Genomic DNA, 72,089 nt, shown 5'->3' with positions numbered 1-72,089 from the left:
AGTAAATGATCTTTGCTGTGTTTTGGGATCAATAGGTCTAAGGCAAATGCCACAATGATTCAGTGACTGAAAATTGTTTCTGCTTAATAAATAAAGAACGCTTTTATGTACAGTTGTCAGGTGATTTCCATTGCCTTCCTACACTAATTTGGTATGTGCCTAGTTTTGAAGACATGTCTTGTTTTAAAGACCAAATCCGCACTTAGGCCACAAGAAAGACATTGTATTTAATTAGTAAAAAAAAGTGTCTTGTCCTGTTTTGAAAATACAAACTGTAAAAGTCTTAGAAATATATCAAGACAATTTGTAAGTTCCATTATCCACCATAAAAGGAGCCGGTACTACACTTTACACATACACAAATTCGGAGTTTCAAGATTCGTGTACGAAAACCCAGTTATCATTCAGGGAAAACTACAAAAAAAAATCATCACATATAAAAAGACTCCTTTTGTGCTGCTCTGATAAACATCATTAGTTACAGTATCTACTGTATCTATGTAATACTCTGTTGAAATTTAAAGAAACGTTTTTGTTGGACAGTATTATTAGTAATTACTGCCAATTCATGTCTGTCCAGTCCAGTAGGTAAAAAGTTGGCTTAGACAGCTACGCCAATAAAGACATATTTTAAGAAACTTATTTTGAAAGTTCTAAACGGCAGGACACTCGTACCTATTGAATATTTAGAATATGGCAATCCCCTCCGACATGTTATCTGACGTTAAAAAAAAAGACACTTTAAAACTCCTTTAGAAGGTTGTAGAGGCCAGACACTTTCCTACCTATGGTATTCTAACATTCAGTTTATCAAGGGTCTAGAATTTGTCATCGATGGGATTCCCATTCAAGAACTACGTACCTTTCAAAAAGCGTTTTCTCACAGTCTGTGGTGTGTAAGTCTTTGCAGCCTTCCGTTTTCACAAGCTGCAAGTCTTTACACGACAATAATTCATTTGTTGGTTTTCCACAATTAAACGGCATGCCCGAGTTGAAACTAGTCATGTTACAAAGCCGCGTGTAGTTAGTAAGCAGCCGCAGATGTGTGTTGTTAAGATGACATGGTGTCAAAGGGGTCTCGTCTGTGGAACTTCTATTTATGTACATACCACGCAACTTTCTTATAGCTAGAACCTGCAAAAAAGGAAAGCACGAAATCTGTGCCCGTGACATGTGACAAAATGCTGACAGGGCGAAGGTAGACATCCGGAAATATCTATTTTCACTTTACCCAGCAGTGGAAGCATATAAATTTGTTTAGAATTATCCACAGACATTCCTCTTTACAATCACGCATCGATAAAGCTTATATCTGGCATGAAAAGGGCATTATTACGGTGCCCCTAAAGTGACATGTTACGCACTTTTTTTCCACTTAGGTAATGTGAGACTTTTTTTATTTCGCTTAAACGAAATCATTTCTATTTCGTTTAAACGAAATCATTTCGTTTAAACGAATTAGTTATTTCGTTTAAACGAAATGTTATTTCGTTTTAACGAAATAACTATTTCGTTTAAACGAAATAACTAATTCGTTTAAACGAAATAACTAATTCGTTTAAACGAAATGATTTCGTTTAAACGAAATAGTTATTTCGTTTTTACGAAATGTTATTTCGTTTAAACGAAATGATTTCGTTTAAACGAATTAGTTATTTCGTTTAAACGAAATGAGTTCGTTTAAACGAATTAGTTATTTCGTTTAAACGAAATAGTTATTTCGTTAAAACGAAATGATTTCGTTTAAACGAAATGATTTCGTTAAACGAAATAAAAAAAGTCTCACATTACCTAAGTGGAAAAAAAGTGCGTAACATGTCACTTTAGGGGCACCGTACATTATATACTGGTTCGGACTACATTACAAGTACATCATGCGAATTACTACTACCGGTATCGTACCTTGAAAAAGCTAAATTCCATTATTACTGTCATGTTTATGGCCTTAGAATTTTACTCCCTATACCGCTATATATAATTTATGTTTTGTTGTAGCATTGATATTTTCAACTAAACTTACATAGTCATAAAATCATGGTTGCTTGTACAAATCCTTTAAAATGTTTCCCTATATCGCTATAGAACATTTTAGATGTATTTTTCTCAATAGTGAACATAAATAAACAAAAGACGTCACTAGGTGCCCTCTTCACAGAAGAACCTCGTGATTTTCTGAAAGTCTGAAACATGGTTGGCAGGGGACTTGGTCGGTTAAATTGAAAATTTGATATGTTTTATGGAAATGTTTATCAGTTGATCATTTATCAAAATGGCTCAAGGTAACTTGACCCTTAAAACATGGCAACTATTGCATGGAACGAAGGTGTCCCCAATTTGAGAAGTGTTGACAGAACATAAATACTGAACCTAATTAAGTGTGGCATTGACATTTGAGTCAGGGATGTAAGTCCTTGTAGGGCGCATGTTACCTTGTTACAGTAAATAATTCGAATATCCATCACAATGTAAAGAAGTTTTAGTCCAGACAATAAAACAGCCTAAAACGTTTTACGTCGAAGTTTGACCATGCCATTTAAGTTAGGGATGTGGATCTTGCACGTGATACATTGTCTTGGTGTTATTAAGTCACATCATGATTGTGTAAAGATAAATGAAATATCCATTTATGTTTACAGAAGCTTTATACCAAAAATAAAAAAATAATGTAAAATGTGAGAGTGACCTTGACCTTTCACCTAATGGTCTGATTCCTGCATTCGACACATTGTTTTGATATAAAAGTTGTCATTTGTGTCGAGTTATTTTGAAACCGGACTAGTACGACAAAGTTCTTGCCAGGACACGAGTTTTGATCATGTACGCACAAACATGCGCACGCACGGACGGACATACAAACACATGGACAGGGGCAACACTGTATTAAAGCCAAAATCAAGTCAGACGACAATCATCTCATAATTAACGACTTATTCTCTTGAATGTTCCAATGAATATTTGGTAATTTTAGTCATAAACATCATCACAACGCGGTCCATAGCAAAGTTATTTTACAACAGGTGAACGACTCTGAGCCACCATCTCAATAAAAAAAATGTGAGTTGATATTTCTATGTCGGTTTTAACTATCAGTGTTCAGCGTGCGTTTTGGTAGGGAAAAGAAGCGATACATTGCCTTTAAAAAAGACATTCTCGACAAAAACATACGGGTATGGGCACACTGGAGTTATAATTGAGCCGCGCCATGAGAAAACCAACATAGTGGCTTTGCGACCAGTATGGATCTAGACCAGCCTGTGCATCCGCACAGTCTGGTCAGGATCCATGCTTTTCGCTTTCAAAGCCTATTGCAATTAGAGAAACCGTTAGCGAACAGCATGGATCCTGACCAGACTGCGCGGATGCGCAGGCTGGTCTGGATCCATGCTGATCGCAAAGCCACTATGTTGGTTTTGTCATGGCGCGGCTAATATTGTAAACGCATAGAATTCAATAGTAAATATTTAAATACACCTTAATGACAGTTATTGATCAGAAACCTTTTACAGTCTCAAAGACATTTTGACCTTGACCTTTGACATACTGACCCCATAACAACACGAGTCATCTACTTTCCATATGTTATCAGTTTATGATGTATGATAGTCCTATGTCACCGCATGCGAGATACGCAATCACGCGGAAACTGCCGATTGTCATTACGGATCCGCTGCACTGAAATAAAAACTCAATATTACTCGTTTCTCTACGCCCAATAATGACTGTGTTCCTTTGTTTCTCAAAACCACGCAGTCCATGTTCTTATACAAGTGTATTTTTTTTTATCTTAATAGAAATTACGATGAATAAAAAAAATGTCTTGACATTTCTAAATGCATGGTTTGAAGATGAGTGTCACATGACCTACAACGACACAGTCATCATGGATTCATTTTTAGAAATAGAGCAAAACAGAATAGCAAAACAGCTATAAACAACTGTAAAAAATAATCATATCAAAAACAAAGAGTAAAAAGGGAACCAAAGAATACGCTTTCCACTGGTTAGTCACAAAGTTTTCTCTTGAGAAGGAACACTTAGATTCGGTAAGTCACACTTGACTGAGCAACTGATCTCGAAAGCTGTTGTCATTACAAGCTGGCCAATCAAACTCCGTGACCTTAGCAATAACCTCTCACATTAGAATTATTCTTCCCTAAGTGAGGCGACTCTCTGGCTGAACGCGCTCTGCGGATTACACATTACTAAACCCGAGGATGGAAAAGTAGTGCTGTTGAAACAGGCCAAACATCTCATTTGTCACAAAGGTTAAAATTTGTCGTTACGAATGCATGTTTAATACGTGATAATAAACCCCATTGCAACCCTCTCATTGTGTGCAACAAATTCACGAATCGAATGCCCGGATGTCACATTCACGAGATTTAGGACAGATACTACTAAATTACAGCCGTGAATTACTTGATCAATGACCACTAAGTTTGTTGTGTGCGAGGTCGTTACCTGTTAGCGCATCAAATCACTAGTACATTAGGATCCCACCATATATCTTGCACAAAAATGACTTACCAGCTTTGAAGGGGTGAAGAAGTCAGGTAAAAAGTAACTGATTAAAATCAAACACTTCCGTGAAATATCCATTTTGCATGTTAGTTAAAAAACAAGTTCCGGAAAATGTGTACCATTCACTTTTAATGTCCCCTACTGTCATAGTCTGCTATCATCTCTATAAACTTCTCAAAACACTTTACCAGTAACACATGGACATTTTTGGACTGAGTTTAAAACGGGTCAATGTGTACAGCCAGTGTATCTAAATTGCCGTATTTACTCAACTGAAAGTGGTATCGGATTTACTTTGTTGGATTTAACAACTTATGTTAGCGTACATACTGTGGCAATAGCGGACTTGAAATTTTTCAGGCAATAGAAAACAACATAGAATTTTTTCAAACTTTTAGTGTTTTTTTTTTTTTTGTATTTTGGTGCTGAAATAAACGCCCCCTTGGTGCAAAATGTATCACCCCCTCCCCCGGGGCGCTTAAACGGGTGATACGGAATGTCAGTAAGGTAGAATGGTCTTGTCATTGCGTCCTATCCTAAGGTTCCACATATTTAAAACAGACACTGCAACCAAAATTTTATAAGATGATCATTATATATTTATATAGATGTGCCCTAGAAGGAACTTTTGCTATGCTTTAACTTGTTAATGTTATGATTTTTATTTGTTAAACATACCGATTGTTACTTTTGACATTGTTGGAATGAATTGTGAAAGTAAGCAATCGCAAGTTACATGCGATCCAATACATTCACGGTTGAACTTTCGTTTTTTCCAGTAAGCGAGTAAGTACATGTGTGTTTAACGGCTGATAGCAGATTTTACAATTCGCCGTACTCATATTGAGTTTTTGACGATTTCATTGCTTCGTTTTATAAAATCTGAATTCTATAGCAGTAAGCAGCGTTGGGAATTAATACCAGTCGATTTTACAGTACATCCGAAATATCTAAACGAACGATATCCATATCACTGTAAAATTACGAGGGCCACACAGTATGGCTAAGCAAATTATTTGGCTATACGCTTAAGCGGTTAAAATGTTACCTGATGTTATTAGGGAAAAATCTAGTTTTGCGTACACAAAACGATCATGTATTTAAGAAATATCTTAAAAACATCTCAGTTTCGTTTATTTTTCAGTCACACAAAACACTTTTAGATTACTCCAAGGACGATTGAAAAAGAAAGAGAGACAAAAATATCAATTTTTAACGGAGATAACATTTAATGAATAAGGGATGACTGGATTACAAAGGTATAAAAATAATAAAAGATGCACAATCTTGTGAATTAATATGTATCAACGACCATGCCAGGTCCTACAATACAGTGATTGATAATGTCAAATTTGAATTAAGGATAGAAACACATCTGATTTTGGTCTATTTTTTTTGGTAAATGTTTTGTACAGAATACAATTGCTTCTTTTTTCAAACGCTTTCTTTGCAAAATCTCTTTAAAGCGTGTAAAATGCAATTTTTGCTTCCAGAGTTCCTATTTTGGTTCTGTAAACAAGCATATGATTATCAATGACGTCACATCTAGATTATATCGTCAGTAAGTAGATTAAGATATGATCTGTATCATGACGTAATATTTGACGGTTGTTTGAGGAAGACATTAATTTGTTCTTGTCGGTCAGTTTACCTTTAACGGTTGATAGAAGAACCAGAATATTTAGAAACTGTTACGCTAATGCTATTGAAAATATCCAATGCGCACAAAATTTTACGACTTATCGGCTTATATGTGTAGCAGTACTGTAGCAGTACACAGGGTGCTGTTATGCGAGTAGAAATGCAATCAGCCAGCTTAAACGTAACTCACTTTAAATGCCCCTTCTTTCAGAACTTCATTATACGACGGTGGTGGTTCTTCGGACACCTGTTCGTACGGTGGCGGTAGCCCGCCGTCATTGGCGCTAGCGTTATCATTTGGTGAACTATGTCCTGTTTCATTATAAGAATCATCAGTATGCAAAGATCCATAAATAGAAGATCTGTTATCTTGCGTGTCACGTGATGCAGTAGGCGGTGCGGATGGAATTGGTCTCTGATTATAACCACCCGGAATAGTGACACGCAACTCTTCCGTGTTATTCGAATGGTTTGAACTCGACGTAAAGTGTCCGGAGTGTGCGTTATCTCGTGCAATTCTTGGACGATACTCATAGGCTGGTACGCGTGAGGTAAGATTTTGCCGAGGTCTAGCACGATATCTATGATACGAAGTATTATCTGTAAAACCATAGGTATCTGTGTAACAAAGACACGTGCACCACAACACCATTTGCACGATAGATAATACCAATACTAGAACGAAGGAAGTCACTGCGTATGGCAGATTAGCTTTTGCATACGGTACGTCAGCTTTCGTGGTCATGTTGAATTTTGCTTCAAAATTTATGACATCTGTTGCTTTCACCATACCCCATATTCCAGATACACCAATTCCAAGCACCAACGCAATTCCCGTGAGAGAAATTAAAATAATCTGCCTCCAAACCTGTTGGATAAAAATTATATGAAGGAAAATTTCTTTGAAAAGTGTAACATGATTATATGATGACAGAGAGATTTTACGGTCATTTCAATTCTTGCATTATTATACTAGCATCAATATTAATATTTGAAAAAATCTGTATTGACCGGGTATTATAAGAACCACTCGAAGTTTAATCGTGTAGCCCGGGGCAAAATAATAGGGTTATTATAACTGTATCTTATCTGCATATCTTTCGAGACGCTTGCGCTGAGTGTGATCCGGCCTGACAAAATCCCTTAGTGCCGAATACATCGTAGCAGATCAAGATATTGATTTGGTTTCAACTTTATTTCAGAAAGTTTGACATACATGGTATACAACAATAAATACATGAAATTAATGGATCGGAAAACAAGTTATTTAAAATTTATATAAATTCCTCTCCATATATGAAATAACTACAAATCATCAAATACCATATTGTCAGGAATCATGGCTAGTGATAACTAATTTTATATGACAAATAAGAATTATATAACATGGTTGTAATGCTATCTGTTTCTACTGAATTTTGTAAAAATAAAAAGGAGTGTTGCTTGAATCAAGTATATACTCACGGTACCGGGTGCAAATCGACAGAGCAGGGCCGAATTAGGTAGTAAACCTTTTTGTTGCGAGAATATAACGCTGAACATCAACGATTAGAGATTTATTCTGCTCGGAAGAAAGCCTATCGTTGCCATTGAGAAGATTGTTTACTGACAATGGACATGGAGTATTTAAGAAAAGCCTTTCACGAACTGTTTGATATTTACGACGACGAAGCAGGTAGTGATCGACAGTCTCAGTGTTTCCACAGGGGCAAAGAGCGGATTCAGTTAAAGATCTTCTTTGGATGTAATAATTCAGAGAACTGCACCCAAGACGCAATCGAGTATGTAGAATTTGTCCCTTTCTAGAGCCACAGTTAAACAGAGGAGAAGATTTAGATAAGTTTTTGTTTAGTGCTGATTTGAAAGCTGTTAGGGTAGCTACTTCTTTTGTCGTTTGTGGTACTGCATTCCAGTCACGGATTGTTTTGGGCAGAAATGAAGAATTGTAAGACTGTGTCCTGGCATTTACACTTCTTATGTTTCTTAGATTGTAGCCTTCATCGTTAATTTGATCACGACCTGGAATGAGATCAGACATGTAAGATGGAGATCGACCATAAAGCGTTTTGTAGAATAAGATGAGACGATGTTTTTTCCTCCGCTCTGCGAGGGTCTCCCACTTCAAATCATGTAATAGTTTCTGGATATTGCATAATTTTGTTGCACCGGTTACTATACGAGCTGCTTCGTTATGGACTGCCTCAATATCATTTTTCAGAGCTTCACTACAGTTGTCCCAGACTACATCTGAGTATTCAAGAAGAGGGCGAATGAATGAAAAATACATTCGTTCAAGGCTAGAGCGGTTAAGCACAAATTTCAGCGACCTCATTATTCCAATCCTCTGCCATGCTTTTTTCAGTATGATGGAAATATGGGTTGACCACTTCAGGTCGTTTGAGAAAGTTAGTCCAAGATGTTTATGAGTAGATACCTCTGTGATTGCTGCATTGTTCATAGATAACATTGGATGATGTAGTTTGGAGTGTTTGCGTGAGAAGACCATTGATTCAGTCTTTGATGGATTGAAAGATACTAACCAGGACTCAGACCAAGAATGAATACTTTGGAGATCTGAATTTAAGGCAGTTGATGCCTGATTGGTATTTTCGACTATTATGTACAGACTGGTGTCGTCAGCAAAAAGACGAATGTTAGAGTTGGTAATAGAGACAATGTCGTTGATATAGGTCAAAAACAGAAGAGGTCCGAGTATGGACCCTTGAGGAACGCCAGCATTAATCTGAGACCAACTAGAAGAGGCGTTTGCATAGACGACACGTTGTTTACGGGACGACAGATAGGAAGAAATCCACTGAAAAAGTGAACCCTTTACACCCAGTGAAGACAGTTTCTGTAAAAGTCCACGATGCCACACCCGGTCAAAGGCTTTAGAAATATCGCAGAATACTGCACACACTTCCTTTCCTTCATCAAGGGCTCGGCAAATATCATTGTAGATAAATGTAAGCTGGTTGACGGTGGAGTCGCCCTTAATAAAACCAGATTGAAAAGTTGTGAGGAGGTTGTTGTTGACAAGGTAGTTGTAAAGGTATTTATGGACACAGCGCTCCATGAGCTTGCCAAGACAGCTGAGTAGGGATATTGGACGGTAGTTAGATGGTTTTGACGGATCTGACTTTTTGAATAACGGTGTGACATTTGCAAGTTTCCAAGAATTTGGAAAGTAAGATTCCATCAATAGTTTGTTAAAAAATTTGGAAAATGGTTCGGATAGTGCTGATGCGCCTTCGCGGAGAAGTTTTGGACTGACAAGGTCTGGACCACTGGCTTTTGATGTGTCTATAAGAGTAAGAGCATCTTTTACATCCTGGGGAGTGACAGTAATATTAGATAAAGATGAGTTGGTTAACATTTGGCTATGTGGTAAGGGACGATTTTGGTCGTCAATGGTAGATTGTGAGCAGAAATACTGGTTAAGAAGTTCTACTTTTCCCTGGTCTGTGGACGCTTCCATGTTGCCTTCGTATAAGGTTGGGATAGTTTTGGATGTTTGTTTGTGTGTAAGTTGTTTTGCTGTTTTGAACCATGATTTGGCTGAAATATTGGATGAGTTAACTTTTTCAATTAATTTATTTTGATAATCTAGTTTTGCTTTGTGTATCTGATTAGTGACCTCGTTACGTACTTGCCTAAATGTAGCCCATGATTCAACTGTGTTAGACTTTTTTGCCCTTTTATGTATCTTATTGCGTTTTCTAATGAGTTTACGTAATTTAGTGTTTAGCCATGGGATGTTATTTGGTCGGATGGTTACTACTTTATTTGGTATAGATTCTGATGCAGCTGATAAGATACTCTCTGTAATGTCTTGAGTAGCCTTTTCGAGGTCATTACTATCCATCAGAGTCTGCCAGTTAGTTGCTTGGAGTTTTGCTCTATAGTCATCATAGTTACCTCTGTCGTACAGCCAAATCTTGCGCTTAAATGAAGTATGTTTAGGTTTGTCTAATTTTGAGAACCGCAACGACTGGACAGTGAAAACGAGTGAGGTTTGGAATGAAAGGGTCAGCAACAAAGCTAGAAATGACTTGGTTCGTGTTCTTCACAAACATAAGGTCAATTAGAGAATTAAAGTGTTCAGTGAAGTGGGTAGGGAGTGTTATGAGTTGTTCTGCATTGTACGATGCCATTAGGTTTGTTGTTTTATTTGAAGTGGTGTTAAGAACATTGATGTTAAAGTCTCCTGTAACAAGTATGTTATCACACGACTGGTTGAAAGCTTGGTCTATGCTTTGTTCTAAGAGAAGCCACTGGTTATTGTTTGAGTCAGGTGGTCGATAGATACCTCCCAAGATAATTTTACGTTTGTTAACAATAAGTTCTAACCAAAGCGCCTCAAGACCAGTAATAGCAAGATCTACTCTTTCTGAAGCAATGATACCCTCTCGGACATAAATGGCGACACCACCATTAATACGGTTCATTCTGTCACATCGAAAGGGTGGTTGAAAGTTTGGCAAGAGTAGGTCATCAGATACAACAGACATATTCAGCCAAGTCTCCGTGAAAACTAAAATGTCATATGATTGAGACTCGACTTCAAGGATCTCGATCTTGGGTTTCAAGCTCTGTATATTTAGATGCAAAACACTAAGACCACTGTTCAACAACTCACTGTATCCAGAAATTGATGATGTATCTGACACTGTAGAATCAGGGCCAGGATTGGGTTGAACATCTCCAGAGATTAAAAGAAGTACATAGTATATATATACCGAAGTTAATATCAATAAGAAATCGCTGATTATTACAAGATACGGTAACAGGTAATAGGACTTCAAAATCAATGGACGGCGCGCACAATAGTTAAAGAACATACACATAATCAAGGCGGATCGAATATCATACCTACTGTTACGTGCTGCGCCGCCAGACAGTAATAGACAACAGGACTACCTAGAAGGGAAATCATGCTTGTCGGTTCTAACACCCCGCCAATACCGTGAACAATACAAAGAAAACAAACGAAAAAAGAAACAAAACAAAACATGATTTGAATGATAAAACTAATCAGTATTTGAAATCGGACTAATGTTTTGAGAATAAGATATGTAGCGATTAATGATAATTAGAATAATTAGAATGAACTGTTTTTAATTCCATCGTGCATTAAAAAAATAAGAGATAGAGACTTAATGAACTTCTATAAGATTTTAAAAGATTAGTAACTAAGTGTAGCGAAATAATGTTTGATACCGTATGTTTTACGATATTGATTTGATGAGCCTTTTATTATATATACATATGTACATTTTATCTTCCAAAATTGACTATAACTTTCCATAAATAAGGCTGTAAACGTGTTTAAAACAGTGCACATTTAAACTTAAGATACATCGAGGCGGCGTCATTACGCCATTTCTGACTGGGTAATTTTTCGTATCCGACGGGAGTTGAATACAGGGTTTTGTAAAATTTAAAAAATTCAAATAATGGGTCATTTCCAAATTTTTGTGAGAAACTAGTAATAAAAATGTGCCCACAAGGCTGAGAGGGGCCTGTACGTAGAGGCATAGGCCTCTCGTAACCAAGTTGAGTGACTTTCTCGCAGGAACAAGTTCGAGCTGGACAAGAAAGGCAAATGGACAATACTGATTTCAAAACATGCGTCGAATGAAAAAACAATTAGTTTAAATAATGTATTTACCCAACGTTTAACAGTGTCCTCATCGCTATGTTCTTCGTTATTTTCGATGTAATTACAGTACAGCTTTATATTACACGCTGCTAGCGACATCACCTGAAAAACGAATGTAAATATAATTGAGCCGCGCCATGAGAAAACCAACAGAGTGCATTTGCGACCAGCATGGATCCAGACCAGCCTGCGCATTCGCGCAGTCTGGTCAGGATCAATGCTGGTCGCTAATGGTTTCTCTAATTGCAATAGGCTTTGAAAGTGAACAACATGGATGCGCAGGCTGGTCTGGATTCATTCTGGTCGCAAATGCACTATTTTAGTTTTCTCATGGTGCGGCTCAATTGTGTTTTTTTTTTTCTCTTCCTCATGTGCTTACAAGTAATTTCACCGTTCACTGAAAAATGAAGAACCCAGAAATAACTGAGACACTACCTCCAAACTGCGGAATTCACCATACATTAAAGAATCAGTATTCCATATCACACAGGGTCCTGATGTCCGATACTGGCCCCGTATACGTTCTATCACACATATGACGTTAAGACAAAAAAGGAAAAATATTTAATATAAAATAATATAATGATTAATATCCAGTAATAATTACGACGACGGTATTATTGTTTAACAATAGTTTATAGACTAAATTTTAAAATCTTTTGTATCTGTTGAAATTTAAAAATTACGTTTTGAGATTTTGTTGGGAGTCAATGTGTACAAATCCCGCTAAGCAAAAAAAAAACGAAATAACAGATTAAATAAGTTTTCCCAACATGAACCTTTACCTTTTGAAAACAAAAAATAAACCGAGAAAATACATACAAATACACCGGCAATCATTGCTCCGCCCAGAGAATACGGAAACAGAAATTTGGGTGCAGACTCGGCTATACTCAGGCAGCCTACGACGACACAGACAGACGACAGTATGATTATAACCACTGAAATACGGCACATCCGTCGTAGATACGTATCCCGTTCGTCTATGTCATCAACTGTAAATCAATTTTCATACTTACAAAAATCATTATTTCAAATGGGTATGCAACAAGGCGGACATAAATAATTCATTTTATGCAAACAGCAAAATGAATTAAATAAAAAAACAGAAATTCATACTGTTTCATGTTGAAAATTCTATACTTTTGGGGGCGGTTTTACCAAAAGTGTATTTCTGACAATCATGGAATCTTTATTTTATTCCTAATCACTTCAAAAAGATTTCCATGCGCTACACAAAAAAGTTCCATTCGCAAACGTTGCGGATGAATTATCAATGATCAAGCAGTCCTCATTTAACATGCCTCCATTCAAACTGACCTTTGGATTATACAAAGAGCTATAAATAGTTCTTTGGATTATATAAGATCTATCCATAACAAGGTATTATAGATATTTTCATGAAGTAAAGTGAATGTTAATTTTTCACAGTGAAGGTTTGATTTTGATTTGCATGCAAACTGTTTTTGTTTTGTTTTTTGTTTGTTTATTTTTGGTTTTGTTTTATAAAGTTACATTTTGTACTGATGACATGACACGTTTGATAGTGAAAATGTAAATTCAGGTATTCGCTGTTAAATGGCATCGAGATGTACAATTGTTGCCATAAAACAGACAAGAAATCTACCAAAACCCGCCCCTGCCAGCTAGACGTCTCAAGGCTTTGATTTCTAAAGCGGCATGCCTCAAGATCGTTCGACAACAACAAAAAAATATTTTTTTTAGATATCTTGAAATAAATGCTATATTTCTTAAGAAGGTTTTAAAACTTAATTACTGACAAATTTTATGTTACGGAAACACATGAGAATTTGCTGTTTTTACTACTTTTTACGATGAAAATCGAAAAGTGTTTGTCACGCTTTTACTCCAGGTAAACTGTCTCGATTATAAATATCTATATTTGGAAGTCATTATTCACTACTTCAGCTCTAGCGCTATTGGTTTCGACGACAGGAAAATGTCTTTATTGCCGCGGCGGTCCGGGTTCGATTCCCGACGCGGTCATCTTTTTTTCTTGTTTTGGAATTTTTAAAATATTTTAGAAACAAAAATTCATATTCTAATGTTCATAATATGACCAAAACTTAACGCTTTTAAGAACTTAAATGTAACAGAAATCACTGAATCGATCACTTCATTTTCACTTTATTTCTTTTTACAATAATTTAGTCTGTATTCAAAGACGACGGAAGAATTCATTTCAATCATTCTATGTATATATTAAATAGTTGCAATTATACGTACCTGCCATATTTCAGTCATTGTTCAAAATTTCACGCAAATCTGAAAAATGAACTAGATCTAATAGTGTTCAGTCTTAATTAATTTTAAACTAATACAGTATTTAACTTCTGTTTTGAAAGGCTTTTGCAAACTTTTAATCTGATATTTTTCTAAGATATTATGATTATATTAATTTTCTAAAATAAATTTATCTGGCAATTCAAAAAGGTCCAATAGTCTCAAAATAGCTGTCGATATCTGTAGTAGTAATACAGAAACTAGGTCATAAATTATGACACGCTGTCTCCCTACCTGGTGGATTTCAATCTTCTAATCAATTATTTTATTACTTTTGGTAATATAATTATCTACAACTTGATAAAAAATGAAACCAAAACTTACCTTAATTATACACCTGTCAAGACCTTACAGGTATTTTGCAAATTATGAAAGCCACATGTTTGATGATCATTCCTCTTGACTGTGTTTAAAAGCATTTCTAATAGGCCCTACATTGGTAGGCTACTTCCAAAATACAAATCAATCATTCATAGTTCAAATTTTTCTATACACACACACAAAATGAATAATAATATCCAGGTATAGTGGACGCAACTTGACCCCGATGGTTTACCTTTGTATTATAATACATAACGAGGCACAACCTATTATTAAAAAGGAGTGCATTGTATACAAACTTACTGCATATAAATATACATGGATACTCTAAGCACCCCTTATTCATACTAATGAAATAATCGATATGAATAATCAGCCTAAGGTCAACCATCGCGGTCAAGTTGCGACTACTATACTTTACAGGTACCAACAGCGACAAAAATATGTTGTATCGGTAGCGTGCGCATTTTTGAGACAAGCGAACAGTTGTTTAATACATCAACGTATAGTTACATGAATATACAACATTCGCGATAGACTTACAAAGTCTGTTGAGATCAAATAATCTGTAATAATATTAATTTCTTTCTTCATACTGACACCGATATTTTCTCAGAAATCAATTTTTCTCTTGGCTCCTCTCAACGTTAGAGAGGTTAGAGATGTTGAAATTTTTGTCAGACAATGCTATTACGAACGAATGATTAGAGAGGACTGATTTATGGCCAAGTGCTTTACATTTAATGACTCTAACGACTGATGCCAGTCTACATTCGCGAAAGAATACCAAAAACAGAACCTCACAGTCAAATTTAAACAGAATAAACAGGACAATTAACTACGATGCAGTAAGGTATTTAAAACCCTGCTCCCGTCCTACCTTTTAACCTTGAATTGTCACTGAAAAAGCATGAAAATCCTGACTATGAACATTGACACCTGTCAAAATAGAGTCTGTTTTATATAAAATTCTATATGAAATACCTGTGGTTTTGCGTGCTAAAGTGTGGCACGTGGCCTTTAACTGTTACCTGTTGTTATCATGGGTTGCATACACACAAAAGAATTTGAATAGCCGCGGAGCAGGGCTTTAACTCGCATCCGCTGAAAAAATCCGGATATCAAAAACTCGCTGCAAGGTTTGTATCATACTCACCACACCGCTGGCTACGGGCATTCATTCGATAATTTCATAATGTATCATGTCTGACCATTGAGTCACACAAACCTTGCTAAGACTAGCCATTAGACTAATAATAAAACATTTGTGACAAAAGTTTCATATTTTTGTATTTTTTCTTCTATCTCATAATTATAATAATGTCAAGTGCCAGTCTATTTCATCGATATTTTTTAAGAGAATTGATTGTAGTAATATCATAATATTATGATATTACAATCATATTAGATTTTTGACAAAGGTCAGGCCAGATTTTGCAAAAAGAAAAAAAAATGAAATATCCATATTTCATACTCAGAACAACTATGTACTGAAATATATAATGACTGTAAACTGCTCATCAGGACAAAAATGCAAAACTCCGACATTCCTGATCTCTAATGCCTCTTAGAGATTTATTAATTACATGCCTATCAATTTTCGTCTAATTTCAATAATATGGCAATTAATATGTAATTAAATGATGCTAAATACTTTTGCAAAAGTACCAAAACCTTTACTTTTTTCTAATGATATCCACATGAATAAAAAACTGATGACTTTTTTGAGAATTGAATATGACCTCTCATGACCTGGCCTGGCCAGGCCCATGACTGAATTAAGAACATCCCCTTGCAAACTTTGACACAGACCTCGCATTTTCTTATATATCATTCACATATAGTAAATGTGTTTCACGTTAACTGGCGTTTGACATCGGATTTATTAATTTTTACCGGAAAAAAATATGATATTTTGCTAATATTGCAGTTTTTTCTATTCTTTTTTTATTTATTATCATCTGAATGCTTAATTAATAATTGAATTTTCAAAAATACCTAACATTATTCGTCAGTGAGAAGGGAAACACAGCAATGGTGTCAAAAATAAGTTTGTTTCTACATGCCGCGGTTACTGTTTAGCTGGAAAATGCAAAAATAAATAATATAATTTTCATAATCAATAAAACTAAATAGGATTTTCTGATTATCTAAAACACAAATAATCTGTATTATTAGGGCACATAATTTATATTTTTTAGAATATCTTAGATAATTACTAAGTATTTCTGTACATGTATGATATACGTGAACATGGGCCTATGACCTACTGAATATTGGCTGTGACTAAAAAGTTAAAAACAGATCTGGTGCACCTGAGATGTATAACATACTTCGATATATACCGGATTCGAGCGATTTGATTTTTTTTTATCTTTTTTATCTTTAATGTATGTATTTTGCATTCATGGTAATCCAAACCCTAACCTTTAGTCAGTATATTATACATTCTATACACTAAATGCGAAAATTTGCGCGTTTATTTTTCTTTTTGCCGTGCGCTCCGATGATAATGATTTGTGGCATGCGCAGAACGACTGCACCAGATTTGTAATGAGAAACATCGATGAATATGACTCCTGCAGAATTATAAACAATATCACACTTCGATTATGTAAAATTGCTATCGCGGCATAACACTAAATTTCTCTCACTTCATTTTATTGGGCTAAATAATACACACAGAATTGCGTATATATAACTGTGAAGCTATTATCATAATATATAACATTCTTATATCATATAACTTATAAGTGTTTTCATCACTGAGTTCTTTTTATTGAATTTAAATTTTTCCGCGATTGTGACCATAGGGGAGTTCGAACCCACACTTGTATTTAATTAGTTAGCGTCTTCCGTAACGCAATTGTTGATGGTTAAGATCCACACATTGGAAATTGTTGCTATCAAAAATGTCATCAACTAAATCATTCTGGCGATTTTCATTTTCGTTTTTTTTTTCAGAATATTGCCAGGAGTGAGATATGCTCAGATATACAGCTATCACACTGTTGAAACGTTAATGTAATCTAGAAACAGAATTAATAGTTCTGTATTAGCATTGATTTCCTCCTTATCACTAATTTGGCACGACTGGTCCAGCACTGTAACACCATTTTGTTATCCTTAGACATCTGCTATCATCAAATACGTATTTTTGCAATGACAGTCGAAGTTAGGAAAACAATGACGTAAAGCAACGCTTTCTCCAACATTTTCATTTATTGTAACGCAGGAAAAGCTTTGTCTCGCAGAAGGCGTGTACATACATATTGTACGAAAGTTTAGCACACAATAAAAGGTGTGAATACAACTCATATTTTTGTAATGAATTCGGTATTGCCTGTAGATACATAACGCCCTTCAGTTACAACTTCTCTGTATGATGGCAAGTCTCCTTCCAGCTCCTCATAAGACGGAGGTGGTCTTTCATCAGACTGTACTTCCGGCGATCTATTCGCTCCATTTTCGGTTGATGTCACGTGATTAAATGATGGAGACAATCTATCTAAGGATGAATCAGGAGAAATGTCTCTGTTATCTTCGTTTGGAGATACTGATGATTCACTCGGAGCTGATGGTTGCTGCAAGGTACCATGATAAATCTCAGGGATGGGAATTGAATAAAGAACACCTCTTGAACGGTTTTCTCGTGTAGCGTTTGGATTATCCCTAATTAATCGTTCCATTCGATTTAATTCTTGTTGAAAATAAGCTGAGCTGTTGTCAAAACCGTAGGTGTTAAGAAAACTACAACACTGACACCAAGCAATAATATGCAAGATAATCAATATAAGCACTAAAACGAAACTTACGACAGCATATTCAAGGTTCGCATTTTCATACGCTATGTCATACGAATTTCTTTGCAGTTTGTTTTCTACTTTAATGCGATCTGTTGTTTGTGACATCCCCCATATACCCGATATCCCAACTCCAAGTATCAGTGAAATCATCAAAAAGCTGATCACAACTGACATCCAGCAAGCCTGTCAAATAAGAAACAATACGGCTGGGATTTGCTATTTAGATTATGTGCAGTTAATTAGTAAAACAAACTTTGAAAGAGTAGTCCTTAATAAAGGCACTGACCTCCAGATCGTACGAAACAAAAAAAAATGGATTTTGCTGTTTAAATTATGAGCAATTAATTAGTAAAACAAACTTTGAAAGAAATTTCGTACAATTTAATTCCTTAATAAAGGCACTGACCTCCAGATCGTACAACAAAAACAAAACAAACAAACAAACAAAAAATGAATCAGAAAATCATTGCTATATTTCTAAAGAAAGCCATTTAAAACTTAGTTACTGACAGCTTATATGTTATGGAAACAAATAAGAATAAGTTGTTTTTACTATTTTTTCCATTGAAAATTGAAAACTGCCTTAATTATAAAGATCTATATTTAACAATTATGAATGACGTATTTCTCCGTGGTGTATTGGTTCATAATGCAGGATTTTTTTATTGCCGCGGCGGTTCAGGTTTGATTCCCGACTCGGGCATTAATTTTCTTGATTTGACATTTTTAAGATAGTTTAGAAACAAAAACTCATGTTCTGACCAAAATTCAATTTTAGAGAAATATCATTTATAGCCAAAGATTTTTGTAACAAGCATCTGTTTGCAATCTAGGCTCAATTTTGGTCGGTCTTCGACTTAATATAATTATGATTGTGCTGGGAGTGAAGTTTTACATCAGTCAAATCAGTTTACATCTTCAATTTCAGGTCAGTAGATAAATGAGCCTTGTGAAATCAATGCAATAGTTTTTAAATGTTTAGTTGGACGTACATTCATTCATTCATTCATCCATTAATTCATCCATTCATTCATTCGTTCATTCGTCATAAATATGTCAAAGATATCTATTCTTTTTAATATTTTAAATTCATTCATTCATTCATTCATTCGTCATAAATATGTCAAAGATATATATTCTTTTTAATATTTTTTATTTACCCAGCTCTGAATATTGTCACGTGACATGCTCCTGTATTCGCAGTACACGCACATATTGCAGCATGACGACACGATCGACTGAAAAAAAGAGAGACGAAATAAGATGAAATTCGAGCTTTAAATAAATTTGCTTAAATGTCTAAAGTCAATCCGCGTGAGAGGCTACAAAAGATTTCTAACGACCGTTGACAGTCCATGCTTGCAGGTATATAATCTCATGTCTATAAACCTTCACAGCTATAGATAGATAGATTTATTTCTGCATGAAATGTATACAAAACATGGTAAAATAGATATCAAAACATGCATGTAAAAGGACATAAATGAATTGAATATAATACCATATTGCCATGTCAACTACATTATACACAAAGGATAACACAAAAAAGAGACAAATATGTCTCTTATTTCCATTGTGGTCCTTATAATAATAATTACAGTTTGACAAAGGAAGACATTGTTATCACAGTTAACATTATACTGAAAAACTTGTGGAAAAACATTTACAATATCGTATGTCATAAAAAGTATCACAATCAGGCAAATACACCTAATAAAACTATTGCCGATAATTATTGAGCTTAATTGTAGTCTAAAATGAAATCACATTGGATAAAAATACTAACATGAAATAATTGCAATAATGTTAAAATGCATATATCATTGTGCAAAAAGGTGCTCTTTGATATTGACTTTGAACTTATTATAGGACTGAATATCCCTTATATGCTGTGATAAATTATTCCATAAGGAACAACCTTTGTACGCAAAAGATCGTATGCCAAAACTTTTAACCTTTGGAATAGAGTATCTGCTACTATCAGCAAAATTGAAATTAGTGTTTAATTGTTTTCCTGTAGCTGTAACTCGGAATCTAGTATTGTAAATATGAACAGAACTGGCCAAAACAAAATTTTCTTCCATAAAGAAAGGAGCCATATGGGAAGAAATTTTAAAAACATGGCAAAGTGTCTTAAAGTCAACTCTGTTGGCAACCGATAGCCATCCTAAAGAGGAAAAATGTGCTTTGTCAATATGAGACCTACAGTCTAAGTCTGAAACAAATCGTATGAGTTTATTCTGAGAGATTTGCAACTTGTTTCTGAGCTCTTGAGTAATTGAATAAAACCATACTGAAGAGGCATAATCAAAAGGACACTCAATAAGAGAATTTACTAATAGATTTTTAGTGTGCAAGTTGAGATAGTCTTTTTTTCTGTACAAAAAATTTAGCCTAGAATTAACTTTCTGTATAACTGACATGACCATAGACTCAAAAGTTAAACTTTGATCAATTGTAGCACCCAAGTATTTCACTGAGCCTTTCGACTGAATCGCATGTCCATTACAAGTGACATTTAGATTACGTTGCGATTTTAACCTCCCCCTAGATCCAAATAATATAGCTTCGGTTTTGCCCAAGTGTAGTGAAACTTTGTTACAAATGAGCCACTCACTAACTGTTTCTAGTTCTGAACTGAGTATGGATTCATTTTCCTCTTTATTTTTTCCAGAAACTAAAATTGCAGAGTCATCAGCATATAACAACAATTTGTGTTTGACTACAGCTGACATGTCATTCACGTAAATTAAAAACAAGAGAGGGCCAAGGATGGAGCCTTGAGGCACTCCACAAGATATGTTAGCATAAGATGAATGCGTCCCTGTCACATCTACAATTTGGCGCCTGTCGGACAAATATGAAGAAAACCAATTAACAGAAGATTCTGCAAGTCCAAGAGCTTCTAGCTTTATTAAAAGAATGCTGTACAGTATCAAAGACTTTTTGTAGGTCGATTAGCACCATGCCAACAAAATGAGATTTATCCATTTGAAATCGTATAAAATCTGTCAAATGTAAGATATCAATCAATAAGTTAATAATGTGTGCGATGGATGAACAATAATTTCACAGGAATCCTTCACAAATCTTGAGGGAATACCATCAAGTCCAGTGGCCTTTTTTGTACCAAGAGATTTAATATATTTTAAAACAGTACTTTCAGATACAATACCAAAACGGAATCTATCTGGTTTCTCTCTTTGATGAGTACAAATTAAAAACAAAATTCCTACCAAATTTATCAAGGACCTTTGGTAATTTTGCAACAAGCTTACTAGCAATAGAAGTATAAAAGGAATTAAAACGTTCAGCAACCATCGATTTGTCAAAACACAGTTCATTATCAATAGACAAGCCAATATTACTAGATGATTTATCTTGTTTGGACGGTAGACCCAACTTTTTAAGATGATTCCATAAGGATTTTGAGTCATATTTGTTGTCAAGAACATTTCTAAAATAATCTTTTTTGGCCTTTGATATACAAGACTGGGCTTTGTTTCTCGGAGTTCTAAAGTTATGTAAATTTTCTTCAGATTTTTCTCTTTTGTATCTGTAAAAAGCTGTATCTCGATCTTTAATGCTCTGAAGAACTTCAGCATCAATCCGTTGTTCAGTACGTTGTTTCATACGGACATTTATCAAAGGAGCAAAAGTATCAAGAGCTTCTAAAAAAGTGCTTTAAAATTATTCCAATCTGTATTTACATTATCACAGAACAGGACTTTATTCCAGTCAGAACCTTGAAGATGTTGCTGAAAAGCTTCCTTATTGTACTGTTTAAGAGATCTTAATTCAACAGTATTATGTTTCCCAATGTGGTCATGAGTAACTTTCCTAGTACAATATATAATTTGATGATCACTAATACAACAATCAATAACACCACATTGTGATATTTTCTGAGGATCTGATACAAGGACAGGAATAATGACTGACGAGGAATCTGAAGAAATTCTGGTAAAATCTTTAATCAGTTGTGTAAGACTAAACAAGCTACACATAGATTTAAAGGGTTTTAAAAACTTGCAGTTACTCTTTGTGGAAACATTAGTATTAAGATCACCTAAAAGTATAGATTCATGAATGTTAAAAGTAGAACAAGATGTTCATATTAACATTATAATAGTTTGACTGTTTGGGTGGTCGGTAAAGTACACCACATAATATGGGCTTCGTCTTTGGAAGAAGAATGTCTATAAATGCTGCCTCCAAATCAACGTGGTTCAGATCTTCACGGATATTAAAAGCAATGTCTGTTTGAATATAGATACAGACTCCTCCCCATGACGATGTCTGTCCTTACGATGAACAGAATAGTTTTCTATGGCTATTTCTGAATCAAAAATGCTGTTGTCAAGCCAAGTTTCAGAAACACATAAACAGGCACAATTAGACTCTTGACTATCAGTCGAAGTTCATCAATTTTTGGCAAAATACTTCTAACATTGAGATGAAGAAAATGAAGGCCTCTCTTTTTCAATTGTGAAAAATCCAAGGTGGATGGACCTGGACATGGGTGAACATCTCCACATAGTAGTAAAGTTGAGGTGATCCACTTATATTGGCAACAGTTTGAAAATGAGTTTTTTCTGTAATATCCCCTCGTTAATTTGTATGAAGGAGCAACGAATTGTTCATAAAAAACATGTTGACCATAGGATATTGGAGAACGAAGAAAGTCGTCATCAATGCAGAACGAAATTGCATTGTGTCCGAAAACATATTCATCCGGATATAAGTGCAGTTTAGAATTGTCATCACTGAGTCTGCTTATGATAAAGAACACATGAAATACGACTGTTAAAAGTAACCTTGTGTGAATCATTCTTCGAAGAACTGGTAAGTAGTTGCTGGCTATATGTATATCTTTAAAAAAATGTAAAATTAGAGTTGTTTACAAATGACTTCCTAGGTCAAACACCACCAATTTCCCATGAACAGACAGATACATTTCAATTGCAACAGAGTGTCACAGTGGTCCGATATTACTAAGGCATGAATATCGCGCACGGTTCTCACTTCGTCCAGGGTAAATATTCAAGTCGGAGAGCGTTGAGCCGTATACGGATGAGCTCTGTGACAGACTGAAACAATTCAAGCAGCGACAAATATATTTCATAGACTATAATAATATCTTTTGCTTTGTAATCCTAATTGAGACCGTCATACTGCCCTATTGGAACTGAAGCACCTCAGTAGTTTACAAGCTGATTAGACAGAATTGTTTTCATTCTTCTATCCACAATTTAGTCACAGTGGTCTGATATTACTAAGGGTTGTAATATTGTAAACGATTCACACTTTGTCCAATGTAGTTTTTCAGTTTTGATTGTTTTGATCCGTGTAAGGACAAGTTTTTCCGTGTAAAGATAAGTTTTCGTGTAAAGATAAGTTTTTCCGTGTAAGGATAAGTTTTGTGACAGACTAAAACAATTTAACAAGCGCCAAATGTATGTCATAGGCCATGTATATTAACATTTCATATGTAAAATTTCAAATTTTGTCAAATACGAGACCGTCATCCTGCCCTAACCGCTGAAACGATTCGGCAGCAAAGTACCTGTATTCACAATATATTTTCATTGCTTTATAGCGATAAACACTTTAATCACAGTGGTCCGATATTACCAAGGCTTGTAATGCATCTAGATCTCCATATACCAATGCGCTTAGTACTGCAGAGATCTCTAATACAGCCGCTAACTATACCAATACGCGCCTCTAAAAAATAAAACACTGTAGTACCGATACGCGCAGCGCTGTAGAGGACTCCAACTAAGTCACAATTAAAGTATACCAATACACCCAGTACTGCAGACATCTATCTAACACAGTCGCCAGATACACGTAAACCAAAACGCGCCTCTAACAAACGCTCAAACTGTATTAGTACGTCCAGTAATACAGAGATCTCTAACAAACTCTGAAACTGTATTAACACGCACAGTACTACCAGAAATCTCTAAAAAAAACTATCAAACTGTATCAATACTCAACACAGTATTATAGAGATCTCTAACAAACTCTCAAACTGTATCAATACACACAGTACTACAGAGATCTCTAACAAACGCTCAAACTGTATCAATACACAACACAATACTATAGAGATATCTAACAAACTCACAAACAGTTCCACATAGATCTCTAACAAAGTCTCAAACTGTATCAATACACACAATCCTACAGAGATCTCTAACAAACTCTCAAACTGTATCAATATGCCAAGTAGTACAGAGATCTCTAACAAACTCTCAACTGTATCAATACACACAATCCTACAGAGATCTAAACAAACTCTCAAACTGTATCAATATGCCAAGTACTACAGAGATCCTTAACAAATTCTCAGACTGTACCAATACATACAGTACAACAGAGATCTCTAACAAACCCTCAAACTGTATCAATACGCACAGTACTACAGAGATCTCTAACAAACTCTCAACTGTATCAATACACACAATCCTACAGAGATCTAAAACAAACTCTCAAACTGTATTAATACGCCCAGTACTACAGAGATCTTTAACAAACTCTCCGACTGTACCAATACATACAGTACAACAGAGATCTCTAACAAACTCTCAAACTGTATCAATACGCCCAGTACTACAGAGATCTTTAACAAACTCTCAGACTGTATCAATACATACAGTACAACAGAGATCTCTAACAAACTCTCAAACTGTATCAATACGCACAGTACTACAGAGATCTCTAAAAAAACTCTCAAACTGTATCAATACACACAGTACTAAAGAAATCACTAACAAACTCTCAAACTGTATTAATGCGCACGGTACTGCAACGATCTCTTACAAACCTTCAAACTGTATCCATTCGCACAGTACTACAGAGATATCTAACAAACTCTCAAACTGTATCAATACACACAGTACTAAAGAAATCTCTAACAAACTCTCAAACGTTATTAATGCGCACAGTACTACAGTGATCTCTAACAAACTCTAAGACTGTATCAATACGCCCAGTACTACAGAGATCTTTAACAAACTCTCAGACTGTATTAATACATACAGTACAACAGAGATCTCTAACAAACTCTCAAACTGTATTAATACGCACAGTACTACAGAGATCTCTAACAAACTCTCAACAGTATCAATACACACAATCCTACAGAGATCTAAAACAAACTCTCAAACTGTATCAATACACCCAGTACTACAGAGATCTTTAACAAACTCTCAGACTGTACCAATACATACAGTACAACAGAGATCACTAACAAACTCTCAAACTGTATCAATACGCCCAGTATTATAGAGATCTTTAACAAACTCTCAGACTGTATCAATACATACAGTACAACAGAGATCTTTAACAAACTCTCAAATTGTATCAATACGCCCAGTACTACAGAGATCTCTAACAGACTCTCAAACTGTATCAATACACACAGTACTAAAGAAATCACTAACAAACTCTCAAACTGTATTAATGCGCATAGTACTACAGCGATCTCTAACAAACTTTCAAACTGTATCAATTCGCACAGTACTACAGAGATCTCTAACAAACTCTCAAACTCTATCAATACACACAGTACTAAAGACATCTCTAACAAACTCTCAAACTTCATTAATACGCACAGTACTACAGCGATCTCTAACAAACTCTCAAACTGTATCAATACGTACAGTACTACAGAGAACTCTAACAAACTCTCAAATTGTATCAATACGCACAGTACTACAGAGATCTCTAACAAACTCTCAAACTGTATCAATACACACAGTACTAAAGAAATCTATAACAAACTCTCAAACTGTATTAATACGCCCAGTACTATAGCGATCTTTAACAAACTCTCAAACTGTATGAATACGCACAGTACTAAAGAAATCTCTAACAAACTCTCAAACTGAATCAATACGCCCAGTACTAAAGAGATCTCTAACAATTTTTTTTAAAGCTATACCAATACGCACACTACTGCAGAAATCGAAGTTCCGTATGGGCATTGTTACGATCAGGTTTAAGTGCGTTTAGTATAAGCTTGACTTATTACTAAAATACAAGTAAATAAATTAAGGCAAAACGAACCATTACACCAGCGATCATCGCCCCACCTAAACAATACGGAAATGTATACTCCGGTGCTGACTGGGCTATTGCTAGACTTCCAACAATGATACAGACAAGTGAGAGGAGCACAATTACGGTTGAAGCTATACACAACCGATTCATCCGTTTGTCACGTTCTATGTCGACTGTTTCATCTAAAAAATAAAAATGAAACCATTTTCAATCAAACAAAAATATTTATAGGTCGGTTAAATTACTAGAAATAATGTATGAACCTTAAACTAGTTCCAGCATAACGTTTTATTGATGATTTATCAGCTTTTGTTACTTAAGGCCTAAAACGAAATCCAAGCCAAACTCTAAAAATAGGTGATATTAAAGGGCAGCTACTTTTAGATTTTAATTAAGCAAAGTATTGCAAATTTATTTAAAATGATACCAAATATAAATATCATTTCTTGCGTGCATTACGTAATAAAGCAGTTCAAGAAGCATTTAACTAATAATTGTTGTAACTGTTAATTAATTTCGGTCAAATATTGATGCTATTTAGTCCCCCTCCATCTGCAGTGACATTGTGAATACATTTTTGTTTTACGAATCCCATATGAATGTATTTTTTATCTTGTTTGTGACTTTGAGATACACATGTTTGGTGTTCAACCTTACTCCAATGCCGACGAGTTTGTATTACAAATATGTGCACCAATATTCTAAATTTTGATACCCCGAGACGGTAAAAGACTAAACGTAGCCCACTAGCACTTGCAAGAAATCTTACAATATCTTTCAAATTTTGTTACTTTTTCAGTTTTTCAAAGCAAACATAAATGTGCTATGACTTTTTTGAGGACATTTTTTTCTATGTTTCATTTTCTTACATACGAAAATGTTTATGTTTGAATTAGTCTTCATGCTATTTATTATACGAAGACGCCGATCGACAGTGTTCGCCTGAGAGAGAATTGTCATTTGGCTGTATAATGATATGTTTTACGGCTATTCAGTAAATATATATTTAATTTTACGGGTAATGTAATTAAATCCTTCTTGAATGGCTTGCCCAGTCAAGGTCAAAAACTGCCCTGGAAGAAAATGGCATTGCACGTGTTATACCCTACTCCTAGGTATACTACGAGAACCATGGTTATGAACCAAAACAATATACAATGTACTAGCCCATTTCAGTCGTGCATTCTCTCCTAAAAGGTGCAGTTCAGAAAAAGGACACTACGCATATTGAACAATGGTTAATTTATCTTTCATCATGCACCAGTCACTTTTCATTAATATTTCTTACCGCAGAGATACGCGCATTTTATGCATTCGTCAACGTTATATTAGAGAAAAACTTTACAGTACCCTATTCGATCTTTTAGCTTATGTTACTTGATGTAATTACAAGTCCGACTTGAACACTTTATCTCCCAACCTAAATGTTTGAGTAAATCATTTAGGGTTATTATCTGGGGTCTTTGGGGTCTCTGACCAAGGTATTGTTGAGTAAATAATGTGACTATCTATGTCATTAAGAGGGATACAGGCAAAGTCATTTTAAATGGTTATTATGCTTGTTAGACAGCCCTGTTCAATGATATTAAATCAAGAGTCACTAAGAATTTAATTTGATAACGCCAAAAAGTACTGACAGAAACGACGCTTTTGTTGGTGCGAGACATTTGGTAACACTATAAATGTCTTATAATTGTTCTGAAAAACGATATCTTAGAGTAGACTCGTACCTACGTAAAATATTTTTACGCCTGTGCTCGTTAATTATTATGTACATTGTTTGTGCAAGAGAGCCCGGCATATATACAAAGTGTTATTTTTATCAAGTTACCTATTTTCGAAAGATATATTTTATCTATTAATATATATAGTAATATTTTACAATTTAAGAGTAATTTACGTATTTTATGCTTATGTGTGAAGTACCGCTTTTGTATATTTTACAAACATTCGCATTAGCTTTTGAACCTTTTGAAAGACAGCGTTTGCACCGATAAGATTTAAACAGACAGACAGACAGACAGATACTTTATTCACCCAAGGTATATGATATACAACATGAGGATATGCAATATGTTTTTTTTTTTTTTGTTTTTTTTTTTTTAACAATGTATTGTTTGTTCCGGTAGCAGTCAACAGAATATAAAATATGAACTATTAAATTAGCAGTATACACAAGTGTCAAGGGGGAACTCATAGAATTGTATCTCATAACTCATTTACATAGGTGCAAATTACTTGTAATCTTTCTATTCAAGATTATATCTGATCATTTCTGGTTCATTAACACACATATTTAATTATAAACACATGTATACAATGCACTAATAAGCAAAGTTATTTTACTATAGTATGGGTAACTATTTCTTGCGCGGAGTAGACGAATGACAAATGTAATTAGGTCTGTGAATGAGGACACATTTACATATGCACGCAAAAAAACAGAAAAAGTGTTTTTACGTTGCTATATTTAGACTGTAGAGTTAAAACAGGTAAAAGTAGTGCTGCGAATGTCAACAACTGGATTAACTTCTTAAGGTAGGCAATGTTCTTTCTATAAATACTAGCGTCTACTTTCTGAGTTTTGTATGATCGGGTGGTACTTCTTAAAACTTAGCTAATATTACTCTTATTAATTTACAAAAGTCAGCTAATTTAGATTCATCGACGGTCTGCATAAATGCTCGCAAAGAGTGATCATAATCGGTGAAATTACAGTTTTTTAAGTAAATATTTCTCTTACTACTGAAATAATCGCACTTAAATAAATAATGTTGTTTATTACCGATACAACATAAGCACCTAATATCACAACAGTTGTGTCCAGAATAAACAAACACTTTAAGTCAGATCACTGTTTTTAACGATTGTTTTCCTTTCAACATTTCCGACACGTAGCTATAGAGTGACAAAAACTAAATAATTTAGAATAAAACTGACCAGCAAAAATATTCGGCACTTTGACTATTTTCTCTTTCTACCATTTCAGACGAATTCGCACCCGCGGTACGTCTCTTAACAATCTGACTAAAGTACATATCCTATTACGCTACGCATAGGATCTGAGAACGACCTATTCATTGCCTCGTTCTGACGACCCTTCCGCTAGCCAATCAGTGCCTAACTTACAACATCTTGCAAATCTACCTGTAGCCTTGACTTTTGATATTTATAATTCTTATGTTGTAATTTATCAGATAGCCGGTTAGCTCAGTCGGTAGGCCACTTGCTTTGAAAGCGAGGGGTCCCGGGTTCGAGCCCTGGAATGATTGCACATTTTTCTTACTCTTTGACATTCGAACAAGTCGTCTGATTGGATAAAATAAAAATAGCAATACTGGAAATCCAAAATATACAGAAGACGAATGTGAATGGGTCGTTCTCAGATCTTCGTTTAGAAGATCAAGTACTTCAGTCAGATTGGTCTCTTAATCACTTATTGAAAATTTTATGCGCTTCACTTCGATTCACTTTTTATTGGCTTTGTGGAAAAAAAATCTGACTCGACACTAGATACTTAAAGACACATATATTGCAACTTTTGCTCCAGGTTGTACGCATGGACTGTTAAATTATTTGTTTGTCGTGTTGTCATTATATTAGCATGGCAAATTATTGGTTTGAAATGAAAAATGAAATTATTAAAACAGATTTGTTTAATTGTTTTCATGTGTATTAAGGGGGGTTTTGGGTTTACACCGTATTTTCAACACTGCATTGCAATTTATTGCAACTCGTATTGGTTATTTACTGTTATTCTATATCTATTTTATTTATCCAATCGTGAACGTTTATTTTGCAACACGTGACCGTACAATATATTACCATATTGGACGCATGTGCGTACAGAAATATCTGTATTTTTTCCGTATTTGGACGGTTCGACAGTCCCATGTTAAACATACGATAAAGCCCGAAATGCGTGAAAATGTTCCGAATGTAAATCGCTCTATGTCACAGAGTTTGATTATGCGTCTTGAAATACAGAAAAGGCAGAAATACAATATTCAGTGAATCATATTTTTTAAAATAAAATAAAATAATATAGAATAAAAAGGTTATTTAACATTGTACTGTACAATACGAGATACATCTGGACGAGTACCCAGCTGGGAAAACCATATTGAACTCGCCTAGCGGCTCGTCCAATATGGTTTTCTCAGCTGGGTACTCGTCCAAATATATCTCCGTATTGTACAGAACAATTTTAAATGACCTAATAGTACATCTTCTCAACATTGACCGAATATCTGACCGAATACCGATTTTTACCAGTAGCAGATAACCGAAATGCGCTAATCCTGGGCTGTTGACAAGCTAAAAAGTTATCACAGTGCATGATACATAATTTTTTAGTAAATATTTTCCACTCTCTAAGAGTGGCAGAAAAGGATGCTTAATTGAAACAAATACAACAGTTTATGACAGTGGATAAGATAAGAGTCCGAACAGGGTACTGGACTTGACAGAACACCTTGAAGGAAAATAAATGCATAATAAAGTTTTACCTGCCATTGTTATAACAGTCTATAGAAATCCAAATCCAACTGTCCGGTACTGTACCGTCCGGTCCGATACAGAGCGTGCCATCTGAAAACATCAATATGTTGTAAAGGGACTAACCCGCACATTTTAGGCGTAAAATAATTTCTTCCAAAAATTCATAAAAATTGAGTACTCTGAATATGACTAGTGGTACAAACCTATTGACATATTAAGATTTTTGCAAGATATTCTTATAAACAACCAAAACTATTTTGCAGAAGGTAGTAAACCGTTGCAATGCTTTTGAAATAATAAAGAAATTTTACATTCTTCTTGCATTTTTACCAATATCTTACTTTTATTTTCAGTGTCATATATACTTTCAGTGCCAAACTTGGTGGAAATTAACATGTGGAAAAATTTCATCCAAACTGGGCGAGTCGATAGGACTGAAACACAGAATCCTAAACAATGTTGTCGGGGATGTCGAAAATTTTATTTACGTAAACCCCAGCAATTTGAGAACAATATAATTTTTGCTCTATTTTCATTGAAAAGGATCTATGGGAAAGCAATCAGAGTTAGAGGAAATGTGATATGAGCCGCACCATGAGAAAACCAACATATAGTGCATTTGCGACTAGCATGGATCCAGTCCAGCCTGCGCACTCGCGAATTCTGGTCAAGATCCATACTGTTCGCTTTCGAAGCCTATTGCAGTTAGAGAAACCGTTAGCGAACAGTATGAATCCTGACCAGACTGCGCGGATGCGCAGGCTGGTCTTGATCCATGCTGGTCGCAACTGCACTATGTTAGTTTTCTCATGGTGCGGCTCAAATATACTGTCTTATTCATCGAGAGTGTTATCAGCTGTATTTGTCACGATAAATCAACATTTAACTTAATTACAAATTGTTTAAGTACATCAACTAAACGCAGGTTTCTAAACTTGTGCTGAAATGATCTACATTATATGTAATAACTATTATCATCGGAAAACGAAATAAATAGACGATGGTTATTTAATAATTCTTTATGTAAATGGCTTACCTGAAATAAATATTTTAACCAACGTATCCTCGACCTTCCTTGAGAAATATTCTATTTGCAGTGTAAACAAACATTCATATTAAAGAAGTATAGATAAAATTGTAAATATTCTCAGGACATGGTTTATTTACTCCGCAGTGGCGGATCAAACCTGTAGTTAACCAATCATATTCTATCCCCTCCCTTTAGTTTAAACATGGTTTATCAATAAAATCCTACTCTGTACACATTTTTATCAGGATCTGACGCTATTGTAAATGTTAAAATGTTAGACATGTCCTAGGATTATGTTCGGTTGCATTAAGTTATGGGCTGCATCTGGAATTCTTTGTTTAGGCCTGTCTTAGCTATCTATGAGCGACATTTCTTCACACGCGAGAAAATCGTGCAGACTCATGCCTTATATGATATTAGTGTTTAACCTTTAGCCTGCTGACGGCAAGTGATTATGCCTTTGCGACCAGTGCAGACCAAGACCAGCCTGCACATCCTGCTCATGGTCTGCACTGTTCGCTATTTAGTCTGTAAATTTTCAGTGAACACCCCTTCAAATGATAAATAGTATTGCCCAAACTGAATGATGGACTAAACCATTTTAGAAATTTTGCAGGCTAAGGGTTAAGAATACCTAGCAGTGTAGGTAAAATGTTGTTTTTTTTTATGAAATTGTGATGACTTTACACCATGCGAATTTTCATAAATTAAAAGCTTGTCAATTTCGAAGATGAACAATAAATGAATGTCTGCGTAAAGTTTTACAGGAGGGTGTATTTGTATCGCTGAATGCATATCGTACATGTTTAATTAGACTCAGAATAAGTCCTAACATATCTCGTGCGTAAGATAGTTCATATAATAAAACAGTTTCTAACATTTAGCCTGCTGGTGGCAAGTGATTTTGCCCTTGAGACCAGTGAAGACAAAGGCCAGCTTCAGGCAGTAACTTTTCAATGAACATCCCATTGAATAATAATCGGTACTGTCCAAACTGAATGATGAACCAGTGCATTTTAGAAATTTAGCAGGGTAAAGATTAAAGACAGTTTCGAACCAAGACCTCGAAAAGCTATTTTACTGGTCACTTGTATTTTTCTTTGACAGATTGCACAGAGAGGCTGTATTTTCAATAGTGACTGCCATATTGACTGAACATGTCAACCCTTACCCTGCTGAATTTCTATAATAAACTGGTCCATTTTTCATTTTGGACAGTACCATTAACTACATGTATTAGAAGAGATGTTAAAAAAATGACTGAATTGTAAACAGTGCAGATAATGATCAGACTGCACGGATGTGGAGGCTGATCATGATCTACACCGGTCGCAAAGGCACAATCAATCGTACCTAGCATGATAAAGGTTAGGTAACGTGAACCTATTTATTGCAAATAGTTAAGAAACCAATTGTAGCAGATAGAAACAACTTTGTCCTTGGGATTAACGTCAAGCGGACATAGTTATGGGTCATTTGTCGAATTTCCAGATTTTCTTGGTAGAGAAAGACCTGAAGACTCAACAACAATTTTCCCTTCCTAATCATTTACCGCTGATAAATCTGAAAGAAAGACTATTATATCACTGGGATACTTGTTATTAAAAGGGCAAAACGTGATAATGGGAAAAGTTCTTATAAAGTAAACAAATCATAGAGCCGTTTGATTTTTATCTCGACTATACGAAGTATGAAGAGCTTTCCTACTCGAGACGGCGTCGGCGTCGGCGTCAGCGTTCTTCCGCGTTCGCACCTTGGTTAAAGTTTTGTTGCAATTTCTCTTTATCTTTGTTAAATATTTTAAGTTTGAAGCAAATCCATCAAGTAATAAATTATTACTTGATGGATTTTCTTCAAACATGAAATATTTGTTTCTCATTACCAACCATATCATATGGCACAAGGTCATAACTCTGGCACCAATATTTCATGAATTATCCCCCTTTTTACTTAGAATTTCAGGTTAAAGTTTTGGTACACTTTCATTTTATCTCAGTTATTGCTAAATGGATTTGATTCTTAACTTAAATTGTTTGTTCCACATCATCACCATATCATATGACACAAGGGTCATAAGTCTTGCACCTATTTTTCATGAATTATGCCCTCTTTCACTTAGAATTTTATGTTTATTTTGATACATTTTCACTATATCCCTGTTATTTCAGAAGGAATATGATTCAAACTTAAAATAATTGGTCATCATCACCACCTACATTATTTGACACAAGGTCCAAAACTGTGACACCTGTTTTTATGAGTTATCTCCCTTTTCACTTAAAATTTCAGGTTAAAGTTTTTATGCACTTTCACTCTATCTGTATCTCTATCTCAAACAGATTTGATTCAAACTTTAAAAAGTTGTACCTCATCATCATCCACATCATATGACACAAGGACAATAACTCTTGCACCAATATTTTTAGTTATCCTTCTTTTTGCTTAAAATTCCAGGTTAACCATTTAATGCACTTGCACTTTATCCGTCTGTCATTATCAGATGAATTTGATTCAAACTTAGAATCATCACCCACATCATAAGGGCCGTAATTCTTGCATATATATTTTATGAATTATGCCCCATTTTACTTAGAATTTCAGGTTAGCTGAGGGGCACTTTCACTATATCCAGTTTTTCCAGATCCTCATCCTCATCATATGGCACAAGGTCAGTCACTCTGGCATAACCATTTAATGAGTTATATCCCCTTTTCACTTAGAATTTCAGTTTAATTTTGATGCTTTTTATATCTCTGTTGTTACTAAATGGATTTAATCAAACTTAAATTGGTTGTTCCGCATCATCACTCACATCATACAACACAAGTTCGATAATGCTGGCACCAGTACGTTCTGAGTTATGTCCTCTTTACACTAATAGAATTTCCAGTTCAAGTTGCGATGCATTTTTGCTGTATCTCCAGTATTACTAAATAGATTTGATTCAAACTTAAAATAGCTGTTCCAGATCATTAGCTGCATGATATAACACATGGTGCATTATTTTTGCAAAAGTTGTCCATAAATTATGTTCCTTTTTATACTGATTTAATGTTTTGAGACTTAATCTATTGTCCAATATCGTCACCCACATTTGAGTCATTAAACACTCCAGTGACAGCTCCAGCTTCCTCAGATGTAACCAATATCACTATCCAGCATCGAAATAGTCGAGTGCGCTGTCTTCTGTGACAGCTCTTGCTAGTTCAGCTGTAGAATTGAAGGTAAAGTGTTTTCTACATAAAATGATATACAAAAAGTAAGGCAAGTGAAAAAGTTTCCCATTTGATTTGTTTCTTTGTTTTGCATTTCAACCGTTTTTTAATTGTGTTTCAGTTCTGCAAAGGCGGAAAGTTAGCCTTCCAGTGCTCCTGTATTCTGTACCAAAACCAGCATATGTTATCCGCAAGCAAATGCCAACTTCACCACATAAATCAGAGTTAAAGGATGAATGTTTTCATACATAATGTCTTTTATCAAATCTTTACAGGCCCGGAGACCGATTTCAAGACCCCGCGATCCGTAGATCTGTGCTGTTCCTGCGGTTGCCGCGCTTCAACTTAATTACCACATCTAAACTACAAATTTAGTACTACAGCTAACAAAAATAACGCAATTATACGAATGCAAAATCGTAACAATTTATATTAAAATAAAAAAGAAAATAAATTTTGAAAGGATACCTATGTATTGTACTAAGTATTATGCTCAAAAGGTCTGAACACAAAACTTTTTATTATAATAATTATACCTAAGTAGCTATCTCGTGGCAGAAATATGCCACCATAAATTAGGCTAAAATTGTGACTAGAGTGATAAAAGTAAACGACGCGCACAGTACTACCATATTAGCCCCCCTTTAACACATTGTGCTCAGCTGTGCTACAAACTCGCTAATGTTGAATTACATTCCTATGACGGTTGTTCAATACTTTTGGCTATACGAGTGACATAAATTTTCTCTGGCGGACAGACGGACGGGCAAACAGACGCAGTCAAATCTATATCCTCCAACAATTTAAGCGCAATCGTAATGACACATTTTCAGATTTTTTTGTGTTAAGACAATCTCGGCAGATTTTGAAACTGGGTAGTTTTGGCTCAAACACTAAGTGTGACGAGGTCAATTCATTGAGGGGAGAGGTGTTTTAGTGGTTAAGGTGTCGGCCGCACATCCTAGGGATCGTGGGTTTCAGCCCTTCTTGGATCATGATCACGCCTTCTCATAAGACACCAGTACTGGTTTTCCAGAGAAGCGGACTAAAGAGTGGTTGTGGCAACGTTAAATGTCGCAACGCCGCTAAATGTCGCAACCACCGTTAAATGTCGCAAGGTTGACGTTAAATGTCGCAATCACCGCTAAATGTCGCAAAATCGTCTGCCGCTAAATGTCGCACCTTTAACGTTAAATGTCGCAAAAAATTGCCCACCGTTATATGTCTCAACACCAACGCTAAATGTCGCACTTCCTAGTTGACACTATGACTATCAATTCCTTGTGTATATTTACTTTTTTGAGGGAAGAAAAATTAACAGGTTTATGTAATACAAATAATTATCTTAATGATAAGTGCTGTTACGTATAGCAACAAGAGGGCCTTCTTGACCCTAGATCGCTCACCTCAGTTCCACACCTTGCTTGAACAGTCACGCTAGAAAAATATTTGTGAAATTATTTTGTAATAGGGCCAGTGTTTTAGGACAGAAATATTCTGAGGTTTCTTCTAACTAAATACGATTTGGTAATAGTGTTGTATGTGGGGGTTGGGTATGGGTGGGGAACGGGGTGAATATCGACACAGAAATCTAAGACACAAACACACAGCACCAAGACAATTAACAGAAAATATAAATATTGACATTGACGTGGGGGCGGGGGGGGGGAGGAGGGGTTGCTATGTGTGGGTAGGCGGAAAAGTAGGATAATGAGGGGAATGAGACTAAACCAAACAATATTAAAGTAAAATAATATCAAAATTCCCGCTTTAAGAATGTACAGAGGGCAACATAGGATCTTTCTCCGCCATTGAAGCTTGATAGTTACCTTATGACTTTAAATGTAAACCTCCAAACAAAGAAATAGAACCCATGGCTGATTAATAGAAAATCTTCGTTTTCTACAGCTGGTACAAAACACAGTCTTCGTGTCGCGTAGTTGAACATCCTGTTGCGTAACAGGCCTGGATTGTTGCCCGAGCCGATTCCCCATACCCCAAACCCCATCCTTGTTGGCTTACTAGTGACTTATACTCATCAAAGTTGCACCCAACTATTTTGGAAATAATATTTTCAAAATGTAGACCCAAAACGCCCCAGTGGCGAAAATTTTATACTTATATTTCAAAATTCCCCAGTGGGGAAGAACCCTTGGCCCCTTAAAATGGGAGGAGAACCCCTCCAGTACCTTAAAATTAAGAAGAAAAAAATGCACCAGAGGCAACCATTTTATACCTGTTTTTCAACCTTTCCCGGGGAGAGACACTGAGCCCTCGAAAATGACAGGGATAACCCCTCCCATACACCGAAATTTTGAACAAGAAATGCAATAAAAGTCCAGCAGTCCATACTTGTATTTCAAAAGTGTCAATGGGAAAAGACCCTAACCACCTAAAATAAGGAGAGTGCCCCACTAGTACGTACCTAAAAATAGATAAAAATGCACCACAGGCCAACATTTCATACCTGTATATAAAAAACTTTACTACAAATACGGACAGAGGAACCCCATACCTACCGCACGTCGCCGGTGACGCTTTTGTTTTAAACTGGTGCCCCCCCCCCCCCCCCCCCCCCTCCCATCCTCCATCAACAATTTCTGGCCCCGGCCTGTTGTGTAACGAAATTCAGGTCGACTAAAGACATGCGATACAACCAGATCCTTACCAGACTGCGCGACAATACGGAGCGCGAGCTTAATGTCTCATGAGCTAAACAGGACTTCATAGAATTACATAGTTCAGACCTGAAATAAATCTAGTACTGTGGCGAGTACCACGTTAGCGCTCAAACCTTTAGATATGAAATATATAACATATGTATGGTGCGGAACCACTGGAAAGCAAACGTGCAGATTAGAGTGAAAGGTCAATTCAGCCCTTCCCATATCAAGCATGCATTACCCAGTCTTATCTCAAGTTGTAAAGACTGTTTAACTTACTTTATTTTGCTGTGCGACATTTAGCGTTGGTGTTGAGACATATAACGGTGGGCAAATTTTTGCGACATTTAACGTTAAAGGTGCGACATTTAGCGGCAGACGATTTTGTGACATTTAGCGGTGGTTGCGACATTTAACGTCAACCTTGCGACATTTAACGGTGGTTGAGACATTTAGCGGCGTTGCGACATTTAACGTTGTCACAGTGGTTCAAATATTCTTAAAGATTTCATCACAATCGATCTAAAATAGAGTAGTATAAACTAAATCATAGAAAAGCCTCTTTATCACTCTACGTTCCAAGTTTCAGCTAGATCTACATTAGACCTGATCAGAATGTTTGTCTTTATGAAATCTAATTTAAAATAAAGCTTGAAACTGGACTATCTAGGATCAAAAATTAATGTCACTAGGTGAAGGTAAAAACACTGTTAGTACACTAGAGGTCACGATTTATTTTTGATCTGCGCGATATCTGGTTAGCAATGTTACAAATGTGGTCCTACATAACATGTTTCGCTTTATAAAATCTGAATCTGGACCACGTGGATGTATCATAGAAAACAACATTGTTAATACTATGAAGGCAATATTTTCTACTGGATCTTATAAAACCGGACCAGAACGTTTGCCTTTATCAAATTTGAGACTGGGTCAAAAATTAGGTCTCTAACTTAAAGACAAATAACAGAAAACTTTGAGATTAAATCGATTACATGATCTGTATGAAACATAGTCATAATGTTTGTCTTAATCCGGTCTAGGTAAGGTTTGAAAATTTGTCATCTGACATTAAAAGGTAGTTCAGTGTAAGTTAAATCATAGAAAAAACTCTAAACACTCTAATTGCCACATTTTCTTCGTGGATATTTTCTCTCCATAAATTGTAGAATACATTTGAAATAGGGTTATCTGGGATATAAACTAGGTAACTAGGTCATATCGTAGAAAACATTCTTAACATTCTTAAGATATATTTTCTACCTGAACTCATAAAAGTTGATCAGAAAGTTTGTCTTTCTATAAAATCTTGGTCAAGTTTATAACTGGGTTATCTTGATCAAAAACCTAGATCACTAGGTTAAATAATAGTAATTTTTCTACTTGACTTATATAAAAGTCAGAATATTTGTATAAATGAAGACCAGGGGCCAGTTGTTCGAAAGGCTGTTAAATTTAACGGTCCGTTATATCTGATAACGAATCATTAAATTTAATCGTTATGTTAAATTCTGTTGCTCAAACTTAACGGATGAATTTAACGTTAGTTTTAACAGAAGATTCTCCTGTTAAACTAATCAAGCTTTGGAGCTCCGTTAAAATTTAACAGAGCTTTCCAAGATGGCTGCCGCTTTGTTTGTCAATGTGCGAAAGCAACGTGAATATAGGCACACGACCCACGTACAGAACCTAAACGACAATGAAATGTTGGAGAGGTACCGCTTTTCAAATAATGGCATAAATTATCTTGAAAATTTACTGTTAGATGACCTCAAGAGGCCCACACATCGTAGTTGTGCTTTGTCACCTAAGCAACAAATTTTAATTGCATTGAGATTTTTTGCAACTGGTTCTATGTACCAAGTAATAGGAGATACTATGGGCTTCAACAAAGGGACCGTCAGTCGGGCAGTAGATAGTGTGACCAATGCTTTATTGGGCCACTTTAAAGATTTTGTATCATGGCCCACTCCAGATGAAAAGAAAAAGATTTCTACTGGATTTTACCAGCTCGCTGGTTTCCCAAACGTGATAGGTTGTATCGACGGAACACACGTAAGGATACAGGCTCCTGCTGGCGATGAAGCTTCCTACGTCAACAGAAAAGGATTTCATAGTATTTCAGTCCAAGCAGTTTGTGATGACAAAGGTAAATATCCTCTTAAATCTACAAATAAAATTCATCATTTCATCTGTTGATGTAGGTCAAAACCGCTTACAACATGGAGTCTAAATGACAATAATCGGACTTATGATACGGTCCTGGAAACTATAGTTAGCTGGCTGAAAATACGGCCCTGGAGAAAAGTCATGAAGCCACCAATACCGACTGAAACAATTGTGCATGCTCATTTGTGTATATTGCATCAGACATTTATAAAATGAACATATCAAGGTGAAACTAATAGCTGGACCTCCGTTAGTCCAAATAATAGACGTTTCGGGACAGCGCGATAACTTTTGACTGCAGCTGTCTCCGTCACGTCCGAACTTGGAATAGCAACACTGATTTCTGATAGAATAACACGTACATGTCCAACAAAGAAAGTTACTATTTTAAATGAACAATTTGAGTCAGTTTTTTTTGTCAAAACCTAAACCCTTAAGTCTTGAATTTTTGTCTGAATTATCAAAATTTGAATATGGGGAAACCTAGCTAAAACATTTCAACTCGGAGATGTTTATATGTTGTTACGGATCTCTGAGCTGAAACGAATCCTGTACTAAAACCTAACCAGGAATCGTGCCCAAAGTCTGTCACGCTATAATTTCATCAAATGAAATGCAATGATTTAACCTTTTACTTTAAAATATTTCTAACGGATTTCTCTTTTGATCTGGCATAAAATGATAGATGCAACATCATTTGAACATAAATTATACACACACGTTTCAAATTGGTACCTCTGTCAGCAATATTTTGTCCGCCACTGCAGTTGTGACCTGATCAGGGTACTCTTCATTTTGAAAACCAATAGGCGGTATAGAATCGTTATTCATTGACCTTTTCTGAGAGCTTAATAGGTATGTTTTTTTATGAATTTTATCTAAAATTGTTATGTTTATGATTAAATTGAACTCATAAATAGGTAAAAATTTGATCTTTATTTTCAAAAATAAACACGTGCTCTGAACTGTTGCAAGATGTCATCAGTTTCTCACGAGAGACTGTGCGAGATGTTGCGGTTTGATACTGGTTAGTTAACCAAATGGGGTTTCTCCCTAACATAATGGACAAGACCATCAGAAATTAAAAACAGCGCCAGTTAAATAGAGAATAATAGGTTAGTGCCGTAGATGAGAAAGTTTATCTGGCGAGGTGGAGGAGGTTATCGGGTGAGCCGAAGGCGAACCTGATAACGTCCGGAGCCGAGCCAGATAAACTTTCTCCATCTTAGGCACTAACCTATTATTCTATTTATCTTGTCATTACTTCATTTTCCGATATTTGGCAATTCATTTTACAAAAATAAGTGTGCGACAACCGCTTTAATGACGTCATATTCGTAATGACGTCACTTATATAATGACGTGATTACCGGCAAAATCGCAATAACTTCTTCGTTTTTGAATAAAAACTCATTATTTGACCACTCATTTTCTTAGTTCGGACATTTCCAACACAATGATGATGGTTTCGTTGCAAAATTTCTTATGACAACAATATCGATCATAAGATCACATGATCAACTGACCGTATATCACTGGTCACATGATCAACTGACGGTATATCAAGAAAGATATACGGCACCCTGATATCGGGTCGAAAATACTGCAAGTGACAGGATAAGTTATGGTAGCCAGAACTAGGGGAAACCCAAACCTCACAAGATTCCATGGCTAATATCACAATTGAAAATGAAGGGATACCAAAACCCAAAACTGCTTATAGATCTAAATCCTCACAAGGCCTGAGGTCCAGATAAAATATCACCAAGACTCTTAAAAGAGATAAGCCAACAAATTGCCCCTTATTTGACTAAAACTTTCATGCCTTCACTTGGTACTGGCAGTGTGCCACAGGACTGGATGACGGCTATCGTTAGCCCTGTATACAAAAAAGGCCCTCGCAGCAAAGCCATGAATTACAGGCCCATCTCTCTTACTTGCATTGCATCCAAATTGATGGAACATATCTTAGTATCAAATATTATGATTCATCTAGATAATAAAAACTTGCATGCTTAATCCCTTCCAACATGGTTTCTGTTCAAAGCACAGTTGCGAATCCCAGTTAATTGCTTTTAGTCAAGAAATCTTTGATAACCTATAAGCTGGTTAACAGACAGATTTCAGTGTAATGGAATTTAGTAAAGCGTTTGATAAAGTTGACACAATCTTTTGGTATATATATAAGCTATTTAAATAAGGTATTGACAGGAATACTGTCATGCGGATTAAATCTTTCCTTCAAAAACGTCAAACCGTGGTTGCAGAAGGCCACCAATCAGGTGTTCTACCTGTAATGTCAGGGGTACCCCAAGGATCTGTCCTTCGGCCTTGCCTTTTCCTTACTTATATCAATGACCTGTCAGACTCACTTTAAAGCAGTGTAAGACTTTTGCTGATGACACAGTAGTTAACCTCACTATTGATACCATGCATGACTGTGAGACTGTCCAGCAGGACCTCCGTAAATTAGAACTGTGGGGAAAGACCTGGTCCATGGAGTTTAATCCTGATAAGTGCGAAGTGATTAGAATTTCAAAAAAGAGAAAAACCATCACCTTTCCCTATAAGTTATATAACCATGAATTAAAAACTACTAAAAATACTAAGTACTTAGTTGTAACCATCAGTGAGGACTTTAGTTGGAAATCTCACATACAAAATGTATCAAACAAGGCTAACAATATCCTAAAATACATCCCAAGTTATGTTGTATAAAATCCATCACTCAGTTGTCTGTGTAGATCACAATTACCTTATAGAATGTAGGAACCTTAACTTTCATGTCCCCTTCTCTCGTACACAGTATCACATGAATTCATTCTGAACGGCTTGACCTCCATAAAGAACGGTATGAAAATTGTGTACATATATATTGATAAAGTACTACAGATTTGATGGGTGTTACTTCATTTTTCAATTGAACATAAACCATTCACAGTTGTGTACTTTTTGACCTATTTTAATGATTGATTTTAATTTGGTACTAAATTACTATTTAAATTCATTCATTTGAGGTAAGAGAACCTCCAGGTCCGGATATCTAGTCCGCCCAAGAAGGTAAAGTATCTAGCGGAAAGTTCACATTCAAGAACAGAGCGTATCAACAATGTACCGAAAAGCTTACTGTAACGCAGAGATTTGCCTGATTGTTCTTAACGGTCCGCGCGTGAACCAAAAGTATAAAATACAAATTTATTTTTATAGCTCTCTGGTTTATGAAAGAAATTATTTATATACCGAGCTTGAAATCTTCTATGTTTAACTGGCTTTAAAATCCGACCATGTTAGAACCATTTATGAAATGTGACACGGTGTTTTTATTATATAAATGACGTATGCATCTATTGTTCTAACAGGAAGATTCACCAGTGTAAATGCGAGTTGGCCGGGATCGTGTCATGACAGTCATATCTTTAGGACGTCTGGATTATGCCATAAGCTAGAACGGGAAAACAAGGCGTTTTCTGATGGTGTATTACTAGGCGACAGTGGGTAAAGTATATCTCAAAATTTAAAGACTCCGATATTATACATACAATAATCCTTTGTTTAGACACGGCAAGTCTAGCAAAATAGATTATGTAAGTACGTGCAAATTATTGCAGTTTATTCTGCACAGTGAAAACCCAACTCGTTGTGTGTGTATATTAATCAGGACAGTTGTGATATGAGAGTGTTCATTTTAAATATGTTTTTAAGTGAAATATTCAATCAGTTTTTAAAGTCCACAGTTCTTGTACTCTAAACTTCTTAATATTGTCTATATCTAAAGCGTTTATGTTTCTGGTTTAACCATATGATTTTTTTTTCAAACAATTTACATTAATATAAATTAAAGCATGTAGCAATATCAGTTTTGTTTTTCGAATAATCCATCCTTAAGATCTTCTCTTCATCTGTGTCACTTCAGCTATTACACAAGTGACAGTTCTAAATAAAAAAATGGAATCTCCACAGGCATAACACGATACAAATTCCATGCTATAATTATGCATTTTTTTCAATGAATACAGGTATGCATGCAGACCCTTTTTAATGACCCCATTTCTTGTGACAGACACGGAAGGCAAAGTACGTTACCAGCAAAGTCACACAAGGACACGTGTCACAATAGAAAGAGCTTTTGACAATTGAAACGCCGCTTTCATGTCCTTCATTCTGAAGTATACATTTAATCTTTAAATAAGTCTTTATTCATGACTGAATTTTATGCCACTACAGTACTGACTACATGTCTATGTGTTGATACTATCATGTATAAACATCTAGGCCGTAACAAGTTATATTTAACGTGTTTGTGAACATGGACAGATCCAAACGAAGGGGAAGAAGCATTTTATAGAAATATTTTGATGCCAAAATACAATGCATATCCGTAGCCCTGACCAACGTATAAACTGGACCAATTTTATAAGTGCAACAACACAGTTGACCCATTTAAACAAGCTGTAATTGCATTGTTTGTTTTGGCATCGAACGCACGAACCTGCGATCCATAGTTCTACGCTCTCCCTACTTAGCTAAGCGGGATGTCATAATGATATTGAGTTTAAGGTACTATGTAGACATAATTTTTAAGTCTTAACCAAATCATTTAAAACATCGAGTCACGCGGACAACATATCAAAAGTTATGTCGTTTTTGTCAAATGAATTTAGATGAATATATAACGTGCAATTATATAATCTTTTACAATTATTACACTCTAAACTTATTTTCTGCAATATGTGGTCTGCGCATGCATCATTGGATGTTGCTTATTATAAAAAAAAAACAGGTGTTTAGTTGCTCTTTTTTTCAGATAAGACTGGCACCATCTAAGGTTTGTCGAGTTGTATGTGCTTGTGTTGCACTTTTCAACATAGCGATCTTGTTGAATGAGCCTGAACTTGATGACTGGAACCAGGATGAAGCTGTAGACCTGGAAAATGAAGACATAGCCGATGCAGAAAGAGATGGCAGCACTGTTCGAAATTTTATTGTGCATCAATATTTTGCATAATACTCAGAAATGAAATAAATAGAAACTCAGCTGTCAAATAATAAATACGCTGTTATGAACTTAACCGAATATTATTGTTCGCTTATCAGATTTAGAAGTTCTCTTGCATTAAGCTCATTCATCTTATTTTCAGCCGCTTTCAAGATCCTGAGCTTCACTTCCAATAACTCTTTCTCTAATCCCTGTCGTTCAACCATGCCTTTAAAGTATGATATCTGATAGTCCACTAAGACATCATTCCTACTTCTCTTAACCCGTCTGGTACAAGGCCTATAACGATAAATTGAGTTAATTATAAATGCAAAGTATTTGAAATATGGATTTAACACAACATTCATTGGTTTGTTGTCATAATTAAGGTATACAACTGTAGAACATGGAAGTAGTATTTATAATGCCTATATGATATGACCAAATATCTAATTAAGAAATAATCAAGGCCTTCGAGTGGTTTATCGTCTGATTTACCAAGGTTCAGAGTTCAGATGTGTAGGATTTGAACCACGAGGGCGTTAGCCTGAGTGCTTAAATACTGAAGCATCTGAACAATGAACCGTGGTAAATTAGACGATAAATCACAAGAAGGTATTTACTGTTTTCATTCTGACATGCTCATTGACGTATCTTAATAAATATTATGCTGGACTTCATTTACCCGAGGACTGTATCGAACATCATGTGACAATTTGACGTCATAATTGACGTTATAATGCTCCCTTTCCGGTCTGCACGTCAACCGTTGTTTATCGCAGAATATACAGAGCTTTATTTGCTTCTTTGTTTAACTGGAAATCAAACTGAGTCCTGTTAAAATTAACAATTAATCAAGGCCTTCGAGTTGTTTATCGTCTATTTTACCACGGTTCAGAGTTCAGATGCATAGGAACTGAACCACAATCCTATTCTGTCGTTCATTTCGCATGAACACCAAAAAAAAAAAGTTCATTTTTTAAATAAATATAAGATACATAGGCATTGAACCATGAGGGCGTTTTAAGCCCGAGTGGTTAAATATTGAAGCATCTGAACGATGAACCGTGTTGAATTAAACGATAAAATCACAAGAAGGCCTAGATTGTTTTCATTCTGACATCTCATTGAAATATTTAACAAATATCATGCTGGACTTCATTTACCCGAGAGTAATGTATCGGACGTCATGGCGGCATTTGACGTCAATAATTGAACGTCAAAATTCTACGAGACTTAGACCAGTCCACGCATCAACCGTTGTTTCCTCTGCAGAATATACAGAGCTTGATTAATTGCCTTAATTATAATCTTTTTAACTGGAAATCAAACCGAGTCATGTTAGAATTAAAAATAATCTAGGCCTTCGAGTTGTTTATCATCTGATTTACCACGTTCAGAGTTCAGATGCATAGAATTGAACCACAATCCTATTCTGTCGTTCATTTCGCATGAACATCAAAAAAAAATAGTTTCATTTCTTAAATAAATATTATGCTGGACTTCATTTACGTGAGGAGTAATGCATCGGACGTCATGTGGCAATTTGACGTCATAATTGACCTCATAATGCTCTCTTACCAGTCCGGGCGTCAATTGCTGTTTATCGCAGAATATACAGAAATTGATTTTCTTCTTTGTTTAATTGGAAATCAAATCATGCCATGTTACAATGTTACACATTCAACCACAGTCCTGATTTTTCCATTACCAATGCAATAGGAGTTTGCATTAAATTTATTAATATTTATGCAACTTATGCTACATTCTAACATGGCTCGATTGATTTCCAGTTAAACAAAGAAGAAAATCAAATGCTGTATATCCTGCGATAAACAACGGTTGACGCGCGAACCGGTAAGAGAGCATTACGACGTCAATTATGACGTCATGTAGCCGCCTGACGTCCGATACATTACTCCTAGTGTAAATGAATTCCAGTATAATACTTATTGAAATATATCAACGTGCATGTCAGAATGAAAACAATCAAGGCCTTCGCGTTGTTTATCGTCTAATTTACCACGGTTCATCATCCAGATGCTTCAGTATTTAACCACTCGGGCTAACGCCCTCGTGGTTCACATCCTACGCATCTGAACTCTGAACCGTGGTAAATTAGACGATAAACAACGCGAAGGCCTTGATTATTTGTTAATTCACACAGACATGTTATTTTGTAGAGTGCAGACCAAATAATGCATTAACAAAATCACAGAATATCAGAAGATCAAACATCAAGAAAGTATTCAGATTTTGGCCCATTTGCACACAACATCTATACTGTACTAAATGAAATTGGTTTTTAAACTGGGGAGTTTTACATATTAGCACAAGCTGATATTGTCTTAAATAATAATATATTTTTGATTCAGAAATGATAGCTTTATGGCTTGAATCTATCTTCATTTTATAGATATGATAAAATCTCTAAGTCATTAATAACTAAAATAATTACATAAACAGCTAAATGTTAAGATTAAGGAGAGGCATTGCTTCATTTATCCAGAGATGTTGGTACTATAAATCCTATTTTGACAATTTTCATGAAACTTATTTCATCAACAGCTGTAACTTTTATTTCATATATGAATAATTATGAAATTTTGCAAATATAATATGTAGCTTGTGCCTGTGTTAGCCATTATAAGTTTCTTAACTTTGATGGAGTAGAACTAGTTAAGTATCTGTTCATCTAGACTCACACTTTCTGAATTTATGCTGCAGTAATTTATCTTATTTTAGAACAGACTATTTGTCTAGAAATTGATATTCACTAATTCAGTCATTTGATTCATACAGTCATGTAAACTGCTAATTTATATCTTGTTAAACTGCAGCAAAATAACAGATGTATATTTACTATGGAAATAAATAAGAGGGCTTAAGCAGTAAAAAATAATCATATCTCTTTCTGCCCTAAGTACACACAAATCACTTATTCAAGAAGCTCTATGTTTTACTGTTCTGTTTGATCACAATGAAACTTTGTACAAATAATGTGTGCTTGATGTCCAAACTACTGATGCTATTGTATATAAGTAAACTAAACAGAATCTTGTTTTGGATAATTTTTAACTATGAATTCAAACCAGTTTAAGATTATTTCCTGTGAATTTGCACACAAAATTCACTTTTTATAATAGCTTACCAGTAATTTAATGTATTCTAACATGATGAAATTTCCCAGATATAAAGTACAGCAAGTATTAATCATTATATTTAGCTAACTTTGTTGGAGAAGAAATCTTCTTATCCTTGTTCATCTGTTGACACTTTCTGCATTTATGTTCCTTCAATTTATCATAAGTCTAAACATTATAATTATTCAGAAAATGATATTCACTGCTTCAATCCTGACACTTTCTACAGAAATGTTCATTATTGATACATTGTTAATTCAGTTAAATATACTGAAGAAACAAACAGGAGAAAGTAAGCAATATGAAAATAACAAGTCAATCATACTGTAAAAGTAGTACACATCTATTACTTTCTCAAGCAGCTCTGTCCTTCCTGATGAATTTAAATCACAATAAAACATTGCATATTATAAAGAAGTGTAATTGGTGTCACACTTGTTCATGCTATTGTAAGTAACAAAACTTGAACAGAAATATTTTTACCATTTTTTACCTATTCTCAATACTTTGTATTTTGGGCATTAGCACACAAAATTCACTTTTCCAACAACTATAAATTAGCTGTATAATGTTGAATTTAAATATTATGAATGAATTTTCCAAATATAAAGTGCATGTTATTGTGCCTGTGTTAATTATCATATACATCAGATAAATCTGAAGAGTTTTAAATATCTTTACATACATGTTCATCTATCATAACATCTGAATAAATGTTGCAAGAATTTTTTATAAGTCAAAAGAAAATATTTATTCAAATAATGATATTCACTGATTAAATCTTTCTGATTTTACACAGGCATGTTAAAATGTATATCTTGATCAACTTGAGAAAACTGACTGAGATAACTATATTAAGGAAATAAAGAGAAAGAAAGTACAGTCTAAAATTAACAATTTGATTGCATGACAAATTAGTACACATCAATCAATTACTCAAACAACTCTGTCTTTTCTAATGAATGTTTGATCACAGTGAATATTTGCCAAAGTAAATGGTACTTGTTGTCTCGCTTGTTAATCTATTTTATAAAGCTTAGCTCAAATTAAATTATTTTTTATAATTTTTTACCTAAATCACATCACACATTTTGGGACATTCATAAACAAAAATCATTGTCTATCTAATGACACTTTCTGATATAATGTGTTGCAACAATAGATTGTAAGTCAAAAGAGAAATTCATATTATTGATTCAAAATTCCTGATGTATGTCTTGATACATTGTATAAAACCATTTTCTCATGCTGTTGAAAATAACTTGAATAGATGACTACAAATCTTTTAACATATTCACACCACTTGAGTGTGGCCCATTTTGCATACAAAAAACATAGTTTTCAACCAAAATCTGGACTCAGATCTATTTAAACATCACATAAATAGTAGGTGGTCTGTTTTATTATTATTATTTTTAATACAATTAAAATATTTACTTACAGTTTACTCTCAGAAAGACGTTTTGAAGTCTTTGAGCCTTCTGGAGTTTCTACATGCAGTGTGACAGGAGCAGGAGGCTGTATATCAATAACACTGACATCAGATTCCGTGTTTTGATAGAGATCTGAATTTTGATTGCTAAGAAAATGCTGACCATCTAAAAAGAAATGTAATGGATGAATTGAAATGTAATGGATGAATAGAAATATATAAAGATATAGTCATCATAATGAAATAATTTCATGCAAGTAGTCTTAGCATTGCCCATGGTTCTATGTTTCAATACAGTCAGATAATATAAAATATTCAATTATGTGTCTAGCACGTGTGAACCATCATATTATCAATATTTTTTATAGGAAGCTGACTGGAGTATATAGGTAAGTTTCGTTTCCAAAATTGACTTCTTTCCGTATTTAATTATCCATTTGGGCTCTTTATGTAATGATATCATCATTGGTATAAGCGACTTGACACATTTTTACAGAAAAAATAAGGATGATAGGTCAGTTGTTTTATAGAGTAAAATGTCCAAATAGACATTCAGATGGTAAGAAAAAGAACTTTATTGACAGAAATGGTATATCAGATTGACTTAAAATGCAGCATGTTCTAAATGATCTTTATCATTCAGTTAGACATGTGTCCGATGGTTTTGTTGGAATCCATAAGATAAAAATAGAACAGCGAAGTTAAAAATAAATATGCAGACGAATTTTTGTTTCATCGTCTTGTATTATAATAATGAATAAAACAACAGTAAATTACCAGGCTCGTCACTGTCAAGGCCGCCCACTAATGCCCATAAATGATGCAGCATCTGATACAGGTCTGCAATTCTATTGACTGCTGGCTGGATCCTTGGCTTGCCCCTCCGCCTGTCTGCCTCCTCTGGATCTTTTCTTTTGTTATTTCTTCTTTTGCTTTTCTTTTTAAGTTGGACCATTTCTCCATGCATGTCTTTTCCGACCGGTGTGCATAGCCTAATGCTGAAACTTGCATACTAATACTTCTCCATATTTCTGCTTTTTTGATATTCGTTACTGTGTTGGTTAATTTTGAGTTAAGTGTTTCAAAGTTTTCCCTTACCAGCTCTTCCAGCTTTAAGGTTTCGTCTGCATTGAAGTTGCTTGATCTGGTTTTATTTGATTTCTTGGTATTTTTACTGTCAAGCTCTAAATTTTGGCTGCCAGATGCCATTTTGCAGGAGACAGGAAGTGGAATTGTGGGACAGACAGTGGCAATTAACAGCTTGTTAAATAAATTTAACCACCTGTTAAAAGTTAACATGAGTGTTAGTTAACACTCCTGTTAAAATCATTTGAGCAACACTTTTTTAACAGTCCGTTAAGTAACAGTCCGTTAGTCAATTTAACGGGCTGTTAACTTAACGGACTGTTAAATTTAACAGCCTTTCGAACAACTGGCCCCAGATATATTTAAATATTGCGTTATCTGGGATTAAAAACAACATCACTATCTCAAATCAAACCAAAAAAAAATGTAAACGATCCCATGAGATGCAGATAGTTTACCTTAAAATCATTCCTTAGAATAATCTATGCAAGATCCCCATCCTCCGTAAAACTTTTTCACATAGAGAGACATGGTCCGAGTGTAGAAGGCTCGAAAAACGACCCACAATCAGTGAAAAGTTACAGTGATTTCAAGTCCGACATCCCTTGCCACAAAACCAGAGTATATAAATGATTAGTTTGTTTTTGTTCGGATTTACGGCCATTTTCAACATTATTCAGGTAGTTCACCTAACCTTCGTTCCTGGGAAAGACCAGTGCTAGACGCCAATGTCCGTAAGCAACTGCCTGCTTTCTCACATAAAAAATCCTAGTCGGTAGCAGGGCGTGCTAAAACCTATGACCCTCCATCAGTGAGAGGTTTCAGAGATTACAAGTGCGCGAATGTATCTCCTACACTACGGACCCTGACTATAAAGGAATATAATGAGCATGCAAAGTCTTATGTGGAGTACTGAATACTGTACCGTTTATTAAGCATTCCAGTCTCTATGCATTACATGTATAATGCATAATGCATACCCATACACATTTAACCCTTCGTCATGTGTTTGCAGAATATATTTTGAATATTTGTTTTCTCAGAAACTATATTCCAAGTGATTGCAAAGTATTTGCACCAGACTTTCGCAAACAGTCTGCAAAACATATCACAGTGAAGCAAAGGGTTTGCAAATAAACACTTAGATAAATTACAGACTGCAAAGGTTTTGCAAACAGACAGCAAAGCATCTGCAAACAAACACTTAGCTCATGGTATTGCAAGTAAACACCTTGCACACAAAAGAAAGAGCAAAGCATTTGCAAATAGTTAACATAGATGAATTTGCTTTCCTGGTAGACTCTAGGTACAGGAAGTAATTAACCATTCTGTTTCCTGATTGGTCTATATTCAAATGGCAGGAATTTTGAAAATATTGTGAGGAAATGTTTACACATCAGTTAGTAGAAATATTTTGGTGATGCAAATTTGTGTTAAACAGATCATTATATTCTAATTATTTTTTCTGGATATAAACTTTGTTGAATATGGATAATGCAATACCAAGTTATTAAGCAATAAGACTTCTAAGAACCAGAGAATATTGCAGCATGTGGAAAGGTAGTTAATCTTAATCAATGATAGTTATTTAAAACACTTTTTACGGAAGCAATTGTTGAAACTTACATTATTACATGATTTTAGTTATTGTTACTGAATGATCACTGCAATGATTGACTTTTAATAGATATTTAAATTGCAAATGGTTTTGTGACTTTACTTATGTTTTTCAGATATTAACTCTTTTCTTTGAACCTCAGAAATTCATTTTTGCTATTTGTTACGTATTTGCAAATACTTTGCATATTATTTGCATGTAAGTTGCAAATACTTTGCTATCACTTTGCGATTACTTTGCTATCACTTTGCAATGTGTTTGCCAAAGTTTCAGCAGCGAATTGTAAATTGTTTGCGAAGTATTTGCATTCTGTGTGCGTAGTGTATATTTGCAAAAGCTTTGCAGAATAGTTGCACGTTTCGTTCCATTTCTACTCGTCTGTGGAATGTATTCAGCAATCATGTGCTGCAACTGTTCTGCAAAGGTTATGGCAAATATTTGGCAAAGATAAAAAATATATTCTGCAAAGGCCCTGTTTTTGCATGGGTAGAGCTCAAAGTCAAAATTACCAGTGTGTACTTTTAGATAATTTAAATGCATTCTTAAATAAAGTTTGAGCTTAAAAGTTGAAAAGTACAATACTTCCATAGTGAATAAATGTACACACGTCTAATATGCAACTTGAAGAAGCGATGTGTGCATATATATTACTGTTGCGTCGTAAAAACGGTAAAGCGTTCTTTAGAGAATTACAACAGTGTATTATATGTATGTTCCATGTGCAATTTAACAAATTACTGCCATAGTGTGTAAATGTACACTATTTCAGTCTAAAAAATTGTATGTACTAAATAGCGATTGCACATCACAATCGATTACCACAGTGTATTTTACTGGAAAAAGTTCAGAATTACCGTAGTCCCACAGTGAAATTAATTGAAGAAAAGTCTACAAAACGCATCAGTGGCAGATCTGTGGTTTTCAGACTCCTAGAATGCCGAAGCCGCATAATGCAGACGTAGCAAAATAGCTTTAAATACCGTAGGGTAGAAATGAGTAATTAATTAAGTTTTAAAAACTGAGTTTGATAATTACCGCAACCAGCAACCTTCAGAACTTACTGGTATTTTTGGAGAGTAATGATCTCTTAATTGCCTGAAAAGGAATGTCTTATCAACAGTTTGCGATAACAATGATTTTAGAACATCATTGTGCACGAGACGATTGATATTGTTTTTAAATTTAGTGGACACCTGTGATTTGTTGTGTAATAATATTTAGTATGTCATATGAATGACTTAACTTATTAGTTTAACTGATTTCATACCGTTTTGTTAATAACATATAGAAAGTTTACACCGATGAAATTCTACAAAAAATAAAAAGCATTCAAAGTCCACCCAAATTTAAAGAAAAACGAAAAATTTCCGGTAGTCCTACCCTGTACGATGTCGGTAATATGGACCCCCATTTTGATGGTACGTTTTAGGCATCTACGGTAGTCAGTCGGTGTATGATAGCGGTAATAGCGACCCCTGTTTTTATGGTACGCATTAGTCTGCTATGGTAGCCGAAAGGATAACAAACAAGAGCACTGCCTATGGCTGCCGTCGCTCATCTGCAAGTGCTGGACGGTATGTATAAAAAAAAAAAAACAGTTCAGAATTTCTAAGTATAAAAAGAGCCATAATTCTGATAAAATGTAGGTTAGATAGAGTTATGGGTCTTGACCTGCATAGTCACCTAATGATGATAAACAAGTGTGCAAAGTTTCAAAGCTGTAGCCTGCCCTTATGGTTTTTGAGAAAAGGTGGACCTAAACAAAAAGTTTAACCAACGCCGATGCTGACACGGACGATCAAGTGATGACAATTCCTCGTAGGCTTTTTAAACAAGAGGGCCAAGATGGCCCTAGGTCGCTCACCTAAGAAACACTCCATAACAGTGTAAAACATGTTTGACCTAGTGATTTCATGGAAACAAATATTCTGACCAATTTTCATTAAGATTGGACCAAAAAATTGGTCTCTCGCGATAAAACAAGCATTTTCTTAGATATGACCTAGTTTTTGACCCTAGATGACCCATGTTCAAACTCGACCTAGATTTTATCAAGGCAATCATTCTGACCAAAATTCATGAAGATCAACTGAAAAATACAGCCTCTATCACATACAGAAGTTTTTTCTTTGATTTGACCAAGTGACCTAGTTTTTGACCTCAGATGACCCATATTCAAATTCGACCTAGATTTCATTAAGGCAATCAACCTGACCAAATTTCATAAATATCAACTGAAAAAAACAGTCTCTATCCCATACACAAGATTTTTCTTTAATTTGACCTAGTGACCTAGCTTTTGACCTCAGATAATCCATATTCAAAACCGACCTAGTTTTCATCAAGGCAATCACTCTGACCAAATTTCATGAAGATCAATTGAAAAATACATCCTCTATTGCAGACACAATGTTTTTCTTCGATTTGACCTAGTGACCTAGTTTTTGACCCCAGATGATCCATTTTCAAAATCAGCCTAGATTTTATCAAGGTAATCATTCTGGCTAAATTTCATGAAGATCAGTTGAAAAATACAGCCTCTATTGCATACACAAGGCTTTTCTTTGATTTGACCTAGTGACCTAGTTTTTAAACCCAGATGACCCATTTTCGAACTTGGTCTAAATTTCATCAAGGCAATCATTCTGACCAAAATTCATGAAGATCAATTGAAAAATACAGCCTCTATCGCATACACAAGGTTTTTACGTGATATGACCTAGTGACCTAGTTTTTGACCCTAGATGACCCATTTTCGAACTCGGCCTAAGTTTCATCAAGGCAACCATTCTGACCAAAATTCATGAAGATCAATTGAAAAATACCGCCTCTATCGCATACACAAGGTTTTTCTTTGATTTGACCTAGTGACCTAGTTTTTGACCCGAGATGATCCATTTTCGAACTCGGCCTAGATTTCATCAAGGCAATCATTCTGACCAAAATTCATGAAGATCAATTGAAAAATACAGCCTCTATCGCATACACAAGGTTTTCCTTTGATTTGACCTAGTGACCTAGTTTTTGACCCGAGATGACCCATTTTCGAACTCGGCCTAGATTTCATCAAGGTTATCATTCTGACCAATATTCATGAAGAAGAATTGAAAAATACAGCCTCTATTGCATACACAAGGTTTTTCTTTGATTTGACCTAGTGACCTAGTTTTTGACCCCAGATGACCCATTTTCCAACTCGGTTTAGATTTCATCAAGGTTATCATTCTGACCAATATTCATGAAGATTAATTGAAAAATACCACCTATATCGCATACACAAGGTTTTTCTTTGATTTGACCTAGTGACCTAGTTTTTGACCCGAGATGACCCATTTTCGAACTCGGCCTAGATTTCATCAAGGTTATCATTCTGACCAATATTCATGAAGAAGAATTGAAAAATACAGCCTCTATTGCATACACAAGGTTTTTCTTTGATTTGACCTAGTGACCTAGTTTTTGACCCCAGATGACCCATTTTCGAACTCGGCTTAGATTTCATCAAGGTTATCATTCTGACCAATATTCATGAAGATTAATTGAAAAATACCACCTCTATCGCATACACAAGGTTTTTCTTTGATTTGACCTAGTGACCTAGTTTTTGACCCGAGATGACCCATTTTCGAACTCGGCCTAGATTTCATCAAAGTTATCATTCTGACCAATATTCATGAAGATTAAATGAAAAATACAGCCTCTATCGCATACACAAGGTTTTTCTTTGATTTGACCTAGTGACCTAGTTTTTGACCCGAGATGACCCATTTTCGAACTCGGCCTAGATTTCATCAAGGTTATCATTCTGACCAATATTCATGAAGATTAATTGAAAAATACAGCCTCTATCGCATACACAAGCTAAATGTTGACAGACGACGGACGACAGACGACGGACGCCGGACATCGAGCGATCAGAAAAACTCACCTGAGCATTGCTCAGGTGAGCTAAAAAGCCTGGCTAAAAAGTCAGTAGACAGCAGAATATCTGTTTCTTGTTGGCATGCAATCATCTTGACATATAAAAATTACCCATAGCAAGTCTGAGAGTGGAGAAGACAGACAGTACCCAGGATGTTGCAGTTGCACTGTGACCATATTTTGACAGCAGCTGAAGATACATAACTCCATTGGAACGTTCAAACCCACCTGCAAAAAAAGTGTTACGTACACTGTCAAGACAGCAAGTGATACATTCTGGCTGCTTAAGACTGGTGAATGTTAAGACCAGCTGAAATAAGAACAGATACTGGTAGACAACTTGGGAAGCAATACTGACTGACTGACTGCTATAAAAGGGATGTGGCTGCTAAATACAGGTGATTGCTAATGATGGTTCAACTCCATTTTACATAACTTTAATTTGAACCGTATATTGTCAGATACCAGTAAAGGCAATATATCTATTAAATCTGTATGTTGATATGTCCATTAAATGAAGGTTTTATAATTATTATCTTTAATATTTTTAAGTGCTGCTGAACATTCTAAAATACGAATATTATAGATATAGTAATGTTATTAATTTTAGTCAGATTATTTATCAATAACAAGAGCTGTCACTTAAGGTGACAAATGCCCCCGCAGCGCCTTGAACTTTGACCTGGTGACCTTGACCTTTGACCTGGTGACCCCAAAGTCCATAGAGGTCGTGTACTCAATAAGTACTATCAGCATGTGAAGTTTGAGGTTCCTGGGTGCAGTGGTTCGCAAGTAAAGTGCCTTCATGCAAAAAGTTAATGTTAATTATTGTGACGAATGAATGAAAGAACGAACTAACGAACAGACGGGCAGCTGAAAACTAATACGCCTCCCTTCGGGGGCATAAAAATGTTCAATCAAACACAGCTCAAAGTAGATGCTAAAACTAGAGCTATCACTAAAGGTGATGAATGTACCCCCCTCATGCACTGACACAGTACATTGCAATCTGACACACACAAGACTGCATAATTATGTGGACTGTATGTATATAGACTGTATGTATAAGTATAGTAACAAAAAAAAAAAGTCCCATAACTATGCAGAATAGTTATCTAAAAGAATGTAACATGCACCATGCACAACTAGGGTTGGTACTGATCACTTGTGTGAAGTTTCATTAAATTGTGTGAAAGGGTTTGGTAGATTAGGCACGCACAAGATTGCATATGCAGACTGTATGTACATAGTATGTTAACAAGAAACAAAGTCCCATAACTCTGCAATTTTTGTCGCTGAAAGAACCTAACATGCCCCATGCACAACTACTGTTGGTACTGATCACTTGTGTGAAGTTTCATTAAATTGTGTCAAGGGGATGAGGAGAGATGGTGCGCACAAGATTGTGTCTATGTATATAGTATAGTAACAAAAAAAACAAAGTCCCATAACTCTGCAAATTTTTTTTCTAAAAGAACCTAACATGCCCCATGCACAACTACTGTTGGTACTGATCACTTGTGTGAAGTTTCATTAAATTGTGTCAAGGGGATGAGGCGAGATGGTGCGCACAAGATTGTGTCTATGTATATAATATAGTAACAAAAAAACAAAGTCCCATAACTCTGCAAAATTTTTTTCTAAAAGAACCTAACATGCCCCATGCACAACTACTGTTGGTACTGATCACTTGTGTGAAGTTTCATTAAATTGTGTCAAGAGGATGAGGAGAGATGGTGTGCACAAGATTGTGTCTATGTATATAGTATAGTAACAAAAAAACAAAGTCCCATAACTCTGCAAATTTTTTTTCTAAAAGAACCTAACATGCCCCATGCACAACTACTGTTGGTACTGATCACTTGTGTGAAGTTTCATTAAATTCTGTCAAGGGGATAAGGAGAGATGGTGCGCACAAGATTGCGTCTACGGACAGACGGACAGACAGACAGACAGACAGACAACCTGAAACCAGTATACCCCCCCTTACAACTTTGTTGTCGGGGGGTACAATAATGCTATATATCTTGGTTGAGCAACCAAGATAGGAAAATCAAATTTTAGAAATATTTCCAGTGAAAATCAAAATGTATGAAGAACTCAATGAGCACAAATAAGTGTAAATGAGCAGTAGTTTAAGTTTGAAACAAATCCATAGGCTGCATGACCAAAATCTGATAGTAAGATTTACCCATAATTACATGAACCAAACATGACCCAACAACTATGAACCATCCCCAGCCTCCATCTGGTGCTTTCTGTACTTCCTGCTCAACAACGATTGACTCATCCTTCTCTGAGGTTTGGTCACATGGCTTATCTCTTGCCTGCTGATTGGCTGATATAATATCATGTGCCAAAGTTGTATCATCATTAACGAATTGCTGACTAGAAGAGAGATCCTGTGATGCCGCAGCATCATCATCAGCATTGTTCAAGACAGAATTTTGTTCAACCATTTTTGCAGATACTTTCCAAGATTTCTTTACTAGAAATCAGAATAATAATATAATCTCTTTTCAAAAACATTCAGCTTTTTAAATTTCTATCAAATACTTCTCATTCACTGACGTTTTTTACATATATCTGATACACTGATTTAGTCTATAGGGGATAGCTTTATTTTACGTCCATTCTACAGATAGAGGAGCAACTCCAATTTAAACATGCATGTCGACACAGTTCAACTTGTTACACTTTTTGGTATTATCATTATTTTGCTTTCAAAATGAAGTAGGCATGTTTTATAGAGTCTAAAATCGCACTGAAATGTCCACTAGAGATAACTAATTTTTGAAATCAGACGTTTACACAAAAAATGTAACACATGCACATGAGATCAAAAATCTATGTCGGCAATCTAGGGTTAAATTAAATTGCATGGTACTGAAATTTAAATATCTGGACAATTACTAAACTGTTATGCTCAAATGATTAGTTAATGATATATATCTTGAACAAAACGTCACCTTTTTCAATATGTGTCAATCGTTTGTATGTTGACCATGTACATTTTGTCATACATGTGATAAGTTCAGAATCCCAAAACTGGAGGTTTGCCATTTTTCAGCTGGAGTTGGGGTCTCGAAACTGGAGGTTTTTTATCGACATAAATTAAGCGCGCGGACACATAACTTAGAGGCAAAATCAAACTTTTTGGCTACACAATAATGTATATAAGTCTGCACCAGAAGAAACAATCCTCATAACTCTTGATTTGAATTATGACAGAGTTATGCCACTTTTTAACTTCATTTTTTTTTGTTAAAGTTTTATATAATGTCTAATATATCTCTGTTACATAAAAAGCTATTGCCTATTATGCCCCTTTTACTGGCAAAGCTTTAATTCAGAGTCAATCACTGAGAAAAGTCGAGCATGCTATCTTACAGAAGCTCCCTCTTGTTCTAACTTTAAACTTTCTTAACAGATTAAATTTGTAGAAACAAAGTCTCAATTTAGGTCTGAAATGAAGGTGAACATGCATTGACATTATTCTACTCGAGGACTTAAAAAAAAACGAAGTTCTAAATTGGTCTGAACACAACTCATAAATTATGTATATTCCTTACCCCACCCACTTTCGTATAAACATACTGATGATTTTGACATAAAAAATAGAAAACAGAAATGCATCAACATGTATTTACCCTTACCAAAATAATGTAGATTGATGTTATCAAATAAATGAGTGTGTGTTTTCATCCAATTTTCAATGAAATAAGTCCGATTTAGTAGCAAATTAATTTGGTAAACATTGGAAGAAAATGGCGTAACGCCGTAAGGGGAAATAACACTCCTGTTCTAAAAATAGTAATGGGTTGGTTTTTCCAACAATTATTTATGTGATTTTATTACCGAGCAAAATTTTTCTTTGAATAATCAAAATTCATTTCAGTTGGGAATTATTTCTTATGACTGGGAGTTTTTTGCTTCAAACTGGTAAAAAATGGAGCTTAATTGGAATTGAGAATTGGCAGATATTCGGCCCCGTGAGACAGGTGGAAAAGGCCCTGCTTGTCTAATCCCTTATCAAAACAAACAATTAATAATTCACCTGTGAAAAACAACTCTTTCCTCCAGCTACATGTGTGTCAAACATGTATAATACACAACAGTCGGTGACACTTTGATTTACTGTGTAAACATGTTTGGCACTCCTCGGTAATTTATACTGATTTTTATTTTTTGAAAAGCGGGAGAAATATGGTTTTGGTCGGGAGACGGGAGGCAAGGTGAAAAAATCGGGATTTTGACCCTCCCGCGCGGGAGATCACATGTATGTTTTTGTGTCGGCAATTTTGACAACAGATACGTTACAACATCTATTCACCTCATTTTATGATAATTGATATTTGTGTAAATTAAATTAGTTTTTCCATACAATTTGGTTTATTTTATCAATCATAATATATAAATAACTTCATTTCTTATTAAACTATAAAGAGTATTTAGTCTGGACAGGTAAATAACCGACACAAATATTGTTATATGTTATATTAAAATAGTTTTTGAATGAAAATTCACAGTGTAACGTATCTGTCGCTGATATACAGCCATCTTTGCAAAATCAACGAAATAACGAAAAATTGTCGATAGTCAACTAAAATATTTAATTTGTGTACTCCAAAGGCATGAAACAACTAAATAAAATAAAATCTGAAAGTGATTATATTTGGGAACATCAGATGTGGGGACATTTTTACTGTCCAAGTTGCTCCTCTATCTGTAGAATGGACGTTTACATTTGAAGACATATGAAAAATAACACAACAAGCAAATATTTAAAATGTATGTCAGAATGTTTGTTTGCATGCCAGTAAAACAATGATATGAAAATTTATACAATAATTTAAGTCTGAATGCAAAATTTATCAACCTATCCCCTATACCCTAAAATCCGCTATACCCTAAAGCACTGTATCACTACATCCGCCCCTGCATGTCCTAAATAATCACCTTGAAGTTATTAAACATTACATCAACTTAATACATGGTAAGCGCTTAATTTAGATAAAATGTTTTTTTAGTGTATTCGAACTAAATTACCAACTGCCGAAGTAATGACACATTAACCTGAAAGAATACGACTTTTATAAATATTTTCTCTCATTTCATGTTTTTCATCTGAGAACAGAGTGTGCTCCCCTAAACATCTACACTAGATGCTGTTCCGCCGTCCCATGACAGGTATTATTCCCCGGAAATCACAGGGGTCTTTCTTATTACACTTTTGTTTGTAAATGTTAAGTCACTTGATTTTTTTTTTGTTGTCTTTGTTTTTGGTCTCCCTGAATATGGTACTGCATGTATAGATGTCTCTATATTTTAAGGTTTTTGGATTGCGACAAGTGTTCTGTGATGATCCACAGGACTTTGGTGCAATTATCATATAATCATTCCATTTAATATTTCTTATTTCTCCCCTTTTTGGGACTTGTGGATGGTGCAGACTGCTGGAGTTGTACTTCCAACTGTTTTTATACCAATGTAAGTCCAGTTACATATAATCGTAGTTATATGTATTGCTCAATCTTGTGTAATTTAATTGTGTAACATGTATGCACACACCCCGGTCATGGGGTCATGTTCTTCTGAATAAACTTGAAACTTGCACCTTGGAATGGTCACATATAATTTATTAAATGTTTCCAGGGAAATTATATAGACCTTCCTGTTCAAACCTAGCACTAGCCCAAAAGAATTAAAACCATACCCTATAAGGCTATGCATAATAAGATAATAAGTCAGGTTGTAACGAGATTTTAAAGTTTTTGACTCATTTATGCTGTATCTAAGCGAATCCATTAAGTAGTTCATTTATCAATCGCATTTGGTTTCTAATATATACTGGGCTTATCAAATAAAAACTATATTGAATGATATCGGAATGTCCAATTTGTGGTTAAACCAAGATATTTCTAACCTTAATTTCCGGTTAATCAAATTAAGAATATTAGATATTTACAAACAAACATGGTATTCAAATATCAACAATTCAAACAGGTTATCTTCATATAGTATATATAAGCATGATTTTGAGTTAGAGGAATATATGAAACATGTAAATATAAATAAATATAGGATAATTCTAACAAAATTCAGACTTTCATCGCACAATCTAGCTGTTGAAAAGGGTAGATATGAAAACATTCCCAGAGAAAATAGAAAATGTATACAGTGTAATATGAATGTAATAGAAAATGAATTCCATTTTTTGCTTGTATGTCCAAAGTATTACAACATACGTAAACAATTCTTCAAACCCTATTTTTGTAGATGGCCAACATTAACAAAATTTGAATTATTGATGTCTTCCAAAAATCAAAGAATTTTAAATAGTGTTGCGAAATATCTATATTTTGCGTTTAAAGAGCGTCATGTTTGATGTCGTAATACATTGAGATATGACTACAGTGGGTTACATCATATTAATATTGTGTAATAATGTGAAATTCTCTATTGATTTTGATATACTTATATTAACATCATATACGATATACCACCTTTTACTGAGTATTCCTATTATGTTTGTTGTTCATAAAGTCTCGATGACATAATAGTCTGTGTATTAATATGAATTTCTCTGTAAAACGGTTATAGAAATTGTGAAACTTGATTATGTATTTACACATTACATGTATGAATATGAATATTGTGGCTATAAATGTGCAATTGCAGTTTTATGCCAATAAAATATATGTTATGTTATGTTATGTTATGTTATATACATGTACAGTTTTACCTGTTGAATTATAAATCAAATTTGCATAATTCTTTCGGCAAACTATTTATGCAAATTAGTTTGCGGCGACTTTGCAGCAAACAATTATGCAAATTTGTTTGCCGCAAATTTGCAGCAAACTTTTGGCGCTAAAGTAACAGACCTTTTGTTTTTGAAGAACAAAGGATATATTTTCAAGAAAAGTAAGAAAGGTCTATTAAATTAGCAAAATATCATCTGCTAATAACGATTTATCTTTTCTAAATAATTATAAAGAAAAAATACAACTGCACGAGATCATTATGATAAAGTATGTCGTTAGTAAATATATTTTATGCTTACATGGGTTTGAAACTCTTTAAATATTTTAAAGGATCTGTTGTGAAAGCTGATAACTGAATTGCAAAGATTTCCTCTGTGTGCAAATGTCTTAATAAATTTGCAGATTCACTTAATTATTTATTGCAATCTATTGTATCTAATGGTCTTTAGATGACACAAGTCTGATATAAACAAAGGCTAGCCGTATAAAAATCATTCTGCTTTTGCATGCGTAATAATGTGAAAACTAACCTTCTATCGCAACATTGATCCACGGAATTAAACACAGTAAACTTCGGCGATTTATCCTTTCTTTTTGTGGAAGTTTTTGTTTTTTTATTATAGAAACATAAGAATTCATGTTAATACATCGATTTTAAAAACTACTGTTTGGCAGTTTGAAAATGGAGCCAAACTCTATGCAGCCAATAAAAACAAAGAAGAAGTCATGTGATACTGTTCTGGCATTCCTCTGGCGAACTTTCACATCTGTTTTATATCAAATAAGGTTAAGAAATTCAACAGTTTTAGTTGTTTATTTCAGCAGAACACCAGGGAGAATTAAATGTCAATAATAGTCTAAAATCATTTACCGGGAGATTTGTCACAAGTTTTCACGACCTTGTTTGTCAACCAAGTTAAAAAGTTCCCAAATGACCAGCTTGGCCACTTATATAAGCTCTAAAAGTGCCAGGACTGTCAGAATTGACCAATCATATGGTTCCATTTGCCCTGTAAGTCTGGCAGGATGACAGGATTTTTATTGGAATGGGGGCCCATATTGCCAGGAATATTTTAGAAAAAGTAAAATTTACAAAAAATAATATGAATGATAATATGCTAAAAACACTTAAAATACAAGCCTTACTAGTCATTTCAAATTTTTAAACCAAAAGCTTTAATAAAAACTCATAAAAAGGAAAAAATTTTATTAAGGAATATAAATTCCTAGCTGAAAGGATTTTGAATATTCCCGCCTGCCAAACTTGGGAGGTCATAGCTGGACAAATCATTATTACAAAATACTACAAGAATAGCTGAAAGATAAAAAAGTTACATAGTTTCTAGTGAGAAAACATTAAAAGGTTTCATGTGACTCATAATATGTGAAGAATAGCAACTAATTATTTATAAAGAGGCCTTGGAAATTTGCCCCAAGGTAGACAACTTTGTCGGCCTTTTTGAAGCCAGTTTACAAAAAGGTAAGAAAAATAAATGCTTTCTTCAAATATAACCCCTTAATAAATGTCCTATAAAGTCCTATATGTTCAAGATGTCCTATAACATTGTATTAATATCTTAATTTGTGAGATATTCTCTTAGTATACAAAAAATAGTGGAAAAATGTCACAGTCTGAGAAGTTCAGAAATCCTGGCAGGTAAGTCCCTTTAAAATTTACCTCCAAATATAAGCTTATTATCAATTTATTCTGTTAGTAAAGTACCCTACATTGTCACCCAAAAGTTTATATATTAGCTTCATTTAGATATACGTCTAGATTGTTTATTTATAAAAATAGCCTATGTAAGTTTGGAGGTTAAATTTGGTATTAAAAATTTGGAGTCTTTTACACTCCCCCCCACTTAAAAGATATTAAACACTGTCTTTACAAGGTTATCTAGTATTCTGTTTACAGGTATCAGATTTAAATCCGCAGTGGCACATTTCCCATTCTGCAGGAATGACAATTTAGAGGGACATTTATGCTAAGAAGCATAGAACACAAGGTCAGCATCTGTACCTTTTTTGATGAAATTTCGTATTGCTTTGAAGTTCAAGAAACGTCTTCTTGCACTTTCAGATTTTTTTTCCCACTGGCCCCGATCCATTCAACAGAAGAAAGTTATATTTGTCAATATCGCCTCACTAGACATTGGTAACCCATGTCGTCTTCATCAAGTCTAAAACAAGCGCCCATAAAATTTAGGCGTTTGTGTGCTGGAGAATGTTTTTCCCAGTCTAAGGGGGCCCATCTGACTGTCCTTCCGGTTGTTCGTTTGTGAATTTTAATGGAGATTCTACCTTTTCCAAAATTTCTTAGTGCTGGAGGGAGAGTGGCATATGTCCGGTTGTCAGGCTTTTCACAGCATTAATTACTAAGTCATTTATTAATGATATTTCTGCGATATCTGGCTCTTCTATTCCCAACAATGAAAAAGTGTCTTACTTAGTTCATAATACTCCCTCCCTAGGGACAGGTTTCCTGTGTATTTCAGTGTAGAGCTGGCATTTTGATTTTCGACTTTGAAGTACCTTGCTGGAGATTTAAGAAGTCTTGCTGAATAGCATTTATTCTCAGCCTTGAACATTACTTCACATTTATCTTTGTTTAGGAAAAAGATGTCTGCAGGTGGTAAAATCATTTCTGAAGTGAGGGCGAGTAATGGTAATAGTACTATCTTCATGGAGTTTCGTTGCATAATATTCAGGGGTATCAGCTGAGATCATTTCCGGATGAGAAGGTGAGTACTGCGTGTCTTGACTATACGATGATGACTTAATTTTGGAGTCTGTGGCAGAGGGATTTAAATTTGGTGACCCTAGTGGTGACATGGGGGGTACCATCAATGAAGATGACATAGCTGCACTTGAGAAATCAAGTTTCTTGGGGAAAGCACCAGAGAAGGAAGGGGTTATCATCACGTACGGTGTCCAATGGCCTGCAACCATCCTGATCCCACTGTTGGTAGGTACGTGTAGCATTTTTCAAAGCTGATATAAGGATGCGGACAGCTTTTCATTGCTTGTTTGCACATTCAGGTCAATAGGTGTGGTTTTGGGGGCATGCCTTACATAGTTATATGGGTCCATTGCCAAATAAAAACCATTACTTTCAGTGTAAAAGCCATTTGATGTTGTTGAGCCAAACTCTCATGTTTGGTTTGAACATGTTTTTTCAAGTCATTTATTTGCCAAAGGTACGCTCTTTCGGGTAACAGTACACATATAACCGCAAGGTGTCTGTGCTCTGATGCGCAATGATTCTGTGACTCTTCCGTGATTTCGTTATACATGCCGCAGGTCAGCATGATGAGCCATGGGTCTGTAATTATAGAAGGGTAATTTACTTTAACTGGGATGCTTAAAATTCACATAGTTATTTTCAGTGTTCATTGGCTATTGTTGAATAAACTTAGTTAACGTAAAATGCTAAAATCTAGCAAATGCTTTAATTGAATTGTCTTCCTAAAGAAAACCTAGTACTGATAATTACTTTTATGTTTTCGGGCAAGTTCCACAGAACATTCGGAGAAAGATACTGAAACCACGCTAAAATCAAAGTCAGCATTATGTTCAATGGTATATTTTTATAAGATTGTTGGTTAATGCGAGCAATGCATAATTGCTAAAACGTACGCAAAATAAACAATCTGATTTGTACAACAACATAGTGAAAACATGGGTGATCAGTCCATTTCCTACTATGAAATTCATACACACACAGAGCTCTGTGTTTACCTGGTAATTCTCCACCATAATTCATTATTTAATCTTGTCATTCAGTATCAATCCCATTACTCATTTTTAAGTATTTGGCATTGTTGTGCAATTTAATTACAAGTCCTGGTGCTCGCTTCACAAATTAAAAATTTTAAACAGTAACTCGTAACACATTAAACAGATAACTTTTTCCTCAAAACATTCAGGTACAGCAGTTTTCTTAAGTAAGTGGGACCCACTTTAGCTTTTTGTTTAGATGATTTCTTATCCAAACTGGTAGTGTTTTCCCCATGGTATGGCTGAACCTTATCAATGTGTAAACCTTCGGAAGATCTGGCTGATTTTTAATGACATACACCATACTGTCAATTTTCTTAACAACTAAACAGGACCAATCCATTTGGTGCAAGCTTTGTTACAAACACCTACTTTGCGTGTGGGGTTGTACAACCAACTAAGTCATTTTGTTGAAATGTCCTTTTGTCTGACTTTTGGTCATAGTACTGTTTCCTGTATATTGAATTCTTTTTCAGGAACTTACGGGCCATTTCATGTGCAAGAACCAGTTGATTCTGCAGTTTCTGAACATGGTCGTCTGCAGATGATGCTTGTTCCATTTGAGGAAGTCCATTATTGCGGTCATAGGTAACTGGATCTCCCTCCCTAAAGTCATTCATATTTGGAGTTTCCAGTACTAGAGTGAACCGAAGCGCGGAAATGCCATCATAACTTGTCCAAAATATCTATCCAGTGCTTTTGACTTTTTGTGCATACATGATAGCATGTCTGCGAGAAAACGATTCATGCGCTCTGTAACTCCATTTGCCTGGGGCCTAGGCACTGAGGTCTTGACTTGTGAATTTGAAGAAGTTCACAAACTTCCTTGAAAAATTTTTGAGTCAAATTTAAAACCACCATCTGTAAGAACTGTCATAGGTGTACCAAACCTTACAACAAAGTCTTTATAAATACTTTCAGCTATTGTTTTGCTTCTTGGTCTGGTATGGCTATAGCTTACACCTTTTTGTTAAAGCCAGTCATTTATACTAGAATGTATCTATTACCATTTTCTGATACAGGTAAAGGTCCCATCACATCCAGGATCCCTTTTCCCGTTGGTTCACCGACATGGTTTTGACCAAAAGGTGCCCTAGTTGTGTTGACTTTTTCCGTGCTGTACAGAGATCACAGTTTTTAACATGCTTTTAATTGTTTCTGTCATTCCAGGCAGTGAAAGTAAAATTGACGAATACGACTCAGCATTTTGTCGTTCCCAAATGGGCTGCTGAAGGGATGTCGTGATAAATTTCAAGTCTTTACCTTGCAGTTCTTTTGGGACAATAAGGTGACTAATTTCTGTATCATTTTCAAACCATTTTCTGAAAAAGATACCATTCTTACACAGTAGCCTATTTCTCATGACCACAGTTTTTTAGTAACAGATGAATGATCAGAAATATCTTTCCACTGTAAGTCATTATCATCTTCGACAGAAAGTAATATAATACCATATCATCATCTTTATTGCTTCATCCTATATCTAAAGGGCTGACCAACCTTCCAACATAAACTCCCGGATTTCTGTGGGACATTAATTTTGCTCCGTGTGATAGAGGGTCATGTCAGATTTGATGAAGTGTTTCATTGTTTTCAGAACCCCGGCGTTTGGTGCCTGAAATAGCTTGTTTTTGACACATGTCTGATTGAAAAGCTTCACAAACAGGTAAGGTTTTCTCACTGTCATTTTTTTCATTGGAGTGGTTTTGATTTCTTTGGGTCATCATCAGTGATGGTTCCATTGAGCTCCTGTTTACCCCAAACTTTACACAAAGGTCGGCTGACAAAATCGGCCCTTACGGGTTTTGGGTACCCGGGCGATTTTGTTATTGTAATGTCATAAGTTTCAACTGTCTGTAACCACCTAGCATTGGACCAGTAGGATTTTTTTTTGTTTCTTTAACAGTAACTGCCGAATTGTCAGTTCTAAGTTAACCTTATGACCAAAGAGATAGTGATGAAAAGCTTCAATGCTACAACTACAGCAAGAAGTTCTTTCCGCATAGTGCAATAAATTCATTTCAGTTTATTCATAGTTTTACTGTAGTATGCAAGTACACGTTCATGTCCTCCTGAACCTGTGATAATACAGTCCTGATGCATAACCCGAACTGTCGGTATCAAGAATCATTGTTTCACCTATTTTAGGGTAAGCTAGAATTGGATAGACACAAGATGTTCTAAGATTTTCAAAGCTTGCTGACATTTGCTGTCCATTTGAAAGCGCAAGGGACTTGTTTGTTTAAGCATTTCAATGGCTTTGCAATTTGGGCCCCTAGTTTTTGACAAACTAGAATAATATGAAGTAAGCCCTAAAAAACTTTTCACATCTTTTTTACTATTTTGGTTGAGGCCAGTTTTTAATGAATGATACTTTTTCAGGGTCTGTCTCAAACTCCCTTTTCACTCACTACATGCCCCAAGAAACTACATGACTTTTTAAAAAATAGACCCCTTAGAAGGTTGAGCTTAAGATTTGCATCAAGAAAGGGGTTGAAGATATGTTTTAGCCTAGTAATCTGTTCTTCAAATGTTTTACTGGACAGATAATGTCATCCATATAAAGACAAAAATTCCTTGTTTGCATACCACGCAGAACATCTCCCATAAGACGTGAAAAATTTGCGGGGGGCGCCTTTTCTAGTCCCATAGGTAATCTTGTGTATTGAAATAAACCTAAACTAGTAGAAAATGCTGTTTTTTCTTGTCTTAGGTGCAATGCTCATCTGGTGGAATCCATGTTCGATCCATTGTGGAAACCATGAATTGTTAGCCAAACCCGTTCTAGACCCCTGTCTAATGTCCGGCAGGGGGATATGCATCACGTTACAGAGGGCTTGACGGCGCGAAAAGTCTACACACAGTCTCCAGTCCCCTGACTTCTTGCGAACAAGAACTGTATTACTACTCCAGGGGGGATATAGAGGGTTCAATGATACTGTTGGGTCTAAAAGTTTTTGGACCTTGCTCTCTCGCTTCTGTGTGAAGAGGAAAATTTCCCCATTGGTGTTTTACCCGGGTTTTGCACCCTTTAGTGTTATATGTGTTGAACACGATCAGTATATCAAGATCGGTAGAGGTTTTTGCAAAGACGGATGATACCTAATGAGCAATTTCTTGAAGGACTGCTTTGTCATCATTGAGAATTAAAATGAACTTCTATTAAAAGTCCCGTAGATGTTCTGGGGGAATCGTCATTGACCTTCAAAGACACGTGTCTGCAAATATTTGAACTTTCAGTTTTCTTAGTATCATCAACAGATGAACAGTAGCCTACAAATGTATTCGTATTCAAAACAACAGGAGCATTACCAAGTTTATAACATTGGGCTGCCTCAGAATTGTCTTTACTGAAAACTCCTTGGACAACAGTGAAATTCTTATTGTATGTTTCTGCTACATTTTCAATCAACAGAATTTTTTGAAAAGTTCTCTTTCCTTTGGGAAATTTTTAAAATCTACCCCAAAAACTAGTATTAGCTGGTAAGTAATGTCTCTTAAACATTATTCTAACAGGTGCGGTTGGTCCTTCCATGGTTGTAACAGATAGAACCACTTCTCAGAACTAATTTCTGGTTTTCATAATCAATAGACTTGGCATTACTACACAAAAAGTCTTGACCAGAAATACAGTCAGTGTCAATGTCACAAACCAGCTGGATATATGTACTTTGGACCATTGTCAAAATGTATTAGAAAATTAGGGTTTACCATGGATATTCATTTGTCTACCATTACATCTGTTACTGTATGGTTACTTGACTAAAAAATTTTACAGTTTTCTAGAGTTTCAAAAGGTTTTTAATGACAGTATAGAAGATGTTGAGCCATTGTCAATAAGGCACTCAATTTGTGAAATTTTCAACAGTTAAATATGCATAAAAACCATTGTCAAAAAGTCATGTTTCATTTTTTCATTGTTGTCCAAGCAGTGGGCCTGTTGATCTTGTTCAGGCCTGTCAGTGCCCATCAACCCCTGGCCCATGAGTAGATGGTCTTGAGTTTTCCGAGTTTCCCGTCAGTTGATGCAGGATTTTGTAACCTAGGACAATTTTTCCTAAAATGACTGGGAGTTACAAATATAGCATCTCCCGTCCCGACTGGTTGAGCTTTGGTCTAGCATCTTGTCGGATCCGCCATGGCTGCATGTGTTTTGCACGTTCAAGTTGGTCAATGCGATCCAGTATTTGCTTTAATGTCATTCTGACGTCCTGATCAACTGTATAATCACTGCCTTGCCCCTTTTGTCATTCGGACCCCTTTTTCTGTCTGGGCCAGTCCCAAAGAACCTTCGTATGTTTTCAATTATTTCAACTGCATGTACGACGGTCTTGCAGTTTTCCACAATACATTTGTATTTCAGATCTTGGCTCAAACCTCGATAAATTGTTATGGAGTGTTATAAGTTCTTGGGCAGTAGGATCCCGATGGGGAAAGCCTTTCTAATCATCTGCTGAACATCGTCTGCAAACTGAGATGCACTTTCGCCTGGGAGTCTGGAACGAGCCTCTTTAAAAGGGACAACCATTTGGACCTTTGATTTCCACCCCCAAACCTCTGGTTTAAGTCTGGTTACTAGCAGATCATAGCGCTCCCTTATTTCAGTTTGCTAGATGTGTGTAAAACTCCAGTGCCTTCCCTCTCAGTGATCAGCCAGGGACAAGTGCCTTAGTGCGTTGATTCCAATTGCCTAATTAGCCAGACCTCAAAATGGGTTTTTAAACACTTCCCAATTTCCCTTTACAGTATAAATATCAGGTTTCATACTGATTGTATTTGACTCTGGCACCTGTCTGTTTGACGGGGGAGTTTACTAAATGTAGTATTTGTAGGAATTCCAAGGTAATTTGCCTTTGCCTGGGTGTGGGACTACGACTTTTATTTGCCCCTTTACCACCCGCTTCAGAGTCCAGTTGTTTAATTTGATCAATAACTCTAACATGCCTAATGTCATATCCTGTGGAGTACTGTTTATGTTGGCCATATTTTGTCTTACTGTGTGAGAAAAATACAACTTCACTTTCCGAGTCTGCATTTTTTTTTATTTTATTTTTTATTTTTTTTTTTTTATTGAAATGTGGAGGTTGACAAAAATTGTGTTATTTCCAAGTCCCTTTTTTGGGAATTTATTTTATGTCATAAAGTTCAAGGTCAGTTCCAGGCAAATGTAAACATACTGTAAGTTCTTTTTTTCCACTGTTCCTGACCATTTGTAAACAGAGCATGTTTTATATCAAATAAGGTTAAGAAATCAACAGTTTTAGTTGTTTTTTCAGCAGAACACCAGGGAGAATTAAATGTCAATAATAGTCTTAAAATCATTAAGAGATTGTCACAAGTTTTCACGACCTTGTTTGTCAGCCAAGTTGAAAAGTGTCCCAAATGACCCGCTTGGCCACTTAATAAGCTCTGAAAGTGCCAGGATGTCAGAATTGACCAATATATGGTTCCATTTGTCCGTAAGTCTG

General features: G+C 35.3%; 3 protein-coding genes and 2 long non-coding RNA genes across 11 annotated transcripts; 2 read left to right on the top strand and 3 right to left on the bottom strand.

Moving 5' to 3' along the window:
- Window positions 1-17,394: 17,394 nt before the first annotated feature.
- Window positions 17,395-32,016, bottom strand: LOC123551395 (uncharacterized). Of its 2 annotated transcripts, XM_045340309.2 has the most exons (5): window positions 31,862-32,014; window positions 30,834-30,915; window positions 26,332-26,507; window positions 19,416-19,493; window positions 17,395-18,438 (listed from the first exon to the last, which is right to left on the bottom strand). In XM_045340309.2, exons 2-5 carry the CDS (start codon window positions 30,838-30,840, stop codon window positions 17,764-17,766), a joined length of 936 nt encoding a protein of 311 aa, XP_045196244.2. In that variant the 5' UTR covers window positions 30,841-30,915; window positions 31,862-32,014; the 3' UTR covers window positions 17,395-17,763. The 2 variants fall into 2 exon arrangements, with proteins under 2 accessions (XP_045196244.2, XP_045196252.2); XM_045340317.2 differs by lacking the exon at window positions 19,416-19,493 and having other exon boundaries at window positions 31,862-32,016.
- A 7,144-nt stretch (window positions 32,017-39,160) lies between these two features.
- LOC128546190 (putative nuclease HARBI1) lies at window positions 39,161-44,027 on the top strand (the record flags this gene model as incomplete). The annotated part of the gene is made up of 3 exons (XM_053524184.1): window positions 39,161-39,882; window positions 43,262-43,397; window positions 43,919-44,027. Coding segments are annotated over exons 1-3 (774 nt in total), but the record flags the coding sequence as incomplete, so codon positions are not given.
- A 4-nt stretch (window positions 44,028-44,031) lies between these two features.
- LOC128549033 (uncharacterized) lies at window positions 44,032-44,971 on the top strand. The gene is made up of 2 exons (XR_008367430.1): window positions 44,032-44,068; window positions 44,707-44,971. It is a non-coding gene; the product is annotated as an uncharacterized LOC128549033 (long non-coding RNA).
- LOC128549032 (uncharacterized) lies at window positions 44,869-50,255 on the bottom strand. Its single transcript, XR_008367429.1, has 3 exons — window positions 50,230-50,255; window positions 49,462-49,618; window positions 44,869-45,177 (listed from the first exon to the last, which is right to left on the bottom strand). It is a non-coding gene; the product is annotated as an uncharacterized LOC128549032 (long non-coding RNA).
- Window positions 50,256-54,986: 4,731 nt separating this feature from the next.
- LOC128549031 (monocarboxylate transporter 7-like) lies at window positions 54,987-61,243 on the bottom strand. 6 transcript variants are annotated; one of them, XM_053525038.1, is made up of 3 exons: window positions 60,987-61,243; window positions 58,279-58,565; window positions 54,987-56,305 (listed from the first exon to the last, which is right to left on the bottom strand). In XM_053525038.1, the coding sequence occupies exons 2-3, from the start codon at window positions 58,534-58,536 to the stop codon at window positions 56,126-56,128; spliced, it is 438 nt and encodes a 145-aa protein (XP_053381013.1). In that variant the 5' UTR covers window positions 58,537-58,565; window positions 60,987-61,243; the 3' UTR covers window positions 54,987-56,125. The 6 variants fall into 6 exon arrangements, with proteins under 6 accessions (XP_053381013.1, XP_053381014.1, XP_053381012.1 ...); XM_053525039.1 differs by having other exon boundaries at window positions 61,037-61,243; XM_053525037.1 differs by having other exon boundaries at window positions 61,127-61,243.
- Between the last annotated feature and the right edge of the window lie 10,846 nt (window positions 61,244-72,089).

The sequence above is a fragment of the Mercenaria mercenaria genome, chromosome 15 (assembly GCF_021730395.1).
Source record: "Mercenaria mercenaria strain notata chromosome 15, MADL_Memer_1, whole genome shotgun sequence".
Lineage (NCBI taxonomy): Eukaryota > Metazoa > Mollusca > Bivalvia > Venerida > Veneridae > Mercenaria > Mercenaria mercenaria.
The sequence above is the reverse complement of the archived record's forward strand: the minus strand, read 5'-3'. Positions and strand labels throughout refer to the sequence as shown.

Coding starts and splice junctions, on each gene's coding strand:
- LOC123551395 (XM_045340309.2), bottom strand. Junction 19,494..26,331: donor CGATGATCGCTGGTGTAATG/GTTCGTTTTGCC, acceptor TCTTTTTTTCAG/TCGATCGTGTCGTCATGCTG. Junction 18,439..19,415: donor GTGACAATATTCAGAGCTGG/GTAAATAAAAAA, acceptor CTTATTTGACAG/GCTTGCTGGATGTCAGTTGT.
- LOC128549031 (XM_053525035.1), bottom strand. CDS start 61,190: ATGAGAGAAAATATTTATAAAAGTCGTATTCTTTCAG. Junction 58,566..61,153: donor TAAAAGTCGTATTCTTTCAG/GTTAATGTGTCA, acceptor TCTGATTTCTAG/TAAAGAAATCTTGGAAAGTA. Junction 56,306..58,278: donor TTGGGTCATGTTTGGTTCAT/GTAATTATGGGT, acceptor CTTTTTTTGCAG/GTGGGTTTGAACGTTCCAAT.